Genomic DNA, 72,089 nt, shown 5'->3' with positions numbered 1-72,089 from the left:
ATCAGAAAAAATTATTCACAACCTCACACTAATATCAAATATTCTGAAAACGAAGGAACAAAGAAGTCTGAGATAATTGATTAAGATTTTACAAATAGAGTAATCACTTTATGGTTCTGAGATTTTACTAGGGGATTCTGTAATTTTGTATTCAACTACATTCAGTTGTCCCCATTTGTATGTTCTCATTCACTATGATACGTATTCGACAATAATGAAGTATTTAAGCTGTATTAAAGAATTTCTTTCAAGAATAAATCCTTCAGTAACTGTTTTTATTCTATGTTTACTCAAAAGGAAGATGCCAGGTTACGTATGGTAAGTTTGAATAACTGTCGGAACTTTTGATTAAAAGGTTGTGAAGATTGTTTAAATTTATTGAAATCATGGATTGATCAATGTTATATTATCGATGAAAATCTCAAAGTACTGGATAGTCATTTCGTTCTTGTATGGAACTCGTCAGCAATGCGTATCCATGATCCCACCTTACAGGATTCGAACCCAGTACCTATCAGTCTCGCGCTTAACCTCTAGACCACTGAGCTGGTGTTATTGTCTAACTTTAATCAATCTACGAAGTTGCTCCACCGTTCACCATGGATTTAGAGGTTAAGCGCTCACATGCGAGACCGATAGGTACTGAGTAGGAATCCCACGTACATGATCGTGGATGCGCACCGTTAAAGAGTTCGGCAATAGGACAAAAAAGGCGTTCAGTGCTGATGCCAATAACAATTTTGTGAAAAAGTATGGAAAATCATCCACTTAACCATCAGTTCAAAGAATTCAATAATGAATTGAGATGATATTATAGAGATACTTACATTGATGATTCCTTTATGAATAATGAAGAATGTTCTCAATGATTCCTATTATATAATCATTTACATAATGAGATTATTAATGAAATTTTTTTTATTTTATTCATTTGAAATGTAGCCGATTTGGTATTATGTTGTGAGTTATTCTATTCAATCATTGAATACTTCTAAATGTATTACATATCATATCAAGAAGAATGGATTGATCAAATAGCTTTGTGTTCACTCCGGTTGTCGGGTCCACAAAATGCCGCACGTAGATAACGACATGATGCACATGATCAAGTCTATGTAGGCAAACGCACACTCTTCTTACTTACTTACTTACGCCTGTTACTCCCAATCGAGCATAGGCCGCCGACCAGCGTTCTCCACTCTTCAATCATCCGTATACATTATAATACAGGTGATTAAATAATGATTATAAGAAAGAGAATGAATAGTTGTGTACTTCTATTATGCTTACTTACTTACTTACGCCTGTTACTCTTAATGGAGTCCGCCTGGAGTCCCTCCGAGGGCTACTGCCGGTCCCAAGCCCGAATAAAGGAGGAGGGCTTGGCATGTGGTTAGCGACCTCATCTCGTAGAAAACTAACTCGCTAAAAAAACACTAACCAGAAAATTATACTTCTATTATACACCACATATTTGTTTGGTGTAGTTCTTAGTTTCTAGCTGTACATATTCAAAGAAATTACAGGGAGACAACTAATTTATGAATGACCTTTGAATGAATTTTAAGTGACCTTGAGAAATATTAGCCAATCAGGAAACAGTAAGTATAGAGTAAACATTTATTTTACCAAACGACAGAATTAAGGGGGATACACTTGTTTTACGTGGTTCGGAAACTTGTCAAGTTAAAACGAGGCTCGGGGGTTTTGAAAGCGTAATGCATATGGAACGGGAAATCATCTATATGGCTCCATAATAGTCGACCTCTCGAGCCACGATAAGGTCGCGAAAACTCTTTCAGCCTTGACCACGTAGATTCAATACTGTTTGTGTGCATTCCGGTTGTTGGGTCCACAAAATGCCACTTGTAGATAACGACACGATGTATATAATCAATTCTATGTAGTCACCTTTATGCTTTTCAATCATCCGTATGTATTGTAGTACCTGTCTGCAACCAGTGTTACTGGTACTTTTATTATCCGGTTCGCAATTTAACTTAGTCTCAGTCTGGATCGAGTGAATAAACTCTATTCTATCAGACTTCTTCCCTCAAGACATATTACAACGAAAGACATCATCACTGTAGTCTGCACAAGATCCACAAGTCATTTGATTAACACAATCACAAATAAAGTATCTTCTTAGTAATGATGACGTCATTCAGAAGAACGATGAAAGCTCCATGACGAAACTATCCAGCTCAGAAAACAAAAGCTCATCAAAATAAATTTATTTTATTTAATAGTAATGACAATGTCTGGAAATCCGTCAATGAATATGTGATGTTGTATTGTATTGAGTCCAGTGTTATCGAGTTGTAATGACAGGACAGTAACGATCTCTCTTTTGCCATCTCTCTCACTCCAGTTCGATTATGGATCAGTTCATTTATACTCTTAGCAGAACCGGTAACCTTCTATTTACCGATTGACACATCAACCAATGAATAAATGTCACGATGCTAACACTTATTAGTCCGCAAGCTCCTTCGAACTTCGTAGGTAATCACTAGATGAAGATAGGGCACATATACGTTCTCAGTTGTATTCATTTCATCTGCAAGATCAGAGTAATAGGGAAATTAATTGATGATTTATATGAAATAAGACATGACAATGATCTTTGGATCAAATAAAAGCTTAGAAACAAGAGAATAGAATTACAGAGGGGTTTTGTGGACATTGTACTCATTTTAATTGATGAATTCATGAGTTATTTAAAGGTGGACCATCATAGAAAACCTGGAAGCACTGGACGGTCGTTAGATGTCGGCTTAGTGGTCGACAGGTTAAGCATTTGAGCGCGAGACCGACAGGTCCTGGATTCGAATCTCGCGATGGGCGGGATCGTGGATGCGCACTGCTGAAGAGTCCCATACTAGGACGAAACGGCCTTCCAGTGCTCCCAGCTTTTCCATGGTGGTCTAGCTTTCATTGACTCGTGAATCCAATTGCTAAATAAGTGAATATAAAAACAGAAGTCTGAACATCTACTAGTAATACAATCAAAATATGATTGATAATCCTTCGAATTTTGATTTTCAAAGCTATGCTTCCACACTGTTCATTTCATTATTATCACGATGGTGGTGAAGATGAATGAAACATGCTGGACGGCCTTCTCTTCCTAGTATGAAACTTCTCAGCAGTATGCATCTACAATTCCACGCACCAGACTCGAACCGAGGACCTTCGGTGTGGCGGGTGAATACTGAACCTTTAAACTACTGAGCCATCATCCAACGTTATTAATATCCAACATTATTTATGAAATGAAATGTTTAAATTTATTAATCATTTTTCTATTTTCTTTTCGGTGTATCAAACAGCGGATTCGGATCTTGATGATGATCTATCTGTGTACAACAAGGTCACAGTGAACATTTTTGTCTGAATAAAGAAACAAACTACTGAATTATTAAGTAATATATACTGTTAATGAACAAAAAAATAATAAATTGGCCTTCATTAATAAGATTTTTCCTTTGACAATCTAAGAGTAAACTATATTAATTGAAAGCGGGGGTGGGGGGTTGTTGTTGTTGCTATGTCAACATGCACAATATATAATGTTGGTTGCTAAACTATAAATGAAACATTTTGATGTCAATAGTAGATCAATCCATTCGGTTGTTACATAATGTATTCAAAAGAAATATGTACATAGTCTTCTAAACAAAAAGGAGATAATGGTCGTATTTGTCTATAAGTGTTTGTAGTCAAACATACTCTTAGAATATCATTCATCACTGCTTAACATGTACGGTATGTCAATGGTAAAGTAATCGCCTTTAGTTTCTCTTAAGGATAGAGATGGACAAGATGTCAATCATCGTGTTGATAGTTTTTTATAGTTTGCCAGTAATTAGATTTGAAATACGATGTAAGTTTTTGATGAGGGCGCTTGAGCACACGAGATTATCAGACATGAATGGTCGAATGCACTTGTCTTTTAGGTCATTTGTGGTTATCATCTATTTACTTTCTCATTAGGTTACTTCTGATTGGTTCTTCATATTATAGTCGTTTGAATGGGTCGCCGCTTCTTCAGTATTCGCTAATAAATCTGCTCTATGGTAGGCTGATGTGAGAACATTCTATTTACTTAAGGATTTTTCAGCTTGGATTAATATAGTGAATCCGTATAGAGTGTGGCGAAGCTGTAGGATGTAACTACAAACGAGGTAAATAAACAAGGGTGTATGAATGTTTGTAGGTTTTCCAGATCATAAATGTTTTACAGTGGAATATTGAGATCCGACAGAAGTGTTAATAAGAAGTTTAAATTGATATCTGAAATTCGTGATGGAAAACTAAGTACTATAGGACTCTTAACAACAATGATACATAACTTGTACCGGACATAGTGTCGTCAATTTAATCTAAAAACAAGTAATAATAAAAATAGGATCCCATTTTTTAGACATCCGTCAGTTTATACAACAAAGTATATCTATTTAAGCAAAGATGGATAGTGGCTAGCAGTGGAATTCAGGACATACGTTTCGTTCTATATGGGACTCGTCAGCTGTATGTGCCTGAATCCCAGAGTTGATATTCACTCTATTACTCGAACCCAGTACCGTTTGCTCCAAGCCAAATGAATTTAAGCTTCACCCTACTGCGCAAGCTAGTGGCTATCTGAACTCGGCAGCTAAATGGATAACGTGAAGGTGTTTGAAGTTTAGTCGAATTTCCACCAAAGACGAGCTGCTGGACTCTGATCATGCTTTGGTCTGCGCCAATCTTATCTTACTTTTCAGTGGACAACGAAGTGACCGTCATCAACGGATTGATATTAGCAAGCTGGCTGCAACTTCTGTTGTAAGTAAGTACCGAACCGAGCTAGCCTCTAGGCTAACTACCACTCCACCGAAGAGTATAGATGAGCATTGGTTGCAATTGCATGACGCCATGAAAATGGCGGGTACAGTCAGTTGTGGGTTCGCGAAACGTCCCGCTTATAAGCACTGGGTTTCTTCAGGATCCTTTCAACTCATTGAAGCCCGTCGGTCTACTCCGGGTGACCGTGAGTTTGACCACAAACGAAGGATGTTACGTCATGAAATCGAACAAAGCTTGCGTAAGGACCGAGAAGTCTGGTGGTCGAAGCGTGCTGATGAGCTGGAAGCAGCAGCTGCATCTGGTAACTACCGGAAGCTCTTCCAACTCATCCGAGCCACTGGCAGCAAGAAGTTTGGTGTGAGCGAAAGAATCTGCGAGGATGATGGGATGCCAATCACTAACATCCATCGACGTCTTGGTTGATGGGCAGAATTCTTCGAAGGGCAGTTCAACTGGCCTGCTGCTCCGGCAACATCGGTCGGACTGTCCTGCCCTCCATGGCCGGTGACGACTGATCCACCAAATGAGGCGGAGGTCCGCAAAGAACCCCAACTCTTGAAGCGTTACAAATCATCGGGCCCAGATAACTTACCTCCGGCTCTTTTTAAAGATGGTGGTGACTTTTTGACTAAGGAATTGACGACGTTGTTTACAAAGGTTTGGGAACTAGAGAGTGTACCAACGTCATGGAATGAGTCGATAGTTGTCCTTACATTTAAAAAGGGTTCACGTCGTTTCTGTAACAACTATCGGGGATAAGTCTACCTCCGATTGTGTCCAAGCTATTGGCTTCCATCATACTTCGTAGGTTGTTCAAAACCCGAGAAAGATTGACTCGCGAGGAGCAGGCTGGGTTTCGTTCTGGTCGAGGATGTATTGATCATATCTTCACCCTCCGCCAAATGTTGGAACACCGCCATACTTATCAAAGGCCAACAATCGTAGTGTTTCTTGACATCAGGGCTGCCTTCGATTCGTTGGACAGGACTGTTCTCTGGGATCGTCTATTGAAGAAGGGTGTGCCTGAGAAGTTTACTAACATCCTAAAAGCCCTATATACAAACACCTCAGGCAGAGTGAGGGCATACAACCACCTCTCTCCATTGTTCCATTCGAGCAGTGGGGTTAGGCAGGGTTGCCCAATCTCACCATTCCTCTCCAACTTTGCCATCGATGACATTCTGGAAACAGCTCTGATGAATGTAAGTAATGGTGGTGTGGATCTGTTGCCTGGAGAAAGACTTCTCGACCTTGAGTATGCGGATGATATTGTCTTACTGTGCGATAATGCCCAATGCATGCAATCCGGACTTAGTCAGTTGGCATTCAGTGTCCGTAGGTATGGTATGTGCTTTGCACCTTCGAAGTGCAAAGTACTTCTACAAGACTGGCAGGATTCTGATCCTGTACTCACCCTGGATGGTGAGCAGATAGAAGTATTCGAGAAGTTCGTGTATCTGGGCAGCTGCATAAGTGCTGGTTGTGGTGTGGGTGATGAGATCAATGCACGTATAGTGAAAGCCAGAGCGGCTTATGCCAATCTGGGCCACCTTTGGCGCCTTCGTGATGTTCGTCTGGCTGTAAAATGTCGGATCTACAACGCGTCGGTGAGAGCATTTTTGCTCTACGCTTGTGAAACCTGGCCTCTCCGAGTTGAAGATGTTAAACGACACTTTGTGTTTGATCGTCGTCGTCTCCAAGGGATTGCTGACATTCAGTGGCAACACTATGTCAGTAATGCAGAGGTTCGGCATCGTGTGTTTGGGCACAGAGACGATAATGCAATTGGTGTCACCATCTTGAAACACTGACTTCGGTGGCTTTGACATGTTCTACGAATGTCGTCCTAGAGAATTCCACGTCGTGCATTATTTGCCGACTCTGGGACTGGTTGGAAGAAGCGAGGAGGTGGTCAGTATATGACATGGTGTCGTGGTATGGAAGAAATATGCAAAGGGCTGGCTTGTGTTGGTCCTTCACGACTCCTGGTTGGGGTCCGAGAGATGGTGCTACACAGTGGCTAGAGATGTTATCAGATATGGCTGAGAATAGAAGCCAGTGGCGCTCCTGCTGTAACATTCTTTTACTTTCTTCATAAAAGGTGGTTGCTTCTTCCTTAACTGAAAGATTTCTTCTGGTTGTACCTTTCTGTTCCGCCATTTTTACCTTTATTATTATTACACTACCTTACATCAATCTCTTTTTCTCTCCTTCCCCTTAAATCCTCATTGTTTTGTGTGGCACATATATATTTGGCGCATTTTTGTACCAATATTTATGTGTTCAAATAAAATAAAATAAAATAAATGGTGTTTGAAGGGAAAAGTACTGGGCTCGAGTCCCAGAGTGAATATCAACTCTGAGATGCAAGTATATCCAGCTGAAGAGTCCTAAATAGGACGAGGCGAGCGTCTTCAATTCCACTGCTAGTCCCTATCCTTGTTTGCTTAAAAAGCTTGTGACTTAAAGCTATATAGAGGCCATCCGCACAGGATGCACACATGCTAGAAAGAGACTGATCAATTGCATTCCTAAATAACAATGGTAAGATACAAGTAAAACAACACCATATGAAATTAAATGTAAGTTGTGGAATTTGGAGTTTTACATGACAGACCAAATTCAGTTCCATGACTATTCAAAACCAGGAAGCATTAGACATCGGTTATGTTTTATTATGAGCTAATCAGATATACGCACACACGACCCCACCAGGGAACTAACACAGGACATTCAATATTATGACCAGTGTGCTCAACCATGTAGTGGATTTAATAGATATCTCTGACGGAATAGCTCATGATCAATGAACATCACAAAGCGAATGAAATAAAAATATAAATCGTTGGTTGTTAACTTACTCATTTCAGTGTTAAGAATTTGCATAAGACCTATATGTTTATAGTTCATTTCTTGATGGGATGATAGGTATACACTGGCAAACAAAATCACACTCAATGATTACGCAACGAATGAAACAATAAATTAGATACAGTAAGATTTGTTGTTTGCTACATGCTTTAGTCTGGTCCACCAGGGTGCTTGGTACCTGTGTGGCTGCGCCACAGGATTGAGCTGTACTATTCAGATTGTAGCCTTAAAGCCTATACGGTGTCTGGGTCTTCTGTGAAGCGGGATTGAGCTGTACTATTTGGTTGTCAGGTGAAAGTCTGGATGGTGTCTGGTTGTCCTGAAAACCAATGTAAAATTACCCTGTCCCACAAGGGTGTATTATATAACTACATAACATGATTTAATCGGTTACCTCTCATGGAGCATAGGAAAATGACCAAGAATCTATCCTTTATCCTTCATTGCAAGTTATTGCTAAATGTTATTCATGCTTATGATGTCTTCCTACCATTCATGTCTTCATGTGTTTTTTATCAGGCTCTGAGAACCAACTGTTTTGTTGAATGTGAAGTTGACAAAGGTCTAATGAAAAAATAGTAACTTGGTTGATGAAGCGTTGACGTTTAAACTGATTCGTACTGAGTTCATAAGTCATTGAGAACATCAACATTAAGATGTAAGTATATCCATCTGACCAGCTCGAAGCAGGACAGAATATATTGGGAACTGTATTGTTATTGTAGTGAACAAGAACACAAGTGGGGATAATCATATCAGACTGAATCACAAAGCAAGCACTATATTGATATCCTGAAGAGAAACGGAAAAAGGGAAGCCAAAGGAACACATTGAGTTAGTAATTGGAGCAGACACAAAGAGTGAATGAGAATCGGAAACAATCTCAAAGATTTGTCTACGACAGAATTGAATGGAGAATGCTGATGAGCGGCATATGCTTCTTCATGAAGGGTAACAGGTATAAGGAAGTCAGATGACACTGGAAAGTGTTCATAACTACATAAAAGTAAAATACCAAGGAATCAGGAAGTGTATTGTGTTGAATTATCTTTGCAATATGCAACAGTTTCGTTTTTATGGAAATACAATAATCATTAAAAGGGAGTTCAAGGAGAGTATTGAATGTCCTTATTATAATGAACTAATCTAAGTTCGATAGTCATTGAAAAGTATCAAACATTGGAAATCTGTATCATCCTAGTGTGAAACTCCTTAATAGTGCTCATTCACGGGTCTCACATGTTTAACATCAGTCAATCCGCGACATTGTACAACTATTTCCCATTGTCTTTAGTGTGTTACTGCCTCACACTTGACAAGTTTTCTCAATAGAATAACAGTATTACTTTCTGGAAGGTGATTACATAAGCAGTAGTTACCAGTGGAATCCACGACGCACGTTTCATCCTGTTTGGGACTCTTCAAGTGGATGTACCTGCATCTCAGAGTTGATGTTCACTCCAGGACTCGAACCCAGTATCATTCGCTTCAAACGCCATCAGGTTATCCACTTAGCTACTGAGTCCCTGATTACATAATGCATCAACTGAATTGAAACTAGACATATACACCGCTGGATTACCGCTCATAGGTCTAGAGATTGTCAGTTTTCTTTCTCTTACTCCACAGTTAAAATTCCAGGTTGTGATGTTTGAAGTGAACTTTAACTGAATTCCAAGTTTCTGTTCAGTATGTTACAAATGAGCTTTTGTTAAAACATTATTAAGTTATGTACTGAAAACACGTTTAGAAGAGAAGATGGATAAAAAATTAACAATTAATGATTGATTACTTTCGATTAGTGTTACATACTACTTATATCTGTAGATATAAGTAGCACTCACCACAATTGTACTGAACAAATTGCTTATTGTGACAATTGAACTGGACGAATTCCCATCTCATGTAATTTACAATTGTATTTATCAGTTTATAATTACGTACAATAGCACACATATTAATCATATCTCTGAGAATAACTCACAACAATATAGTTTAATACATTGATGTGTTTTTAACAGTGCTGTTGTGGTGTATGCTACTTAGGTTAGCAGATATAAGTAGTATTCAAGGTATTATAAGCAGAGATGGATAGTGGCTAGCAGCGTAATGGAGGACGCGCGTTTTGTCCTGTCTGGGACTCGTCAGCTGGATTTACCTGCATCTCGGAATCCATGTTCACCCTGGGACTCGAACTCAGTACCGTTCGCTTCAAACGCCATTGCGTTATCCACTTAGCTACTGAGTCCTGATAGCCACTTTCTTGTGCAATGGGGTGAAGTTTAATTCACTTGATATTGTTTTACTTGAATGTTCCCATTGATGTTTTAGGACTGAAATTGATCAGTCCTAAAACATCAATGGGAACATTCAAGTAAAACAATATCAAGTGAATATTCAATGTATTGTTCACATATTTTATCTAGACATTCTGTAAGTTTGTATTGACATATATTAGTTGTCCCCGGCTGTGTTCTTGATCACTTCATGATTAGCCGATATCTAGTTGATACTGGGGATCATTGTGATGTTTTTAAACCGTCCAAAACAATCAATTCCTAAATAACTTCATATTTGTTACATTTTGAGAAGGTTAACACGACTAGAAAAGTGAAAGCTTAACTTATGTATTCAAAGGACAGCAGTTGTACTTTCTTCTGTTTATCAACTACATAATTACTACTTATTTACCTTTGTCTGTTGTATTCCGTAAAGCAAAGGCCGCCAACTAAGATTCGTTAACTTAATCTGTTCTTGACTTTCCTTCCCGATTGTTGTCAAGTTCTATTGATTATTTTGATGTCTGCCTTCAGTTTCTGGGGGGTAATGTGTTCTTTGGTTTATCTATTTTCCTTGTTGCCTTGAGAAATCTAAGTTAGAGCTTGTTTTGTGATTTCATTCGATCATTTATGTAATGGATATTTTAGATAAAATCTTGTTTGATATTCTCATTCATAAATATATGTTCTTCATTCCTGTATAATGTCTTTTTGTCATTACTCATTATACCCTTTTAATCAATTCAATTTTGTAGTTATTATGGCATAGCCTTTGACAATGATTTTCACTTTTCCAGAAGTTTCTTTGCTTTAAAAATTTCCCATCGGTTTGAATCCCGCGGGACGGGATCGTGGATGAACAATGATGAGGAGTCCCATACTAGGATGAAACGGCCGTCCAATATTTCTAGGTTTTCTATGGTTGTCTAGCTTTAATTGACTAATGAATTCAATTATTAAAATCACTACAATCTCCACAAAACCCTATTCTCATATCCATTGACTTTACTACCGTAATATTCAGTAATAGTGTATAAATTATGTACACTGGATATATGTAATTAATACAATTATTTGTAGGTTGTAAGTGGCTGCAAACAAACCACAAAATTAATGAATTTATCATATTCTGCTTAGTTCTTCTTATCCTTACTTATTATATCGGCTTTTGTTTATTACATAACCACTTATTACTTGATTTTTTGTTACTATCGCCCCCAAATATCCTAGTACAGACGAGGGTGAGGAGAGTTCGCTCTCCCTCTCGAAATACTCTCACATGGTCACACGTATACAGTAACTGCCAGAAAAGTCCTACTTACTGCCTTCTAACGGCATTTCTGTTGTTTATGAAATTAAGAGAATGAAAATTGAATGTCCAGCATGTTACCCAGGTCGTTTGAATCTTCCCATTGATGTTTTGGACTTCGACTGGTCGGTTTGTTATTGACATATGTGAATAAAATGAGTATTGCACCGATATTACCTGAATTCACTAGCATTATAAACAGAGATGGATGGTGACTGAGCATTTGCAGTCCTGAATATTAATGGGAACGTCTAAACAACCAATAGAACAATGAATTATCTGATGAATAAATTCACTTGGTGTTGTTTTACTTGTATCTTCCCATTGTTATTTAGGACTGTAATTGATCAGTCTTTTATTGGCATATATATATCCTGTACAGATTGCGTCGATATAGCCTTACTTCGCAAGTATTTTATGCAAAGATGGATAGTGGCTAGCAGTATAATGGATGACGCACGTTTCGTCCTATTTGGGACTCGTCAGCTGGATGTACCTGAATCTCAGAGTTGATATTCACTTTGGGACTCGAACCCAGTAGTGTTCGCTTCAAACTTCATTGTGTTATCCGCTTAGCTACTAAGTCTTGATAGCCACCTACCTGTGCAGGTGTCGGAGTGAACATCATCTCTGACAAGTCGCGAACAGGACGGAACGCGCATCCTGGATTTCACCGCTAATCACTATCAATCTTCGCTTATATATATGAATAGTTATAAGACTTAATAGAAAATCTTGTTAACTATCGAACTCAAGATAGTTTTCCTATTGTTGACATACTATCAGTTTACAATTTTCAAATACAAGAATGTTTACTATTTTATGTAATGCAATTTAAGTGACTACAACACTTTTGTATCATCAATTAGTTGCTATGCTGTATCTTTGTGAAAGCAACAAAAAAAGAAACTTGAATTGAACCAATTATTTTTGTATGATTTTTATTACTATTCATGTGGTGAACTTCGAAATGGCAAATTTTGATCTGAATTATAATTAAAGTAACTTTGTTTGTTTGTCTTCGTTGGATTATACTTTGTTTCATTAATGTTGAAATTTGTTTAGAAAAATGATCTTATTTTATGACAAGATCTATAATTATAAGCAGAAATGAATAATGTGATTACATTTAAAGTGAACGATGCTGGGTTGGAATTCCGGAGTGAACATCAACTCTAGGATATAGGTACATTCGGCTGATGAGTTGCAAATTGGACGAAACCTACATCATGGATTCCAATGCTGGTTATCATCAATCTCTGCTTACAAATCTTATGACTGAAATCAATATCGAGGCAATCTGAACGGGATGTGCATATGCTAATAAGAGACGACAATAGAAAGATTCAAAACAACCTTTAGTAAGACCCTTTATTTTGACGTCAATTAGACCTCACGACATTGTCGATGGGCTCACCAATGTAGTGGCACGGGATCTGACTTTAATGAGATCGTTTCTGATAACTATTGAGATATACATATCGTCAATCATCGTATATTGTCATCGACTTAACTCGCATTAGTCAATAATGGAATTAAATATGTCAAATAACAGAATGGATTATTGAATGTGTATATTTCATGCACTCATTGATTTGAACAGGTAGTAGAGGAATAAAGCGAAGAGAAGAGGGCGAAGCGAAATGATGCACCGTGGAGAGTGCATGTGAGTCAACTCCATTTAACCGATCGTTACTCAATACCAACGGTCAAACAAAAATAAGTTACTGACATATGATGAATGCGTTGAGAAGAGCACACACATATGCGCTCGTATAAAAACAGTCAAGATTGATAAGCGAATAATTAATAAGGTCAAAATGTGACTCAAATAGAATGAATAGATTGACCTATCCAGAAGCTAGAATAAGGTAATATGGGCTTAACATATCAACTGACACTACAATCTAATACAAAGATGGATTAAAACTTAAACTCATTGCACAAGCTGGTAGCTATCTGGACTAAGTATCTAAGTGGATGACACAATGGCGTTTGAAGTGAACGATACTGCGTTCGAGTCCTGGAGTGAACATCAACCACAGAATACAGTTACATCCGGCTGACGAGTCCCAAATAAAACGAAACCATCATCATGTGTTCCACTTTTAGCTTCTATACAGCTTGGACTATAATGCTTGTAACTGAAATCAATATCGAGGCAATTCGCATAGGATGCACATATGAAAGCACTGGAAAGCTGTTTCGTCCTATCATCAGTGGGACTCCTCAACAGTGCATATCCACAATCTCACCCCCCCCATCATGAGATAGTTTTCTTTTGTTTTTTTGTTTCTATTCAAATTAACAATGAAATATTAACAATTAGGCTGGATGATTTTGTTATGTAGTAACTATATATTCACATGACAAACAGATTGTTTTCTTTTATGATTGAAAAACAATTTCAAAATTAATTTTTGTTGACAGAACGTTTCTTCTTCTTCTTCTTCTTCTTTTTCACTTGTTGCCATGGTTACTGTTTTGGAAAATAGTAAACCTTAATTTAGGATAGATTTTTCTTTCTCTTTTTCTTCTTCTATTTTTAAAAAAGAATTGGCCAATTGACTAATCATAGTACATATGATTGATTATGAAATTTTAGTATATAAAGTAAATGTCTATTACAAGCGGTTAGTTCCATCTTTGGTAAAACAAACAAAAAATGAAATTTGTATCCATATTCATACTATTGATCGTTGCTCTATTTGGTATTGTCAAAGAAACTGAAGGTGGTAATTGTAAGTTCAAGTTTTTTTCAATTTGCTATACAGTGGTGGTGGTGGGGGGAAAGGCAAGTTAATAGGAATGTTATGGTGATTAAAATAGATGAGACTGGAATTTATGAACAAACTAATCAGATTGAAGAGAACCAGTCTTGGAATTTGGTCCAAATAACATCTTAACATTTTAGTTGATGTCAGTTTGTGATGAAAATCCTAAATCTAATTCCTAATTCCTCAACCTAGTTGATAACCTTTATTCAACCCTAGTAAAAAAATATTAACCACTGGAGCGTAGGGTAATAACCACCAGTCCAGGGTATATACAGTCCAGCAAGAAGCCAGGTGCATGCATCATTATATATTTTTGGGTTATGATAATGATCCTTCCGCAGGTTCACCTACGGAAACCTTGTAACGACTTTAACTTCCTCTAAATAGTCAAATTAGGTCATCTTCTCAGCATCAGTCGAGAGGAAACGCCACTACAACGACACCAATCCAACGACCTCACTAAATCATTCAATCGGTAGTAGCGACGAGCGGTGTGTACAAAGGGCAGGGACGTAATCAGCGCAAGCTTATGACTTGCACTTACCAGGAATTCCTCGTTCACGGGGAATAATTGCAAGCCCCGATCCCAGTCACGACGGTGATGAAACAGTTTGCCCAACCCTTTCGGGCCAGGTTCCCAGACTCGCTGGCACCGTCATTGTAGCGCACGTGTGGCCCCGGACATCTAAGGGCATCACAGACCTGTTATTGCTCAATTTCGTGCGACTTAAGTGTGCCGCTTGTCCCTCTAAGAAGTAAAAACTGGCACCGCACCCGCCGGATCACGACCACACTACTCCGTAAAGAAGCAATAGAAGCCGCGCCCTAAACGGGCACAGAGGACCAGTCTACTATTTAGCAGGTTAAAGTCTCGTTCGTTATCGGAATTAACCAGACAAATCGCTCCACCAACTAAGGACGGCCAGCTGAACGGTCACTAAGGGGTCACTCGAAGGTCATCCATAAATGATCATCTCTTTAGTTTCTTGTACTTAACAATAAAAGTGAATAACATTGTCTGTCAGTTGATGACCGTATTTATTTTGTAATAACCGTCTGTTTGAACCATTTTAAAATAGACAGGATTGTGTTTATACGGCTGTTGGATGTTTTATCAAGATAATGAAACTAAATAAAAACCTAGAAGCATTTGATGATTATTTCATCTTATCGCAGGACTGATTAGCAGTGCTCATCCATGATTTTATAAGCAGGAGCTGAATTTAAAACTTTCTATTTCACCTGCAAATAAGTCTCTCGAGTAATGAGACAGGATCTAATAGTATACAAGTTTGATTTTAACCAGTCTACTATATCGTCTAACACAGTTGAATTCCACTGGTCTTAAAACTTCTCACTAGAACTAATAAAATTTTAAGTGGATGTGTCGCTCGATTTTGTGGATTAGTTGGAGTTAGACATTAATAACGTTAGATACCGGCCAGCTCAATGGTCTAGTGGTTAAGTACTCTTGCGTGAAACCAGTAGATCCTGGGTTCGAATCTCACAGCGGGTGGAGTCGCGGATACGCTCTGCTGAGGAGGCCCACAATAGGACGAAACGGCCGTCCAATGCTTCTAGGTCTTCCATGGTGGTCTAGCTTCAACTGACTCATGACTTTACCCATTGAAAATTTCAAGTGTTAATAACATCAAATAATCAGGATCTGATAAAATAAGATGAATACTAATCTCATTCATACTGTATATACGAGTACATCTGAGTATGATGTAATCGTCGTTACTGACGTAATCTTCTTGATCTTCTGTAGAAACTTGATTATTCCTTTGGTTTCATACCAATCACTTTCTATATTTGATTCTTTTCTCTCTTTTATCTTCTTAACTATCTACCCTAAGGTATTTCACTTTCGATTGACGATACATACTACTTATATCTATCGATATTAGTAGTATACATCACATTACCATTGAATAACAAGCGTATATCTTTCTCAAGCTTTATAAGATACATGATATTTGTTATTTAGTGAATAGAGCTAATGCATAGACATTTGATTCCTAATAAACTTATTCATTTTATTGTAATCATATTTTCCCTTGATTTTAGCGAAATCTAACTCAACAAATGGTAAGAGACTGATTTTCACTAATTAATATCCTTCTTTTCTTCCTGCTCATTATCATCAACATCAGAATCAGAATCACAATCATCATTAGTCATTAAATGAATTCTGAAACTATGTGTTGGACTTATATTCAAACCCCTCATGGAGGAGCATAGGCCGTCTGACAGCATTCTCCATCTAACCCTGTCCTAGAAAATACTTTCCAATTGCTATTCATCCTTTATATGTATGCTTCCAATTCCCTACACAGTGTGTTCTTTGATTATTCTCATTTTTGCTTCCCTTAACGATTTCAAGTTAGGTCTTGTCTCATGAAGCAGTATGGTGATTTCCAAAATGCACATCCCATCCACTTTCATCGTCTTTTATCTGATTTCTTTTTCATTTGGAAGTTGGTTTGTCCTCTCACATAGTAGGTTGTTGCTCATAGTGTCCGGTCAACGGATATTAAGTATCTTTTGTAGACAAGTGTTTAGAAATACTTATACCGTTTTAATGATGATTGTGATATTTCTTAAAGTTTTAGTTTCATACAGTAGAACTGTGTTGACGTTCGTATTGAAGATTGTGACTTTGATATTGGTTGACAGACAGTTGTTGGTGTCCCATATGTTCGTTAACCATAGGAATGTTAATATGCTTAATTGGTCAACATATATATATATATTCTCTTTGTATCACATACATATTATGATAAAAGACGTCAACATAACATCATCTATCGTTAATCCATTAAGGTTGATAATTTTATTCTCATTTCAAATAATACAGGTACATCAGGGAATTCTACTAGGTGAGTAGATATTATTTTTGGAATAAAAGAAAAATGAATATGTATCTCAAATTCGATTATCTTTACTTTAAATTTTGTCAGCGATTGGCATCCATAACCCATAAAAAGGAATCAAGACCGGTATCTAAGTGGACAACGTGATGGAGTTTGGAGTGAACGGTACTGAGTTGGAGTCCCACAGTGAACATTAACTTTGAGATGTAGGTACATCCAGTTGTCAAGTCCAAAATAGGACGGAACGCGCGTTCTGAATTCCATGGTTGGTCATCATCTATCTTTGCTTACTATAGATTTTTGTTTGGGTCATTCAACGTTCCTAGTTTTTATATCATAAACTGTGAGCAGTGAAGTTCAAGCATATCGAGTATGAGACAGTTATTCACTGCAGATAATGGTCGTAAAATGCCATGAACTGATTAAAGTTAGACTTGTACACCGTTGATTGCCGGTTCAGTGGTCTGGAAGTTAGCTTTCATGTACAATACTGATAGTCTTGAGGAGTCCCATACTAGAGCAAAGCAGTGATTCCCGGTTTTTTAATGGTTATCTCAGTTAATAATTTCATTTTGATTTGTAATTGAATTGCCAGTTCATTTCTTTTAAACATTTCATATTTCAGTGTAATGTCACGCGTCAGGTAAAATGCACAAAATTGATACTTTACATTGTATCGTTTACATGTTTAATATGCAAATTCTAATAAGTGGATAACAAGTTCATTAGATGGTGGTTAAGTTGTACAGTATTAGAAAGTTGATATCTGAACATAAATCTGCTTGATTCTGTTGGAATATACATTATCATTGATTTGAAAATGTACTGCGAATCATGAATATAATACAGATTAATTTCACTTGGTATTGTTTTCCTGAATTTTCCCATTGTTATTTAGAACTGCAATTGATCAGTCTCTTATTGGCATATGTACATCCTATACAGATTGCATCAATATTGACTTAAGTCATAAGTATTGCATACAGAGATGGATGGTGGCTAGCAGTGGAGACACATATGCTAGCAAGTGACTGATCAATCACAGTCCTAAACATCAATGGGAAGATACAAACAAACAATACCAAGTGAATTTAAACTTACCTCATCGCACAAGTACGTGGCTATGAAGACTTAGTAACTAAGCGGAGAACGCGATGAAGTTCGACTCCTGGAATGAACATCAACTCTGAGATGCAGGTAAATCTAGCTGACGAGTCCCATATAGAACGAAACGTGGGTCTTGGATTCCAATTAGTTAAATTTGTAAGTCATAGATATGATTGAAAAATCAATTAATTCGTATTATGAAGTAATAATAAACCTGAACTTTCATCACTGGCTACATGATGTCAACATACATGACAACATAATCATCACAAATTGCATAAAAAGTTCAAGTAAGAGGAAACCAAATGGCTGATTATTCTAAGGACAGAATAAAGTCAGTCGTCAATGTTATTCGATTTAGTATTACTTAGAAATAGTCAATAAAACTTGTAACAATAACTTGTTGAATGTAAGATATTATCAGTTGGTTAGAACAGCTATGACTACGAAGGTTAACAAGTTTGGAATCATCTACCTACAAAGGAAAACTCAAACTCTTACAGTTGTATGAACATCATAACCAGTAATCTAGTAGATAATACTTTGGAGTGTTAAGTTGAAGATAGTGTTTTTGGTGGAGTTTTGTTCTCTGAGCTGGATATGAAGATAGTGTTTTCGAATCCCAACACTTGGATGTAAATATATATCCATTTAGCGAGTCACGATGAGGACACAACATGTATACTGGTTTCTGATATTAGTTATAATCCAGCTTATAACCACAATATTTTTTGTCAATTACCCTATTAAACATGTTCTTTTTCATCATTAAAGTACCTATTGGTCATGGATTGAGTAAGTCCTATGAAACCTTTTACATTTTAAATAAGCCAGTGTATAATAATTTCAATAAACATTTATAATCGTTATCTTCATTGTAGAACCTACTTTAGATAAATCTATGTAAACTCTTTATTGTATTGTGTTGTGTGAACAGTTTCATTGTCGAACCTTATTTTGTAATCTTGTTATGCTATTCGACCAAAAGACAAAATCTATGAAGACTGATAAATAATCAAGCTTTAATGTCCAACCTATGTTCTATGTTCATTCAAAAGCCTTGATCAATGAAGCTAATCCATATCAGGTAGAGACAGGTATCTACCTCAGTACAATAGAAGATGATTGCACAATTTCATGGATTAGTTGAAGTTAGACATGAACACTATTGGATACTGGCCCAATATTTATTATTTATTTATTTTAACACATAGATATTGGTACAAGGAGGCACCAAATAGATATGCGTTACATGAATCATTCGATTTGTGTGTAGGCTGGGATACTACCCAGGTGCCCAAACCGAAGCAGGTGGTTTTCTTAGGGGGCTACACTCGAAGCCTTAGACCTAACGGTCTGATGCATAAGGCAGTGGAGCAACGTAAGGAGATGCAGTCCCATGGTAGCCTCTGATCAACGATTGGTTCATACACCATTTGTTCCCTCAGGATACTGGAGCTCATATGCACCATTGGTTTGGAATGAGGGTTTTCCAACTGCCTTAGGTGGACCCTTCGTGTCCACCAACTCGGTTAAATTGCCAGACATTCGTTTTTCGTCCTCTCAATTTCGTAAACAACACCCCCACCGCGAGAAGGCAGTGAGTAGGACTTTCCTGGTAGAGACTATATACGCGTGGCTATTTGAGAGCATTTGGAGAGGGAGAGCTGACCCTCCCCACTCTCGGTCGTACCAGGGCATTTGAGGGCCTAGAGGTTAAGGGTTTTACGCTCGATAATAAAGGTCCTGGATTCGAATCACGTGCAACGCTCAGAAGTCCCGTAATAGGAAAAAACCTCGGTCCAGTGTTTCCAGGTTTTGAATAATGGTCTAACATCAATCAAGATTAATTGATTTTTCTCATCACAATATTTATGTTTCATTTATTTCAAAAAAATAATAATAAATTAACCGTCACTTTTTCATTAAACAGTTCAACATTCAGTAAATTATGGTAAGTTATCAATGTTAATGTTTGAATTCTCTGTTATTATCATTTATAAAGATCTTAGTTCAAGTTAATAAAATCGATTTAAAGTTTAACCAACATTGAAAATTCAATGATATTCTATTGTGGACCATGGGGGTGGCTACTCTAACTTTCCACCGACTGACCAACTTCAGATATCCCACTAGGTTCCCAATATTGGTTTTCATTCTCCATTATCCCAGAACACGAACCGTAAATAAAATTTGTTTATGGGGTCAGGAGAAGAATAAGAATAGGAATAGGAACGATACTTTACAGACCATCATAAATATTGACCAATAGGAAAATGACACCATTTCACGTTCAAGGACAGTATTAAACTTAGCAGGATCATTTTTGGAATATTTTTCTGAATATCCCAATAAATTCATTGCAGTTAATCTAATGAGTTAATAGAATCATATCTTGTTGATGGCGAGACTCTAATTTGTGGACAACCTTTGAACGAATCTTAAGTGAGAAATATTAGACAATCAGCAAACAGTCAGTATAGAGTAAAAATATATTATACAAAATCAAGGAAATAAAGTGGATACACTTTTTATATGTGGTTCTAAAACTTGTCAACGTTAGAAAGAGGTTCAGAGGTAAGACATGCATTAGAGGAAATCATCCAAACGGCTACAGAATAGTCGGCCTCTGGAATCATCTAAAGTCTCAAAAAGTCTTTCAGCCCCGACCACATAGTTCCAATATTGTTTATGTGCACTCCGATTGTTGAGTGCACAAAATGCTACTTGTGGATAACGACACGATGCACATAACGAAGCTTATGTAGGAGTCTGTACGCTCTCCAAACATCCGTATATATTGTAGTACCTGGCTGCAACCAGTGTTACTGGTACTTCTATTATCCAGTTCGCGATAATTGTCATAATTCGCCTTAGTTAAGCATTATATATGGGGTTTTCATCACGAACTGAAATCAGCTATAACGCCAGAAATTTCTTTAGTCAAATGGATGATAGACTTTCGAGGCCAAAATACGAGATCTGTTATCTTATACCTGATTGGTTCGTTCACAAATTATAGTCGCGCCGTTTTATTTGTCATAGCTGCTTAATTATCATGTTTTATATAAAATCCCCTATGAACCGATCGTCATCCATTGGCCGGATAACATCAGCAACAGCCCTCTGTGGGAGAGAACAAACCAGCTTCCAGCTGAAGAAGAAATTAGGAAAAGACGATGGAAATGAATAGGACATACATTACGCAAATCACCAAACTGTACCATGAGGCAAGCCCTAACTTGGAATCCTGAAGGGAAACGGAAAAGTGGAAGGCCAAAGAACACATTACGTTGGGAAATGGTATCACATATGAAAGGGATGAATAACAACTGGAAGGACTGGAAAGGATTGACCAGAACAGGGTTGGATGGAGAATGCTGATGTGTGGCCTATGCTCCTTCACGAGAAGTAACAGACGTAAGTAAGTAAGTAAAGTAAGATGAACCGATCGTACGTTAGCATGAAGCACTGAAGTTAGTGCCGTAAACTTGAAATCTCTGAAACTCTGCTGATTGTCTCGTCCATAAAAGAGAGTCTCGCCTTGTTGATTAGTTTAAATAAGGAAGAAACTTACTTATTCAATTACTCCTGTTAATCCTCGTAGAAAAGTATAGACCGTCCCAACAGCATCCTCTATCTAAATCTGACTTGGGAAATACTTTCCAGTTGTTTTCAGTTACTATTCATCCTTCTCATGTTTACTTCCAATTCCTGACGAAACGTGTTCTTTGATCTTCTTCATTTCCGTTTCTATTCATGATTTCAAATTAGTGCTTGCTCTGTGATTAAGTCTGACGATTTTCACAATGTATGTCCTATCCACCTTCAATAACTTTTCTTAATTTCCTCTTCAACTGGAAATTGATTTGTTTACTCTTACAATAAGTTGTTGATGATGGTATCCGATCAACAGATATTGGAAATTTTGTGTTGACAATTGTTTACAAATACATGTACTGTTTTGATAATGATGATGATTACAGTAGTTTTCCAAGTTCCAGCTCCGTACAGTAGGATTGTGTTGAAGATTCTCACTTTGTTGTAGCTTGACAACTGTTTTGATTTGCATATGTTCTTCTATTGTATGAATGCGGTCCTTCCTTTGATAATCCTCACTATTACGTTTGGACCAGATCCTCCATGTTCATTAATGGTGTTACCTAGATAAGTGGAACTTTCTGCCAGATATTTTACTTTTGATTGATCATACATACTACTAATATCTGTCGAAATCAGTAGTATACAACAGAATACCTCTTTGAAAGTTATTCAAAAATAGGGGATAATTGAGAGGTACTGGTAATGTGACAATCAATTATATTTTTAAAGAATTATCTAATGAGTAGTTTAGAATTAAGTAATATATTATGCTTCATAATTTTATTTCATACATTTGAAATGTAGTACATGGAAGACATTTCTGTGAGTTATTCAATTTATGTACACTATAATTGTTAGACTGATTAGTTTTTCTCATTAAACGTTCCAGTAATATAACTTAGTTCAGCTAAGAAATCTGTACATATCAGATATATACATAAGATATTATAGTGGTTGGATGTAGTCGCCAAGATAACTCGGTACCTAAGTTCCATGTTATTTTATACTTATCCGCAATATGTCATCGTGTCTTGGATAGTTCAATAGTAACATCTTTGAAAAATGAAGTTAGTGATACTAGAACCAATACATTGAGGAATACCGATTCTCTCAAAGCTACAGGTACATGTTTCTAGTAAGTGCCAAATATTACAAGATATAAATCGAGCGGATTTTCTATTTGACCATCATTAATCATTACCTTCCATCCTGAGAAGTACACAGTACGTTATATAATATGTTCTTAATCAGTTTGAATTGAACAGAGCATATAATTGACTTTAGAAGCAGTTGATTTTAGACTATGTTTATGTTACAACTTGTGACCACCGATTAGAGAGCAGCGACTTATCGATCGGACCAGTGATGCATAAAACACGTGCGAGCAGCCTAGAGTCCTGATTGGTCCTGCTTCCCGCCTAACCCAGCCAGATAAGTCCAGAACACCAATCTAGGCCTCTGCGATGTGAATCCTTTATTTCAAACATACTCTGTTTATATACCAATCAAACAGACTACATCATACCAACAAAATATGAAACAACATTTGTACAAGAATAAGCCAAATGTGGCTGTGAATGAGGGAGGTAGTAATTGATAGACTGGGTATAACTCAAGAATGGTAAAGCGTATAATAATAGTTTATCGGTGAAAATAAAGCTTATGATAAGAGGAATATGAATATGCATAGTTTAGTTACTTGATAATTATACAATAGAAATATATGTTGAGTATTGGTCCATCAATAGATCACAAAAGTTACCATTCGGAGCCTTTAACATAAAGGTCTAACTCACAAGATAGTGTAGCAACGTCAGGAGATTAAGTTCCATGGTAACCAGTGACCAATAATTGGTTCATACGCCATGAGTTCCTTCAGGATACTGGAGCCCATGTGCACCATTGGTTTAGAATCAGGGTTTTCCAACTCCACTAGGTGGACTCTCCGTGTCCACCAACCCGGTTAAAGTGTTGGACATAACAGTTTATTCTTTTCACATTTATTCTGTTACATATTACCACTAATTTCATTGTTTACGTTTTCTCATGTATTAGAACACAATTCATGACTATGGGACAATGATCATTTGACTACGTAATAAGTTGAATAGTAACATTCATTTAGTTTATTATGAATGATTAAACAAATAAATTCAATAGTAATATATGATGTAATACAATTTACTGAATAAAATGTCAATGTGTCTTCTATTCGTTTCTTCTTATCTTCACTGATTCATTCAATTCAATGATTCTGTTAAGTTCATTACTTGATTCATACAGAATATGGTAATACAACTACAACACTTTAACTTATACAACCTCTTATAGTCGCAAATCAGAAGACAGAAGAAAGCAGAAGTGGTTGTTGAGTAAGAATCAAAATGTACAGAAAATCATAGGTATTTATAGATATCAACGTTTATTATATCAACATTATCATTCAGCCAATGAGTAAAGAGGCAAGTTATGGTACCGTCCAATCATAGCATGCCACGCTGATATTCTAGAGATGAAAACTTTTCGACTTCTTTAGAGCCGCTGAGGGCTCCGTCGTAGTTCTCGGCAGCTTGTCCAACAGGTTCGAATGGATTTAATACCGTTTAGTATATTGTATTATTTATAATTCGTTGAAGAAATATATGAAATGAAACAAGTATTAAGTTGGTAGGTGCTACTTACTTACCTACTTACTTATGCCTGTTACTCCTCGTAAGGGAGCATTGGCCACCCAGCAGGTATAAATTAATCGTAAAAATCGATGAGAGTATATGAGATTATGTAATAATTGTTAACATTTGAATTTTGGCAAATCAATTGAGAATATCGGGAATTGTTGAAATCTTCAAGTATCGATAAAAAAGCATCCAATCACGGTTGACTGATCACTGGGTGGTGATCAGTGTCACATGTGTTGGGTGCAAATTGAATGCTATCAACCAAGTTGCAATGTGGCCAGCAGTCAAGGTGATTCAACATTGCGTGCTGGAAGTGGATAGGACACACATTGAGAAAAGCACCCAACTGCATCACAAGACAAGCCCTCATCTGAAATCCTCAAGGCCAAAGGAGAAGAGGAAGACCAAAGAACACATTATACGAAGAAATGTAGACAGATATGAGAAGAATGAACAAGAATTGGATGGAACTAGAAAGGAAGGTCCAGGACAGAGTGGGTTGGAGAATGCTAGCTGGTGGTCTGTGCTCCATTGGGGTAACAGGAGTAAGCAAGTAATTGATTATTGTGGTTTAATTTAAAGGCACCTAATCCTTTTGTGATATTTACTTTGATCATAGAATGGTATCATATCCAACTATTATCTATACTATGTTTCGTACCAATCAAGTCAGAACTTCATCAGTAACCCAATCAGTAGACATTGTCATGTTTACAATGAAATATGATAATAAGTATTGAGAAATCTATTCAATTAATTACAATGAAGACAAGTTTATCAAGTTAAAATCAATTTGAATCAGAATAAAGTAGTGTTTGTTTAACAATCTCTACATTAGTATAAAGATACTACGTTAATAATAAGGAGTCTCGAAGTAAATAATTCCATGGTTTCATCTTCTTTACAGAAAGTTCAGTAAATATTTCAACATTGCCCTACAATTGAAAAAGATACATATTGTCTTATTTGAGAAAATGTACTGATCAGAAAGAATGTTGACATTCTGAATAAACTTACTTGACGATTAACTTGTAATTTATAGTCTTTTGAGGAGGGGGGGAAGCGTCTGCCTGGAATCAAACCCGAACCGTCGGCATGGCAGGCAAGCATTCTATCATTGAGTCGCCACCGCTGTGTCAATGAGTAGACTTCTAGACTTTTGATGGAGTTTTGTTCTCTGAGCTGGATGGTTTGGTCGTGGACCTTTCATCGTTCTTCTGAATCACAACATCATCAGCACAAACTTCAGATAGAAGTGAAGTGTTCGAAGTTTGTACTGATGATGTCGTTCGGAAGAACGATGAAAGGTCCACGACCAAACCATCCAGCTCAGAGAACAAAACTCCATCAAAATCATCCACATGAGCTGCAAATCTTCTCCACCATCTCAAACTTCTAGACTCTAGATTTTTGATGAAAAAACTCAACGAAGACAGGCCAATCTCTAATCCGATGTATTCAACAAATCCTGTGCAGCACGACTTGGACATACTCAAATCGTATTATCTTGTTGATACTTTGTCCTCATGTCAACTTTTCTCATTGATCCATCCGGCGGATCGTTTTATTGTGATTGTATTCAAAAATCCATTCTCCTATTCGACTTATTTCATTCCGTTATACACTAAAGCAGATTATACGCCAATAGTCAGAATGTATATTTCAATAACAATTATTCGTAGGGTCATGATCTGAATGAATGAACTACTCTCGCTTAATGAATGAATTGTAACTAGCAGTGGAATTTATCATTCACTCTGAGGCTCATCAAGTGAACACACCTGGATTTCATTGCCTATGTCTACGCTAGGAAATAGATCTAGCAATATGTGCATCAAACTATGACATGCTTATTCGTTGAGTTACTGAATTGAGATATTCGCAGTGATCAATTCGGTCACATGTAACCTACATTCTCCAACTATTAGCTAAGATTGTCACGCGGACATCAACCAAATAGTCTGCATCTATCAGTATTGTTCATACCACAAGCTAGTGACTTCAAGCACTGATGCCACGTTTTGTTTTGGTCGCCCCTAACTTTCTTCCAGCCCTCCCCAACACTAGTCAGCATTGCATGTCGTGGTAATCGATGTTCATGTATATGTGAAGTTGGGGTGATCCAGAAAACTTCTTGCAAAAGACAAGAAAGGCTCAAGAAACACTAAGAAGCATTTTATTCAATCAGCGTTCACTTGAAGTTTAGCCAGAAACATTATGAAAGTGAAAACTCACGTGTAGAGTTTTTGATTAGCTGATTACTATACTGCTACTATGCTTAGTAGCGTTCCAGAATTTTCGGGAAACCAAAGGACATCTAAAATACTATAAAAACCCTATATTTTCCGTAGAAAGTGAACCTTTGGAGTGAAGTGCTTCTCGCATATTTTGCGCCTTTTCTCTCGTGTTCAGTTCGCTGTGTAGTTCTAACTTGAGGGTTACGAGAATAGCTTAGAAACGGAATATAGCGTTCAATTAGCAAGACTTATCACGTAACACGTGGTTCAAACATCTTAGTCGATGAAGATTCACAACCTCATCAACTGATTTACCAATATCATTCCCTAATACCTTGTATCTGTCTAACCTTCCTACTACTTATCCGAGATATAACATACATCATTCTATGCAGGAAAACCCAACTGGGAATGATATTTCCAGTCAAATTCTGATGTTCCTTCCAACAACAAAAGGAACAAACATCTTGTATGTGTTAATTATAAGTAAGTAAATGGTATGACAATGGTCAACATGGAATGACTTCATTTTACTGAAAGAAAAAAACTTACCATAATTTGTGAAGTAAATTTCTTTTTAAAAAAAGAACAAACAAAATGTAAAATTGAATGAAACCATGATTGGAGTCAGTTGAAGCTAAACCATCATGGAAAATTTGAAAGCAATAGATAACTGTTTCGTCCTAGTATTGGACTCTTCAGCAATTAAACACCCACGACCCCGTCTCACAAGATTCTAACCCAGGGTCTATCGGTTTGGCGCGCGAACGCTTAATCTCTAGATCACTGAACCGGCCAGCAACTAACAGTGTTATTGTCTTGAACTTTACGGAATGTGATACTTTGTTGAAATTCACTTGATGTTAGTCAAACTTTTGACTGGATTCCTGAAACAAGTCCAAAGAAGGTGTTAATTCTATCGAAGCGTCCAAGTAACCCCGATTGAGATACGCGCAAAATCGAAGTTCCAAAACAACGATTTGTCTACAATAGCGGTTTTTTATTGAATAATACACAAAATTTTGCTACAAACCTCAACTTGTGAAGTGTCTAGGCGTTCAAACGCGTCCTTCAAGAATGAAAATAACAAAGGCTTCGATAGTACAAAGACAGCTAATAGCTGTGTCTAAATTTGATAACAGTTTATGAGCAACCGAAACTCGAACCAAGAGCAAACAATATGGAAACTGTTGCGTTTAAACAAATGCACAAAACTGTGGGTACCCGTTACAGTAATTTAAGCACAGTGATTATAATGATAAATACAATGATAAGTACAATGAACGTTAAAAATATATGTGAACATTTCAGAATGTCACAGTAGAACTCGAGTTACAACATAAGTGTGAAAGTTGTTCGGAATACTACTGCTTACTGAATGTAAATAAGTAGTATAAGACAATATACAAAAGAGTAGAAAGGGAACAATGTAAGACAAACTTAACAGAAGGTGTGTCTAGACCTAATGGAACTTATTCTTCAATGAAATAATAGAGCATATTAATAACATACAGTGGAAGATTCAACGATTCTGTCAATGAACTTTACTCAATGTTTCTATGAATTTCCGATCAAAATTTTATATATAAATCCTTGAAATTGTAAACCATTTCAAGATTTGCAGTTCTTTAGTTCATTCCTATGTGAGTGCTTATTTACTTACGCATGTTACCGCTTGTGGAGGAGCATAAACCGCTAATCAGTCTTCTCCATTCAGTCATGTCCTGGGCAATGCTTTTCAGTTGTTTCTAGTTGTTTTTCATCCTTTTTTATGTTTGCTTCCAATTCCCAAAGTAATGTGTTCTTCGGCCTTCTTCTTCTAGGTTGTCCTTCAGGATTCCAAGTTAGGAATTGTCTCGTGAGGCAGTTTGATGATTTCCTTGATGTGTGTCTGTTATGTGTCGACAGGGATAATGAATGATAACTTTTGGGACCCATTTGTGGACCAATACTATACTTACATTTTTATCATATAATTGTTAATTAACTACACTATTCATATTTATGTCTCTCTTATTATAAGCTTTATTTTGACCCATAAACTATTATTATACGTTTTACCATTCTTGAGTTATACCCAGTCTATCAATTACTACCTCCCTCATTCACAGCCACATTTGGCTTATTCTTGTACAAATGTTGTTTCATATTTTGTTGGTATGATGTAGTCTGTTTGATTGGTATATAAACAGAGTATGTTTGAAATAAAGGATTCACATCGCAGAGGCCTAGATTGGTGTTCTGGACTTATCTGGCTGGGTTAGGCGGGAAGCAGGACCAATCAGGACTCTAGGCTGCTCGCACGTGTTTTACGCGTCCTTGGTCCGATCGATAAGTCGCTGCTCTCTAATTGGCGGTTACGAGTTATTACAGTGTCCCATCCACTTCTATCTCCTTTTCCTAATTTCCTTTTCATTTGGAAGCTGATATGTCCTCTCCCATAGTAGGTTGTTGCTGATGGTATCCGGTCAACGGTTATTGAGTATATTATGTAGACCATTGTTTATAAATAACTTTTACCGTTTTAATGATTGTTGTGGTAGTTCTCAAAGTTTCAGCTCCATACAGTAGAAGATTGTGACTATGATAATGGCTGACAGTTGTTTTGAGTTCCATATGTCTTTCATTTGTAGTTATGTTGTCATTGCCTTGCCAATCGTTGTCTTTACGTTTGCATCAGATCTTCCACATTCATGGATGATGATACTGAGATAAGTGAAACTTTCCACATCTTCCAGAGTTCGTCCACCAAGTGTGATTGAGTTGGTGTTCTCTTTGTATTATTTGATACAGTGGCTTCTGCTACACTGTTTATTCTAACCTGCATTTGTTGATGTGTATGGTTACAGAAGAGCTAGGTCATCTACGAAGTTCAAATCGTCCAGTTAATTCCAAACTGTCGATTGAATGACTTTTGAATAGTTGATCATAAATGTATGTTTAAACAACAAAGACATAAATAATCGATAAAAGGAATGTTTAAGATCATGAAAATTACTCACAGTAGAATTTGATATATTGACCTGTGAAGAAAAGAAATACACATATAATGTATTCATACAGTCAAATGATAATAATCTCAATGGATTATCAATCTGATATCTAAGTAAATGTAAAAAATTAGGGTTTCAATATACACTCTGTGAACTTAGATTTGAAGGTGGATGTATTATTTAAACCAAATTGATTATTTGAAACTGTCTTCATTCTACCAATGCTAATTTACAGCAATGAAGTTGGTTAACGTTGAATATTTCTATGGTAATATGATCAGTTTAGATAAAATACGATTTAAACAGTCGAGATCATGAGTCAATTGAAGCTGGACCACCATGGAAAACCTGGGAGCACTAGACGGCAGTCTTGTCTTAGTACGAGACTCCCCAGCACTACGTACGCACGATCCCGCCCCGCAGGATCCGAACCCAGGACCTATTGACGTTGCGCCAGGAGCTTAATCAACTACACCACTAAGCCGTTACCCAACGATGTTAATGTCTAACTTCAACTAACCCACGAAAATTGAGTGACACATCCACCATTGTCATCAGTGATTTACTACCTGGTCACTGCTTCTCACTAGAACTCCAGGATATATATCTTGAAGCCAGTCACTAGTGAGTATACATTGATTAGTATCAAAAGGCATTTTGTGGAGATTATAGTAATTTAAACAGTTAAGACCATGAGCCAATTGAAGCTAGATCACCATGGAAAACCTGGAAATACGATTTGTTTATTGTCAAACTAGCATGACTAAACCAAAATGTCACATCAGTCCATGAAGTCACTAACTTGTAGTGTGAGCCAAGTTGATAAATGCAGACTAATTGGTTGAGGTCGGCGTGACTATTGTAACCAATAGTTGGAGACTTTGGGTGGCGTGGCTCAGAATCGATCACAATGGCATCGGTGTATACATTCTCTGTCCTCCTCTAAACTATGCGATTAAAATCGCTTTATATCTTTCTTTCTACCAACTAATTCTTTCTTCGTCTATCATATCCTTATACACAATCTTTCTTTTATATATTATCACTATTGAATTAACTACTTCTATGAATCCGACGTTCGTCTTGCTGTGCTAATTAGGTATGGCAACTTGGACTGATGCATATATGTGTGCCTACTCCTACATTGGTGATGATGATTATAATAACGAATAATGAAATACACCATGATGTAATCAATTGGTTTCATTGAAAATATTAGTAATCGTTCGCAATTGAGAGGTAAATAGAAAGTTCTATTAAACTTACGATGATTCTTCACTATCTTCACTAGAAAACAAAACAGTTACGTAATGAATATCTCAAGGGTTGTAAATTTACATCAACGGAATTCTAATACAAACTACACATATTCAACTATTAATAAACTGCCAAAAACTATAATCATAAACATGATCCATACTTGTTATTAATGTGGTATCAGTCTAGTTCTTGGATATACTCTAAGGTTGATTTGGCAGTTACCGTATTTTCTTCACCGTCACAATGCAAGCCCTCATCTGAAATCTTCAAGGCCAAAGGAGAAGAGGAAGATCAAAGAACACATAATGCCAAAAAATGTAGACAGATATGAGAAGAATAAACAACAATTGGATAGAACTAGAAAGGAAGGCCGAGGATAGAGTGGTTTAGGGGAATGCTGGTCGACGGCCTGTGTTTCATTAAGGGTAACAGGCGTAAGTAAGTAAGCAAGTATTTTCTCCCTGATAGGGCGATATAACGAACAATTTGTCTCAGTGTGAAACAATAACAGGAATACACAAGGGGAAACCATCTTAAGTTGGTACAAAATTACTGGATCTCTTGGTAACATATGAGAACTACATATTGAATACTTCATTTGCAAAATTCCATCATTTATTCGCCACATTCTTTATGATTCTTTTAGTCCAAAATTCTTTCTGTTTCCCTGATCTTCTTAGTTTACTGCAGCCAGATTTTCCACTTACGACTGATGTTACATACTACTAATATCTGTCGCTATCAATAGCATATACTACAAACGTATCAAATTAATAATTGATCATACAATTTGTGAATGTAAAATTTGACAAATTGTAGAGTATATCTCCTACATATCATTCAAACATTTCAATACACATTTGATACTCCTACTCATACTCCTCCTCCTCCTCCTCCTCCCCCCACTACTACTACTACTACTACTACTACTACTACTACTACTACTACTACTACTACTACTACTACTACTACTACTACTACTACTACTACTACTACTACTACTACTACTACTACTACTACCACTACTACTACTACTACTACTACTACTACTAATAATAATAATAATAATAATAATATTAGTGATGTTTTTGAAAGTTATAACAAATTAGAACATTTGTTAAGCGCTCACGTCGTAGGTTCTCTAGGAAGAAACATCACAAATTGTACAATTGGATAATTTCACAAACCATAAAGAGATGGATTGGTCTGATATTGGATAAGGTAGGCTAAATGAATGTTCATTCATATACAATAAACCTACGATAATAATAACCATTACAACAGTTATCTATGCATAGGAAAATTGGTCTTATCTAAACTTGGAAGCCCTAGATGATCGTTTCGTTCTAGTGTAAGATTCACTAGCTATACAATGATCAACCCTCAGTACAGTAATCGAACTCACAACCTTAGATCTCGTATGCAAACGCCTAACATCTGGACATCTAAATCTCTTTTGATAGGATGAATGAAACAGAAGCCATTTTAATGAAAAGGTCAATCAATGGCAATCAGAATTCGTTTAAGGATCAAGTTCAGTTCATTGGGTCATTGAATCAATTTCCTAAGGTTAAAATGGTATATATATGGATGTGTATTTATACATTTCATTCGGTAGTCCAATACACTTTCTCACCTACTCTTTTGTTTTCGCTCAAGTGGTCAGTTGAGGGGGTTAAGGCTAAGTATACCATGTCTCAGTATTAGACTTCGAACACTGCACGTCATAACATCCTTTATGTAGTAAAATTGGTTATTGAAAATGAATCCATCCAATAATTTATGATCATATCAAACATGATCTAAAAACCCAATATAAAAGAGAGGATCTTGACTTTTGAACATATTGTTAATTGGTGTAATACAGTACTGAAGTGTTTACGGTAATAACTAATGTATCCGATTCTAAATTCCCACCTGAACAATAGATTGAAGCAGTTAACCAATTTCTGAATTAAATATTCATCATTGAAAACAACAACGTATGAACCCCCTTCATGGTTCCTGTACAGTTGATAAATAAATGTTTATTACTGATCAATAAATTGATTGATCACTGAGTGTTGATCAATGTTATGTACGTCAGATCCTCTTTAGGTCAGATAGAATACTATCGATCAAAGTTGTAATGTGTCTGTAGTAAACGAGAACACAAGTAGGGACCATCGAATTATAGACTGTCTCATTAAAATCTGTGAACTATATAGTAAATACTTCATTTGCGAAATATCAATCCATTGTCTCAAACTTGATTGTTTCCTTTTGTAAATATCAGTCCATCGTCTCAGATTTCATTGTTCTTGCATTTTCATATCAGTTGTTTTCTGTTTCCATTCTTTCATCCTCGATCTTCTTTAGATTCTACTGCCAGTGTTATATACTACTTATGTTGACATAAGTAGCACACACCACATGGCCAGTAGTCTAGATCACTCGACATTACGTTCACCGTCGACTACCTCCAACCACCATCTTATATCTTATTTTAAATTAATGTAGTTCCTTTTGAAAAAAAAACTTATGAGATAAACTCACGTTGTGGTTATTGTAATTCTGTATAATGAAGATTTTAGATAACCTCAGAAATGTTGAATTATGGAATTGTGAAACATTAGAATATACTTAATAACATTCATGATAAGACCAATCAGTCCAGTCAACTACAATATAGAGCCAAGCATACATATGCATCAGTTCAAGTTGTCATACCTCATTAGTACAGCACCCACAGTCTCCAAATATTGGTTACGATAGTCATGTGGACCACAACCAAGTATTCTGCATTCATCACCATGGCTCAAACTAGAAGTTAGTGACTTCAAGGATTGATGTCACATTTTTGGTTAGGCCGCCCCTAACTTTCTTCCAACAGTCTCCAACATTAGTCAGCATTGCATATCGTGGTAATCGGTGTCAGTCAGTTAGCTCCAATGTAGGACCAGAAACATATATGCATTGGTCCAAGTGACCATACCACATAAGCACAACAAGATGAGCCACAAATTCATAGAAGTAGTTAATTCAATGGTAGTAAATATATATACCTACGCCATTGGGATCGACTCTTATCCATATCACCCAATGTTATTAGGTGTTGACGTGGAAGTATATCAACGACTAATAACATTGTATCTAAAAGATAAAGTCATCACAATACATATAAATAGTAGTTTTTATATTTAGAATCCATTTATAAGTATCGTATATACATAAGAATGTGATAGAAAAAGATATAAATAAAGTCATAGGTAACAATTTTTCTTAACAATGCATAACATACTCCCAAGTTGGTTCCACCCTGAAGTTATAATGTGAAAATGCAAAATAAATAAAAAAACATAATCCTTGAAAGGAAAAAACTCGAAATGCTTTTATTATCCAAAGGAGGATTTTGTGAAGATTGTTATAAGTTAATAGTTGAATTCAAATTGTATAAGCGAGATCGTGGATGAGCATTGATGAGGAGTACTATACTGGGACGAAACAACCGTCTAGTATTTTCAGATTTTTCATGGTGATCTGCAAGAATAAAAATGCTTTATATCTTGCTTTCTACCAACTAATTCTTCCTTCCTGTACTATATCTTTGAATGAAATCTTTCTTTTATATATTACTATCATTGAATCCGGTGTTCAGCTTGCTAAACTAATGAGGTATGGGAACTTGGATCGATGCATATATATGCCTGGTCCTACGTTGTAGCTGGCTGACTGACTATCATCCTCTAATTGTGAACTGTTTAAGATATATTTGTTAAGATATATGCATAATCTAATCTTCCAGACAAGCATTGCATAATATTTTCATACAGTTGAAGATAGACTTCTATAACGGTGTTTACTATTCTAACCAACTGAGGTATCAAAGTCAATGTCTTCAGTGATCAAATGTATTGGTCATAAATCTTTGAATAACCTTTACATTGCCCGTAATCGTAAATAACTAGTTTCCTTCATCATATATCACTTTTCCACTGTTAGTTTGAATCCAGGTAGTGCTTTACGGTACTGGGTTCGGGTCCCGGAGTGAACATCAACTGTGAGATGCTATTTGTTTATTTATTTTATTTTTAACACATAGATATTGGTACAATGAGGCGCCAAATATATATGCGCCACACAAATCTCATTCGATATGTGTGATGGCTGTGATACTGCCCAGGTGCCCAAACCGAAGCAGGTGGTTTTCTTAGAGGGCCACTCCTCGAGCCTTCGACCTAAAGGTCTGACCCACAAGGCAGTGAAGCATCGTAAGGAGACGCAGTCCTATGATAGCCGGTGACCAACGATTGGTTCATACGCCATTTGTTCCCGCAGGATAATGGAGCCCATGTGCACCATTGGTTTGGAATCTGGTTAATGCGCCGGACATTCGCTTTTCGTCCTCTCATTTTCGTAAACAACAGTAATGCCACGAGAAGGCAGTGAGTAGGACTTCCCTGGCAGAGGCTATATACGCGTGACCATGTGAAAGCATTTCGAGAGAGAGAGCGGACTCTCCACACTCTCGGCCGTACCAGGGCATTTGGGGATTGAAATGCGAGTCAAACTGGATCCCATAGCTAGCTACTATTCATCTTTGTTTAAAAAACTTATTACTTAACACTAGATCGAGGCAATTCTCACAGGATGTACATATGTCAATAACAAACTGATTAATTGCAGTCCTAAATAACAATCAGAAGATACAAGTAAAACAACATCGAGTTCACCCCATTGCACAAGTAGGCGAATATTAGGACTCAGTAGCTAAGTGGAGAACGCGATGTTGCGAGAAGCGAAACAGCCGTCCATTACTTCCAGGTTTTCCATGGTAATCCAGCTTTAATTGACTCATGAATTCAACTATTTTAAAAGAAGCCCTGTTCATCTTACACCAGTTATAAAAATAGACTATACTATAATGTAAGAAGTAGTTACAATTAATCGATCATTGAATGGTGATCAATATCATGTTTGTCAGGTTCTTCTTAGTGCAGACTGTATCCTGTCGGCCAATTTGTAATGTGGCTACTAGTCTACGTGACTCACCATTACGTGCACAATGTTGAGGTAGTCGATAGGAAAGTCAAGACCTAGGTTTGCAAATTGGTCGTTAAGATTCAATCTGCATTCAAAAAGACCTGACACACATGATATTGATCACCATCTAGTGATCAATCAATTGTAAATACATCTCAGTCTTAGAGGAGTTCAGTCGCAACCCAAATAGAACAGTGATAACGTCTCTGAATGTGAAGCTGTGTGACACGAGATCAAATACGTCAATGAACATTAGCTCCCTCAAGATTACAGGTACCCTTTGCTGACAAGTGCCAAATAACACGAAACTTTGGTTTCGGATTTCCTTTAGCCGCTATCTCATCTTAATAAGTAGTATCTATATTCTTTAATAAGTAAAATATTTCAACACATTGATAATCTGTGTTCTATCATGTTAACTGCCTGGAGCCCTCCTGGAAGCTACTACCGGTCCCAAACCCGGATAAAGAAGAAGAGTTGAGCATGAGCTTAGCAACCCCATCCCGCAGAAAATTAACTCGCTAAAAACATGCTAACCATAAGTAGAAAAGATAATGAAAATGATTCATTGAAACTTACTCTGTTACAGTTTCTTTTGGTAAAAACTCTAATATGGATCATTTGATGAACAATTAGAAAATTATTCATTTCCCTAATATTTAAAATAATGACTAATTATGAAATAAAATATACAGATATTTCATTCCTGACATAATTATGAACATATTCTGTTGTGTACTACTGATGTCAACAGATATAAGTAGTAGTAGTAGGATGTATCATCAATCGGAAGTGAAATACCTGGGGGGAGGGAGGCAGAAGGTGATTGCTGTGGAGATGAAGGAACAATCAAGTCTGAGATGATTGACTGATATTTACTGTATGGTTCTCAGATTTTACTAAGAGAATCTGTAACTTTATGTTTAAGTACGTTTGGTTATCCCCACATGTGAACTCGTTCACTACAGTAATTGTAACAGTACTAATAATACTAATAGTGTGCTGTGTACTACTGAAGTCGACAGATATAAGTAGTATGTTACATCATTCGAAAGTGAAGTGTCTTGTTGCGGAAGATTAAGAAAATCGAGGAAAAGAGAACGAGAACAGTGAAGGATTGATGAGGAAATTAAGGAACAATGAAGTTTGAAACAATTGATTGACATTTTGTGAGTTCAAATACATTCGATTGTCTCTACTTGTGTGTTGTCGTTCATTACAATATTAGTCGATTGTATTCAGTATGGGATTTCAGTCATTCGCTTCTTTGTAATAGTTGATGACTTAAACTAATACAGATTCAGGATTTTAATTACTTACTTACGCCTGTTACACCTCATGAAGGAGCATAGGCTGCTCACCAGCATTCTCCATCCAACCCTGTCCTGGGCAATCCTTTCCAGCTCCTTCCAGTTGCTATTCATCCTTTTCATATCTGCTATTATCCGACGTAATATGTTCTTTGGCCTTCCTTTTTTCCGTCTTCCTTCAGGATCCCAAGTTAGGGCTTGTCTCGTGATGCAGTTTGATGATTTCTTTCATGTATGTCTTATCCATTTCCATCGTCTTTTCCTAATTTCTTCTTCAGCTGGAAGCTGGTTTGTTGTCTCCCACAGAAGGCTATTGCTGATGGTATCCGGCCAATGGATGTTGAGTATCTTGCATAGGCAGCTATTTATAAATACTTGTACCTTCTTGATGGTGGTTGTTGTAGTTCTCCAAGTTTCAGCTCCTTACAGTAGAACTGTCTTCTTCTTCTTCATTTAGAAGATTCAGGATTACTCTCTTTTTAACCATCGAAGTAATGATAAAAAATTCATATCAAATACTATTCCTTTCGCACTAATTAGTGGAATATACAAAAAGTTTGTTTTCATTCCATTGCATTGAATTCATCTATGATAGATTTTCGATGGGAATTTAAAATTCTATTATCTGATAGAAGTGTGAAACGCGTTTCGTCTTATATGGGACTCGTCAGCTGGATGGACTTACATTCCAAATTTGATGTTCCCATTGGGACTCGAACTCAATACTGATCAATTATAGTTCTAAACATCAATAGTAGAAGAGTGTTGACGTTCATATTGAATTCCATATATTCTTCAGTTGTATGAATGCGACTTATCCTTTGCCAATCGTTACCTTTATGTCTGTATTAGATCCTCTTTCTGCATTGATAATGCTTCCTAGTTACATAAATGATTCCACATACATTTCAACAATTTATTGTATTTGTTTTCATATAGTAAGAGTTTAAAACATAATTCTTGTAAGCGCTATTGTAACATATAAAGATACACATATATGAATGTTAATGTAGGGTGTAAAGTGAATGATTTTGTTCTAAACAAAATGATGATTATGTACTTACCTCTAGGTATACTAATGAGCACTACAATATAACAATTATGATTGGACATATTGATTAATGTTTTAAGACTTAGTTTTGGAATATAGACATACAAAGTATATAGACTAATATCAGAAAATGTTTGGAAGTTCTGTTGGTGCCCATACTACTATTAGACAATACCTACAGCAGACATCATAGATATCTATATATTATTAAAGACGAATTTATTCCAACATATAACAAACAAAGAAAATGGAGAATCTTGGCTACAAGCTTTGTTACCATAGCAACGAGATCATACATCATTTCCTCGATAAGATCTTACGAAACCAGGAAAAGGCTGTAAAACGTTTTACTCCATCTATATACTGTACAAGGATAACTACAGAATTGATCGATTATGTATCAAACTCTGATTGAACTATTAATTAATCAATTGATTACGTAATATTCCATATTTCTAGAAGAGTTTAACGGTGGGACTCTAATTTATGGACGACCTTTGAACGAATCTTGTGTGACTTTGAGAAAGATTAGCCAATCAGTAAACAGTCAGTATAGAGTAAAAAGATGTTATACAAAACCAAGGAAATAAAGTGGATACACTTCTTATATGTGGTTCAAAAACTTGTCAAGGTAAGAAAGACGTTCCGAAGTTGTAAAACCGTAAAGCATGCAGCAAAGAAAATCATCCATACGGCTACAGAATAGTCGGCCTCTGGAGCCACGATAAAGTCTCAAAAACTCAGCCTCGACCACATAGCTTCAATATTGTTTAGGTGCACTCCGGTTGTTGAGTGCATAAAATGCTACTTATGGATAACAACACGATGCACATAACGAAGCCTATGTAGGAGTCTGTACGCTCTCCAAACATCCGTATACATTGTAGTACCTGACTGCAACCAGTGTTACTGGTGCTTTTATTATCCAGTTCGCAATAATTGTCATAATTTGCCTTAGTTAGGAATTATATATATGGGGTTTTCATCACGAACTGACATAAGCTATAATGCCAAAAATCTATTTAACCAAATGGATGAAAGGCTTTCGAGCCAAAATCCGAGATCTATCATCTTATACCTGATTGGTTCGTTCACAAATTATAGTCCCACCGTTTTATTTGTTATAGCCGCTCAATTATTACGTTTTGTACGAAATCCCCTATGAACTGATCGTACATTAGCATTAAGTATTGAAGTTGGCGCTGGGACCTTGAAATTTCTCAAACGAATCTGATAGGCTCGTCCATGTATTATTGTCTCATCGAAATCTGTACTGTCATTATCTTCACTTATTACATAATTATGATTCACTATATATTGATCACAGATGAATTGTTGTGCGGACAATCGCACTGTGAGTTTGTTAAGGATGAAAATCATAGATCATCATCATCATCGTCATCTATCCATCTTCTCTCAATTGTCTTTTACATAGTTCATGATACTTTCAATCCTGTTGTTTATCCGATTGATTTGTGTTTTCTTTCTATTTCTCATTAATTTAATTTTCCTTTGGTGAACATTCAATTTTTGTTTTCTACTGCATACTACTCATATTTATGTATATAAGTAGTACACATCACTTAATGATTAATTATGCAATTTGTATTATTGTTAAAACTGTAATGATAATTGTCTTTATTGGCAAGTGTATTACTCTTAAACATGTCTATGTGTTTGTATCTTTATTCAGGATTTCTTTTCAATGTGCTTGTATAATGATTCCTTAATAATAACTGAATAATTACTTCCTTAGTTACTTAGGCCTGTTACTCCCAATGGAACATAGGCCGCCGACCAGCGTTCTTCAACCCAACAATATGACACTACTCATTCCGTTGTGAGAATTTATTCTACGTATCTCCTCGATAACCATTTCACTTGGATGAGTGATAGTTTAACCCCCAGCAATGTATAAACACCAGTTGATGATAGGTTCTACTAACAGATTATTATCATATTCGTAAAGCACTTTCATCTCAACTACAACATTTACCTCGTCTACGACCGAATTTAAGATAAGTTCTTGATGTTTTATTTAGAAATCACCTAGATGAATTTGAAGTTTACGTAGACATTCGGCATAAATGTCCAGGTAAGTAGCGAATTGATTGTATTTTGGAAATGTTTTCCGTTACTGTCTAATCCAATGGTTTCAGTGGTCATTTGTTCGTCATGATATCTTAATGTTGTAGTGTCAGTTGATATGTTAAGCCAATATTACCTTATCCTAGCTTCTGGATAGGCCAATCTATTCATTCTATTTGAGTCACATTTTGACGTTGTTAATTAATCGCTTATCAATCTTGACTGTTTTTATACGAGCGCATATGTGTGTGCTCTTCTGATCGCATTCATCACATGTCAGTAATTTATTTTTGTTTGACCGTAGATATTGAGTAACGCTCGGTTAAATGGAGTTGGCTCACATGCACTCTCCACCGCGCGTCATTTCGCTTCGCCCTCTTCTCTTCGCTTCATTCCTCGACAGCTTGTCTAAATCAATGAGTGCATGAAATATGCACATTCAATAATCCATTCTCTTATTTGACTTATTTAATTCCGTTATTGACTAATGCGAGTTAATTCGATGATAATATACGAGGATTGACGATATGTATATCTCAATAGTAATCAGAAACGATGTTACTGGAGTCAGATCCCGTGCCACTGAAATGGTGAGCCCATCGACAACACCATGCGGTCTAATTGATATCAAAGGGAAGGGCCCCATTAAAAAGTTGTGAATTTGTATTGCTTAGGAGGTACATATTAAGATTTAAGCACTATCCAAAATTGGATGGTGATGATATACAGACACATGGAAGTTGACTTACTTGGCGCTTCTGTAAATACAAATAAATTAAAAGTAAATATCAATGTCCGTATCATGTAAAGTATAAAATAAGAGTCAAGACCGCTTCACTTCAAGTTACTGTACGTAAAATACATTCCACTTGATGAATGATCTTACAGTCGATGAAAAGGAATTTCAGTAGCATCCATTTGTGCTCTGAATAAATCTTATCTTTACATTTCATTGATAAAAGTTAGAATTTCAACATTAAATCAGCCTTCACAGGTCTACGTTACAAATCTCAACCAATTAGTGATATTTCATCATTCTCAGGACCTATCAGTCTTTCGCGGGATCGTGGATGTGCATTGCTGAAAAGTCCTACGATAGGACGCAACGGCCGTCTAGTGCTTCCAGGCTTTCAATGATGGTCTACGTTCAATCGACTCATGGTTTCAACTATTGATAATAAATTATACTAAACTATTTTAAATTATTTGCTACTTATTACATGACAACACAATTTTGACATGTCAGCATTTTCCAATCCGCCGGTAATCGTTTAAATGGTGTGTACAAAGACAAACGGTGGTAACTTTGAAAGAAAACTCAATGATCCAATCTTTGAAGACTGTTAGTATTAAAATTCCGAAACAAAATAATATACGGAAGTGTAACAGATGGTAAGACTATAATTTATGGACGACCTTTGAGCGACGCCTAAATGACTTTGAGAGTGTATACCTATTTACTAGGGCAAAATGATGGTTATAAATCAGTTTGAAGAATAAGGATTATGATTCGTAGTTGACGGTTAGTTTTAGTCATTAGATCTATAGTTTTCATCGCGAATTGACATCAGGTAAAATCCTAAGACAGTATTTGGCCAAATGGGTGAGTGAATTTCGCGCCAATATCCTAGACCTGTTTTCCTAAAGTTGATTGGTTCGTCCATAGATTATATTCTTTCCACTAATATTTCACAAAATATCATAATGGTTACTTTTCATACAAGCAATATCAACGTGATGCAATTTCACACAGTCATTTGACATGTTCTTCTCGAAAGTTAGGGATAGATAGTCAACTAAACATTTTAGTTTATAGCTCGCTGGTGTCACATTAAACAATAATGGCTCAGTGGTCTAGAGATTCAGAATTTACGTACGAGACCAAAGGTCTTGGGTTCGGATCCTGTGTGCTGAACCGTGGACGTGTACTGTTAGAGGAGTCCTATATTACTAGAATGAAACGGCGGTACAATGCATCCAGGTTTTCAATGTTGATCAAACATTGATATTTTCATAATATCAATCTAAAGTCAATAATCTCTACAACTACCCTTTATATTTATTTTATTTTTTTAAACACATAAATATTGGTACAAGGAGGCATCAGATGCATATGTGCCAAACAAATCTCATTTGATTTTTGTGAGGGCTGGGATACTAACCGGGTGTCCAAAATGAAAGGGGTGGTTTTATTAGGAGGCCACCCACAGAGCCTTTGACCTAAAGGTCTGACCCACAAGGCAGTGGAGCAATGTCAGGAGATGCACTCCCATTGTAGCCGGTCACCAATAAATAGTTCATACTCCAAACAATTCCTGAGGATCCTGGAGCCCATATGCACCATTGGTTTGTATTCAGGGCTTTACAAATCCCCTTTCTATTCGTATCAGAAAACAATAGTGTGTGTGTTGCTCAACTTCTTGGATTAGTTGAAGTTAGACAGTAAAAACATTGGATACCGTCCAGCTCAATGATCAAGAGGTTGTAGTGTCAGTTATTATGCCAAGCCCATATACCTTATTTTAGCTTTCGGACATTCCATTCTATTCATTTTACTTGAGCCATATTTTGACCTTGTCATTTATTCGCTTGTCAGTCTTGACTGTTTTTATATGAGCGTATATGTGTGTGCCCTTCTTATCCTATTGATCACATGTCTGTAGCTTAATTTTGTCTGACTATAAATATTGAGTAACGCTCGACTAGAATGGAGTTGGCTTCCCAGCCATCCTCCCTGTGCGTCGTTTTGCTTGGCTCTGTTTCATTCACTTCATATACAGATATATGTATTCACAAATCAATTCTCGTTATTCGACTTATTTAATTCCGTTATTGGATAACGCGATTAAGTCGACGATTATATACGAGAATAGGTGACAGCAAACATTTATACAATCTTGGAGTCAGATCAAACGGGCCACTTCAAGGTTAAGCGTTCACACGCGAGACCGATAGGTCTTGTGTTTGAATCACATGAGACCGGATCTTGGATGCGCACTGCTGAGGAGTCTCATACTAGGATAAAACAGCCGTCCAGTGCTTTCAGGTTTTCCATGGTAGTCTAGTTTCAATCGAATCATGATCTCAACTACAACTACTCTTCCGGTGTATCAATTGCTTACACATACATTACATTCAATTTACATTGTTAAAATATATTTCAATTATGATTTCATATGTAATAATAATCATGAATAGTTACATGATACAGAATAACTTACTTCCACCTCCATTGATCCCTTCGAAATGAACAAACAAAATGACAACAAGGAGAAACATCAGATTAATCCTATTGAATTTGTTTGCTAAAGAAAGGAAAAAAAGAAAGTATAATCCAATTTAAACAAAACTATCTCAAATAATGAATTCACTAGCGCAATCACAATTATAATCATACAAATGAATCTAATAATGATAATAATGACGGTAATGGTGATGTTGTGTTTTTCTGTGCATAATGTAAATCGATGAAATTGTGTAGTGTGCAATGTATAATTACAAATCATATGATAAGTGATTTGTCTTATTAAGATTCGATACATTTGGAAAAACAGTTACAGTACAACGGAACTAAATACCTACATAAATCATGCTAAAAATGATAAGATAGTTGTTATAGAGAATCGAAACGCAAAAAAACAAAAAAAAATTCACTACATTTTCTAATGACTGGTTGATTGCTAATTGAGAGTGACACTGATTGTATGTTTGTATGAGTAATTGGAATGAAAAAATAAAAAAAATTCTACATTGTAGTTTATAACAATAAAGTATGATAAACTAGACAGTTTTCTTCTTCTGTTAGTTTCTTCTTTTTCAAAGGGAAACACTCACTCACATAAACCATATTGGAATATTTTCTAGAATAGGTATTTTCAAAAATGATTTAAGATCAAGTTGAGATTAGAAATTTATGAATAAGCCAATCAGAAGGGTTTTTGAAGGATTTCAAGGTCATGGCGCCAACTTCAAGACTTAATATTCATGTACAATCGGTTCATAGTGGATTTTAGAAGAAATAAAATATGATTATTCAGCGACAACAACCAATCGGATTACTAAGAATTTCCTTTATTTGTGATTGTGGTAATTAAATGACTTGTGGACCTTGTACAAACTAACGTGATGATGTTGTCTTTCGATGTGATATGTTTTGAAGGAAGAAGTCTGATAGAATAGAGTTTATTCGCTCGATCCAGATTGAGACTAAGTCAAATTGCGAACCGGATAATAAAAGTACCAGTAACACTGATTGTAGACAGGTACTACAATATATTAGGATGATTGGAGAGTGTGGTTGCATGAACTTGTTAATATGAATCTTGTTGTTATCCATAAGTGGCATTTTGTGGATCAAACAAACCGGAGTACCCACTAACAATATTGAAGCTATATGGTCGAGTCTGAAATAGTTTTTGCGACCTTATCATGGTTCCAGAGGCCAACTATGATGGAGTCACATGGATGATATCCTCTATTGTATATACTATGATTTTAGAACCTATGAACCGCTTTCTAACCTTGACAAGTTTTTGAACCACGTACAAGAAATGTATCCACTTTAATTCTTTGATTTTGTATCATATATTTTTACTTTATACTGACTGTTTTCTGATAGGTTAATCTTCTTCAAAGTCCTCCGAGATTCGTTCAAGATCGTCCATGAATTATAGTTTCGCCTAAACAATAATTACATGATCCAGATCGTGTTTCTTATTCTTTATGAAATTTATCGGTTTGGATTTACTTAGATACCTGTTGATTTTCATTCAAGGACTCGAATCTATTGTGTTTCGTCTTAAATGTTTAACTTGTTATCTACTTAAGTAATGAGTTCATATAGCTTTTGACTTGTCTTTAGCATTAAAAAATAAGAAGATTTGACTTACCTTCTTACTCGCTTACGCGTGTTACCTCAAAATGAAGCATAGGCCGCCGACCAACATTCTCCAACTCACTCTGTCCTAAGCCTTCCTTTCTAGTTCTATCCAGTTGTTATTCATTCTTCTAATGTCTGTCTCGATTTCTTGTCGTCATGTGTTCTATGATCGTCCTCTTCTTTCTTTTTGAGCCTTAAGGGAAAACATTTAAACACAGATGAAAGAAGACTCATTCCCTTTGTAAAAGTAAATAGAAAATGATTCATTGATCTGACTTTAATTCGATCAAATAATGATGTTGTAGGGTGGTGTCGAGTCGCGGTTGACTATGAACACCACGACAAGTAGACTACGTGCCAGTTAACCGACAACATCCCCCGTAAGCCAAATATCAGAAGGCAGTTGATGGCTGTAGTCGAAATGCATTTGTTGGTGATCTCGTGGTATCGAAAGAATACCGAGATCGTGCCAAAGGAGTACAAGTATGGTTACTGAGTGTAACTGAATTCGTACAAGGTCAAAATCAATCGAAGGATAATGGAGTAGTAATATGGCTGTCTTTAGCACAATTAAACAAACGAGCACAGTAAAACAATCAGTGGTACAATTAGTTATAATAATGATTGTTTTCATTAAATCAATCGCGTTCTCTTAGTAAAAGTAGGTCACTACAATGTCAACAAAATATACGTACTACTAACACTCGTATATTCTGATCAACTTAGTTCACATGAAAGAACAAAATAAGCTAAATACAAGAATGAATTTTGCATAGGTATCTATTATATAGTCGTTGATCCTAAACAGAAAGTTAGATAAACAAAATCAAGAGTCTGACCGTAAAAGGTAAGCGTATTAACTCAATTTGATAATGGGCAACTTACTATTTATAGATACACAATTATAAGCTAAAGATATGTGATGAATAGGGTATTGATAATTAACAAAGTCAAAATGTAACTGTCTGGAACTTAGAACAACTCTTAATAATACTTTGTACATACAAGAAGAATAACACTGAGCACGAGTCACTATATGAACTTCAATGCATATTCAGCTGATCAGTTACATATAAGACAAGACGTGCAATTTGAATTCTACTGTGAGATATTACCCAAAGTTTCATCAAAATGCTTATGACTTAATTATAATCTACTTAGAATGAATATCTACAATGAGAGACGAGTTATTTGTTGCATGTTGAGATTACAAATTAATATGTTTTGTTTCCCAAACTCTTCTCAAACTTAATTCACTTGGTATTGTTTCTTTGTGACTTCTCATTGTTATTTAGGACTGGAATTAATCAGTCTCTTATCGGGATATGTGCATCTTGTGCAGACTACCTCAATATAGCCTCAATTTACAAACATTATAAGCAAAGATAGATTGTGGTGAGCAGTGGAATCTAAGGGTCGAGTTTCGTCCTGTTTAGGACTCATCAACTGGATGTATCTGCATCTCAGAGTTGTGTTCACTCCAGGACTCGATCCCAGTACCGTTCGCTTCAAACACTATCGCGTTATTCACTCATCTACTGTAACACAATGGCGTTCGAAATGAACGGTTACTGATTACTAAAATCTACTGATTTTAAACACGAAATTCATTCCTAATTACTCATTAACTATACAATTAATAACTGATCAAACGATTTGTACTTCGATAATTTCTATGATTATGTATTTCATTTTTTGTAAGCAATAATGGTTAGTGGTCAGCAGTGGAATCCAGGACGCGCGTTTCGTCCTATTTGGGACTCGTCAGTTGGATGTACCTGCATCTCAGCTGACGTGTCCCAAATAGGACGAAACGCGCGTCCTGGATTCCACTGCTAGCCACTATACATCATTGCTTACAAATAGCTTGTGAATTAAGGTAATATCGAGGCATACGCACAGTATGCACATATGTCGATAACAGATTGATCAATTACAGTCTTAAACCTAAATGGGAAGATACAAGCCAAATAATACCAAGTGAATTATGTACTTCAGTTAACTTAAAAATCAGATGGACAACTTTGATATAAATATTCTAAATTATAGAATGGTCATTAGTTTAAATTTATCAGGTTGATAACTGATTCAAACTATGTGACTATCAACTTCATCTATATTTGTAAGCGAAATTTCTTCACGTCAATTATGATATTAAATTTGTCTTATTGAAATTTTTCAATAGTTGAGATCATGAGTCGATTGAAGCTAGACCAACATAGAAAACCTGGAAGTACTGGACGGTTGTTTCGTCCCATTATGGAACTCCTCAGCAGTACGTATGCACGATTTCGTCTCGCGAGATTCGAACACAGGATTTATCAGTCTCGCGTGCGAGCCCTTAACCTCTAGACTATTGAGTCGTCCAGCATCCAACGGTGTTAATGCCTAACTTCAAATGATCCACCAAAGTTGAGTGACATATCCACCATTGTCTTCTGATACTAATCAAAATATCTTGTAGAAACATATTCGCCCCCAAATACCTTGGTACGGTTGAGAGTGGAGAGAGTCAGCTCTCCCTTTCCAAATACTCTCACATGGACACGCGTTTACAGCCTCTACCAGAAAAGTCCTACTCACTACTTTCCCGCGGTGGGGGTGTTATTTACGAAATTGAGAGGATGAAAAGCGAATATCCTGCGCTTTGACCGGGTTCGTGGACACGTAGGGTTCACTTAAGGGAGTTGGAAAACTCTGATTCCAAACTAATGGTGCACATGGGTTCCAGTATCCTGATGGAACAAATGACGTGTAACTCTATCATTGATCACCGGCTATCGTGGAACTGCATTTCCTTACGTCACTACACTGCTTTGTGGATCAGACCTTTAGGTCAAAGGCACCAGGTTCGGCCCCCTTAGAAAACCACCTGTCTTGGTTTGGGCACCTGGGTAGTATCCCAGCCTACACAAAAATCGAATGATTCATGTAACGCATATCTATTTGCTGCCTCCTAGTACCAAGATTTATGTGTTTAAATAAGTAAATAAATAATAACAGTCGAATAATAATTTGGTCACCAAACAAACAAAGCCATCAGTCATCGTATCAATTCATGGTATAAGGGCGTTTGTTTTAATTTCACATATCACAATGAAGAATTCACTTGTAAATCCTAAACATTTCTTACGAATCATAGCCTGATAATGAGATGAACCCATAGTGTAAACACATTGAAATCTTGATGGACTTTTGTTCTCTAAGCTGGATGGTTTGGTCTTGGAGCTTACATCGTTTTTTCGAGTAACATCATCATCAGCAGCACAACCTTCAGATAGAAGTCATGTGTTCGAATTTCTCCACATGTGTTTCACAGCTTGTCCTATACACCTTGATGTTGATTGGTTCTTGTTGACTTCAAACTTGTCATTGTTTACTTCTTTGTTTTGGTTGTATCTCCCATTGGTGTTTGATTTTTTGTTCCACGTTGTAATTTACACATACACTTATACAAATCAATGTCACATTGAAAAAACCACACTAAACTGTAACCTTGACTACATGACATATTATAGATTGTTGCCATGGTTACAACATGTAAAATCTTATAAAAATGATATTTTGAATATTCATACATCGTTCATGTAATCAATGTTTATTCAACAAATTATCCTTATTGATTAATTACGTAAGTAGTTTTTGTTGTTTTTAAGCCATTATGTCTTAAGATGTACTACAATTTGGTTAAGTAGTATATTCTCTATTTATTAGATGCATGGTAAACTGTACAAAGAGGTTTCTTTCTAGATTTCATCGTTATACCTAACCCCCCCTTAAGTTCCTGGTGATTAGCGTCAAACTAGATTTCCTAGAGTTCTAGTGAGAAGCCATGTCCAATGGAGTTCAATCTGTGTCAGGTAGAGATAAGTATCTATTTCAGACAATGAATGAATGATTTTGCAACATCATGGATCGATTAAAGTTAGACATTAACATTTTCGGATGCCGACTCAGTGGTCTAGAGGTTAAGTGTTCGAGCGCAAAATCTAAAGTTCTGGGTTAAGCTACTGTGTGCGGGATCATGGATCACTGTTCAGGAGTCTCATACTGGAACCAAACGTCAGTACAGTACTTCCAGGTTTTCAAGGGGTATTTAGCTTAGATGGACTCATGATTTTAACCATTAAAGTTATTATAATATCCGAAAACCCCTCATCATATACTCACTAGTGATTGGATTCATGAGATATTTCCTGGAGTTGTAGTAAGAAAACGTTACCAGTGAAGTTCAACCGTGTCTGTTGTGAGGCGTTTACTCACTGAAGACAATGGTGGACGATGGCGCAATATCATAGATTGGTTGAGGTTAGACATTAACACTACTGAATGCCGGTTAAGCATTCTCTCGTGAGACCGGAGGTCTTGGGTCCGAGTCCCACCTGTGGGATCATGGATGAGCATTGTTAGGGAGTCCTGCACTAGGACGAATTTGTTGTGCAATTTCAATCAGTTATCAGATAATGTGAATCTTTTACATTCTAATTATTCTGGTCGTTGAAATCAATTGATTCAACATTATTTTCATATTAAGTTAGTTAGGATAAAAAGTAAAAGGGATCTTACAATTGATCGATCTTAGAATAGTGATAAACGTCATGTCTGTCTGGTACTTCTTAGGGAGGATCGAATCTTATCGATTAATTTGAAAGTTGGTCACTAGTCTTTTGACTACGTCCAACGACCATCTAACATCTCAGCACAATGTATGTGAGTGCAATGTAATTTGATTGACAGAATTTGATCATCATTAAGAAGTACTTGACAGATACGTCATTTATCATCATTCAGTAATCGATCAGCTTTAATAAATCTTGGTCGAACAATTGATCAACAGCTGTTCGGATAGCCCAGTGGCAGCTTCTCGAGCTATGGTGTTTGACAGCGCGGGATCATATTCACTCAGAGATATTGGTTACGCTAAGGTTGTTGGTACACTTTCCTGATGAGTGCCAAGTAGCAATCAGTCGACTGTCTCCACCTATTGAGTTACAAAATATAGTGCTTTTTACGAGAGTTTCAATTGATTTTGGAGGAGTTGTGCTCTGCGATTTGGATGTCGGCAGTAAGGCTAATGAATTGAAGCAATAGGGTGAGAAAACTTAAAGAAAATTCAAGAATTTTCTAGAATCCTGAGATTCAAGTAACTCAGCAATCAATAGACATATAGAAATCGATCAAATCGTTTAGTAGATTAGATAAAGAACTATAATGTTAATCAACAGAATAGGACAATTAAAATAAATGTACAAACAATGTAATTATAAACTGAACAAGTTGTCAGTCAGTTATAAAGCAATTCTAATAGTTCATGTGTTACTGAAAATGATATAGTCCTGTTTGGTGAAGACGCTGATAAAATGCAGTCTTTTGATAGCACTGAGCAACAATGCCAGAATGTTTGGAATGCGCTTCTCTCCATCTAAATGCAAGTTGTTGCTTCAGGACTGGCCTGCGTCAACACCTGAACTAAGGATAGGGAGTGAAGTAGTCAAGCACGTCGACAACTTCACTTATCTTGGAAGTCTGATCAGCCCTAATGGGTTGGTTTCTGAAGAAATCTCAGCACGGATTCGAAAAGCTCGTTTGGTTTTGGCCAAATTGCATCGCCTGTGGTGAAGGCGAGATATCCATCTATCAATAAAAGGACGAGTATACTGCGCGGCAGTTCGTTCTGTTCTACTTTACGGCTTCGAAACATAGCCATTAAGAGTAAAAGATACTCGTAAGCTGCTAGTATTCAACCACAGATGCCTTAAAAATATTGCTCTCATCTGCTGGGATCACCGAGTATGTAATAGTGAGGTAAGGCGTAGAGTATTAGGGAATGATGGTAAATCAGTTGATGAGGTTGTGAATATTCATCTGTTAAGATGGTTGGGCCACGTGTTACGTATAACTGAACTCCGATTACCACGACTTGCAATGCTAACCGGTGTTGGAGATGGTTGGAAGAAAGTTATGTGTGTCAAGTCCTTCTTAGTGCAAATCGAATGCTATTGACCAAGTTGCAATGTGGCCACTAGTCTAGGTGACTCGACATTGCGTGCACTATATTGAGATGAGACGGTAGTTGGAGCTAATCAACGGGAAACCTTGGACCAGGGTTTCGTGCTACTTGGCATCCGTCAACAAATTGTACCTGTAATCTTGAGAGAACTAGTACTCCCTGATGGATTCAAACCCATGTCACCCGGCTTCACAGTCAGAGACGTTACCACCAGGTTATCTGGTCCGTGGTCGACCTCCTATAGGACTGAGATGTAATCGCAATTAATTGATCACTGGGTGTTGTTCAATGTTATGTGTATCAAGCCCTTCTTATTACAGATCGAATGCTGTCGGCTAAGTTGCCTCAAGATTACAGATACACCTGGCTGACGAGTGCCAAATAGCACGAAACCCAGGTCTAGGGTTTCCTGTTGACTAACTACAATCACCATCTAATGACTAAACTTTAATCGTTAATTGAAACTAGTGATCTAAACAATAAACATTCTATAATCTTTACAAATCCCCCTCACCTCTTTAACTAATGACATAAAAATATTGATTTATTATCATCATTATTTCTTTCTATAGAATAAGATAGTTACAAAATGAATCTGTCACCATCGAAACTAAATTCAAATTCAAATGAATTAGAAACAGTCAATGAAGAATCCACTATAAAAGATACAAATACAAATGATGTAATGAATCAAGAAAGAAATTCTAGATTAGATATATTATCAAAAGCTAAAGGTGTTAAAAGATTATCGTTGATAAAACATTCAAGTAAGTTATTATATCATATTGTTATATTATTGAAATAGTTGAAATCGTCAATCAATTGAAGTTAGACTATTATGGAAAGTATCAGTATGGGGGTTGTGGAGATTGTTAAGTTTTTGGTTGAGATCATGAGTCAATTGATGTTAGACCACCGTTGGATACCTGGAAGCACTGGACGGCCGTTTCGTCCTAGTATGGGACTCCTCAGCAGTGCGCATCCACGATCCCGCACCCCGCGGCATTCAAACCCATGACCTACTGGCTTCGCGCCTGAGCACTTAACCATTAGACCACTGAGCCGGCATCCAATGGTGTTAGTGTCTAACATCAACCAATCCACGAAATTGCGCGATCAACTTCCATTGTACTAAGGTAGATACCTGTCTCTACCCGACACGGATTAGCCCTGAAAGTCACAATTGATTGATTACTAGGTAGTGATCAATGTCATATGTGTAAAGTCCTTCTTAGTGTAAATTGAATGCTATCGACTAAGTTGCAATGTGGTTACTAGTCTAGATGACTCGACACTGCGTGCACTATGTTGAGATAAGATGATGGTTGATAGCCTTCGATTTTGCAATAAGAAGGACTTGATACACATAACATTGATCACCATCCAGTGATAAATTAATTGTGATTACATCTTAGTCATACAGGAGGTCGATCACAGGCCAGATAGCCTAATGGTAACATCTCTGACTGTGAAGCTGGGTGACACGGGATTGAATCCATCAGGGAGTATTAGTTCTCTCAAGATTACAAGTAACACAAAAACTATGTTCAGGGTTTCCTGTTGACTATCTCCAACCGCCATCTTAACCGTGAAAGTATTGGATGACCGTTTCGTCTCAGTATGGGACTTGTTAACAGTCTGCATTCACGATCCCACCTCGTGAGATCCGAACCTAGGCTCTAGCGCAATCGCTTAACCTCTAGAGTAATCTAGCTTCAATTGACTCATGAATTTAACTATTAAATTACCATAATATTCACAAAATGGCACTCGGATTGTAATATAAGGTTATTTTGATGACGTAATATCAATCAATAAAGACAATGTGTATTTGTAAAGACTGAAAATTCATGTTTCAGTTGATCAAATGTAGAACAGAATTATTTGAAGGAGACACTAGATTATATCTATCAATATGAGCTGAAATAATATACATGTTTATGCATGTCTAAAGGGAATCATAATGTATAACATATTGGTGATCTTAAGAAATGATCCGAACAAATATAACTCAGTTTTTGATTAAAATCATGAACCGACTGATGTCAGACCATCACTGAAAACATTGAGGCGCTGGAAGGACATTTCATCCTATTGTAGGACTCATCAGCAGTGAGTATCGACGAATTCGATCTTCATAACCCCATGTTGATAATAATTCAATTCACATGATATAGAACAAGGTTTACCGTAATCACACAACATATACAGATAATCAATAAACAGAGGAGTTTATAATGACGAATCATGAATAAATACCAATGTCATAGTATTCTGAAAAGTTATCCGACTACTTCCCATATCATCACAAATGAGAAGATGTGGTATCATTTTCACCGCGTTGATATTCCCCTGTCACAATATTCATTTCCATCATTCTCATGAAGAAACATCACTGGTAAACGATACGTTCAAAAATGTGTACATGTCACTGTGTGTAAATTGATGCATCATTACAACTACATGTCGATATGAGAGAGAGAGAATAAAGTGATTTGTCAAAAACTGTGTATGATACAATACATACGTCATATTAAGTGATAATCAAGTAGGTTGGATCTATCTGAACAGAACAACATACATCCCTTTCATCTTGTCGGCTTTGATTGATCTTCTTACAATCTATCATGTATCAACGATCACAATTACAGATGAAATTCTGTATTAATCAACTTGATAGAAGTGACTTCATACAACAACCATATACAACATAATGAATCATTTGATTCAAGGGTAGTTTCAACAAAATTGGTTATAGTAATCGTAATACACTGTGGAACATGAAATTCAACGATGATGTAATTGTGTGCAGATTCTTACATTCATTGATGGTTCTGAATTAAACTGTGTTGAATCTAGTAACTTCATATGTGGTTAGTTAAAGTGAAGGAAGATGTAGGTTTGCGCTTTGTGTGTGTGTGAGAGAGAGAGAGAGAACAACCGAGATTGGATGTATTTGAATGACCATATGAAGCTTCCATGTGTTGATCAGCTACAGAAGAAGAATCTTGAATGTTTGTCTGTAATTCACTTCTAAACATTTCACCATATTGAACTGAGATTTTAGGTTGATCGAATATTGATAAATGACAGAATTAAATATCGTAATGGAAGTAAGTCTCATGCGGGTGTAAACTTGTCAGCGATCTGTGGGACTGATGTTAATCGTATATTCACGTGAGAGTGATTCATACAAGTCGAATATAAACAAATGAAAGGAATGAATATCGTTGTGATCAGACATCCATTCGGTCAAACGATTCGTTTCATTAAACGAAATATATTACTCACCAAATCAAACTGAACCAATTCCGTTCACATATAGACGATTCATTCAAACTATTCATATCGAAAAGAGTAGTAGTAGTAGTAGTAGTAGTAGTAGTAGTAGTAGTAGTAGTAGTAGTAGTAGTAGTAGTAGTAGTAGTAGTAGTAGTAGTAGTAGTAGTAGTAGTAGTAGTAGTAGTAGTAGTATAGTAGTAGTAGTAGTAGTAGTAGTAGTAGTAGTAGTAGTAGTAGGAGGAGTATTAGTAGTACTAGTAGTAGTGTTAGTAGTAGTAGTAGTAGTAGTAGTAGTAGTAGTAGTAGTATTAGTAGTAGTAGTAGTAGTAGTAGTAGTAGTAGTAGTAGTAGTAGTAGTAGTAGTAGTAGTAGTAGTAGTAGTAGTAGTAGTAGTAGTAGTAGTAGTAGTAGTAGTAGTAGTAGTAGTAGTAGTAGTAGTAGTAGTAGTAGTAGTAGTAGTAGTAGTAGTAGTAGTAGTAGTAGTAGTAGTAGTAGTAGTAGTAGTAGTAGTAGTAGTAGTAGTAGTAGTAGTAGTAGTAGTAGTAGTAGTAGTAGTAGTAGTAGTAGTAGTAGTAGTAGTAGTAGTAGTAGTAGTAGTAGTAGTAGTAGTAGTAGTAGTAGTAGTAGTAGTAGTAGTAGTAGTAGTAGTAGTAGTAGTAGTAGTAGTAGTAGTAGTAGTAGTAGTAGTAGTAGTAGTAGTAGTAGTAGTAGTAGTAGTAGTAGTAGTAGTAGTAGTAGTAGTAGTAGTAGTAGTAGTAGTAGTAGTAGTAGTAGTAGTAGTAGTAGTAGTAGCAGTATTAGTAGTAGTATTAGTAGTAGTAGTAGTAGTAGTAGTAGTAGTAGTAGTAGTAGTAGTAGTAGTAGTAGTAGTAGTAGTAGTAGTAGTTGTAGAGTAGTAGTAGTAGTAGTAGTAGTAGTAGTAGTAGTAGTAGTAGTAGTAGTAGTAGTAGTAGTAGTAGTAGTAGTAGTAGTAGTAGTAGTAGTAGTAGTAGTAGTAGTAGTAGTAGTAGAGTAGAGAGTAGTAGGGTAGTAGTAGTAGTAGTAGTAGTAGTAGTAGTAGTAGTAGTAGTAGTAGTAGTAGTAGTAGTAGTAGTAGTAGTAGTAGTAGTAGTAGTAGTAGTAGTAGTAGTAGTAGTAGTAGTAGTAGTAGTAGTAGTAGTAGTAGTAGTAGTAGTAGTAGTAGTAGTAGTAGTAGTAGTAGTAGTAGTAGTAGTAGCACATTGAAACTGTTCAATATTGTCAAATGTCGAATGAATTTACTTTCTTCTTATTCACACAGTCACTGCACAATCTCAACCACAAACTCCATCCAGTTGTCCCAATCGTTCACCATTATCCTGTTTCAACACCTCTGTCAATGGTCCAACATCAGCAGTCGAAACAAATAAAATATTGACTTTTCGAGAAGTTGATCATCCAACAAGTGTTATCGCTAGTAGGAAGATCAGTCAAAACATTCAATCATCATCAGCAGCAGCATCCTCTCTGACATCTTTGACAAACACTAGTCGACCACCATTGTCACTATTAGGTATTCTGGCTGCTAAACGAATCACACGGAAATTTTTATCAACATTGGCTGATGAGAAACATCAAAGACGTCTGAGTACATTCAGTAGACTATGTAAGTTATTTCAATCTGCATTTATAATAGAATTTACCAACATTGTCAACTCTAAAATAAATAACCTAATGTATAATTATGTTAAATGGCGACTATATCTTCTTATCCTAAATAGTCAGTATACACTATACGACAATTGTTTACGGTCAGTGTCGAAGTCATTTCCCTAAATATATCTCGATGTCAGTATTCCTTCCTTTCACATATGCTGTTAGATCTGTCTAGCGATCAACAATGATGTTTGGTTCATTCTAATGGTGGATTATAAATGTAAAGTCAACTAGATTGATACCCGCTGTCGATAAATATCTCTATCATATTCTTAGTTATAAATGTTAACAATGATCGATTAGTTACTGAGTATGTTGCTATGAAATATTTGATTGATCACTAAAGAGTAATACACATTCATGGGTTAGTGATGTTTGTGTTGGGGACGTTAGATCCCCATAACTCACTTGGGAAAGGATCTAATTTTGTAATTTTATTTAGAAAATTTGAATTTCTTTATTTTCGTGCCAAAAGCGCTCTTGTTATCTTCATGTTGTATTACGCACTGGGACATATCTTAAATGCTATTGGTCCGTTGCGTCTTTTAGTATGCTATTTGGTAACTCTCCCAAGGACGGTTTTGCACGGTATATAAACGTTTTGAATTGTGTTTGTAGGGATCGCTCGTTTCTGGCTGTTTTGCAGAATGTACCCACCATTCCAAGCTTGGACTTCTCCCTCTATCTAGCGGGGCTGGGACGCATTAATAACTAGCTTACTGGTCTTTGGTCACCGGGTCTTGTTCTCATTCTCAGATTAAGTAAAGTCGTGATAGCTTCAAACCTAGCAGTTTGACACTGTTAATGAAAACTGATTATCGATCACAGAATGACCAATCTAAGAGGAACATGAATAAAATTCATACGTATTAAACGAGCTAGTAACTATCTGAACTCATTAGATGAAACGTTTTTATTTCAAATGAAAGGTTTTAGATCCAAGTCTAAATGTGGTATCAGTCACTGAAGTCACCACCTTTTAGTCTGAGCCATGGTGAAAAATGCAGAATATTTGGTTGGAGTCCGCCTGGTTATCGTAACTAATGGTTAGAGACTCTGGGTGACATGACTCATAATCGATCACAATGGCGTCGGTGTATACACTCTCTGTCTTCCCTTAAACTACGAGATTAAAATCGCTTCATATCTTTCTTTCTACCAACTTATTCGTTCTTCTTGTACTATATCCTTATATGCATTCCTTCTTTTATATATTACCACCATTGAATGAACTACTTCTATGAATCCGGTGTTCATGTTGTTGTGCTAATGAGGTATGGCAACTTGTACCGATGTATATATATATATATATATGCCTGATTCTATGTTGTAGTTGACTGACTGACTGATTATTATTTGATATCGATTTCTTTAGCCTCTTACAGTCCAGCATCATACAATTTAATCAATTATCTACCAACATTTCAATTAGGCCCAAAAGAAATATTCAATGTTAGTAATGTAAAACCTAGAATAGAACAACTAGTTCAATCACGTATTGAATCACTTCCATCAACTTATGAACGTTTTAAAGCTAATCGATTATGTATTTCATTAGCAAATGAAATTAAAGCAATGCTCAAAGCACATGGAGAAGAACGGTCAGTTTGATGATAATCTTTACTTTATTAATGATGATATGATAGTCTTCATTTATCTTACTTACTTTTCAATAATATATGAATGATATCATATATCAGAAAATTGGATATCATCAATAAACGCCTTCACCTGCTGAAATCGTTCTTGGTAGATGGACTGGAAAGAAGGACACCTCGTCAAGATTCCAAAGAAAGGAGATTTGAGCAAATGTGAAAACCACAGAGGCATTACACTACTGTCAATACCAGGGAAGGTCTTCAGTCGAGTGTTGCTGAACCGGTTGAAAGATGCAGTAGACGCCCAACTTCGAGATCAACAAGTTGGATTCCGGTCGTGCAAAGACCAAATTGCAACACTACGGATCATCGTCGAACAATCAGTTGAGTAGAACTCGTCACTATACATCAACTTCATTGATTATGAAAAGGCATTTGACAGTGTAGATAGGAGGAAATTATGGAAACTTCTTCGACACTACGGAGCTCCTGACAAGATTGTCAATACTATCCGGAACTCATACGACGGAGGACAGCTGACAGATGCATTTCAAGTAAGGACCGGAGTCAGACAAGGATGTCTACTCTCTCCTCTTCTTCTTTCTTCTCGTGGTCGACTGGATTACGAAGACCTCGACATCTGAAGGAAAACACGGCATACAATGGACGGCTCAGAACCAACTGGAAGATTTGGACTTCGCAGATGACCTAGACCTCCTATCGCATACACACGAACAAGTGCAGATGAAGACAGCCAGTGTAGCAGCAGTCTCTGCATCAGTAGGCCTCAGCATACACAAAGGGAAAACCAAGGTTATTCTCTACAACTGTGTAGTTGTAGTTTTACATCCATCTGACGAGTCCCAAATAGGACGAAACGAGCGTCTTGGATTCCACTGCTAACCACTATCCATCATTGCTTACAAATAGCTTGTGAATTAAGGTAATATCTAGGCATACGCACATTATGCACATATGACAATAACAGACTGATTAATTGCAGTACTAAACCTCAATGGGAAGATACAAACCAAACAATACCATGTGTAGTTAGTGGTATATGTTATGCGGGGACAGTGATTTGATCTTAGAATCTTGAGATAGTGGAGAGGATTTGTAGCTCAGATGGATGCTTTAAGATGGAGTTTTGTTCTCTGATCTGGATGGTATGGTGAAACCAATGGAAGATACAACCGAAACAAAGAAGTAAACAATAAGAAGTTTAAGGTTGACAAGAACAAATCTACAACGAGATCTACAGGATAAGTTGTGAATCATATATGGAGAAATTCGAACACTTCAGTTTTACCTGAAGTTTGTGCTGATGATGAACGATGAAAGCTCCACGATTCAACCATCCAGCTCAGAGAACGGAACTCCATCGAGGTCATAGAATGAATAACTTCTTAAGGTAGTCTTCTCGGTTTTTGAAAGTTGTCTCCTCTTTAGCTAGAACATATAGCATACATTTTCAATTGTAAAAATTGGAAAACTAGCTATTAAAAATTACTACAATATCCTCAAAAAGCCCATTCTGATAATAATCATCATTTGCTCACTAGTGATTGGCTTCATGAGGTATTTCCTGGAGTTGTAGTGAGAAGCCGTGATTAGTGGAGTTCAACTCGGTCTGTGTGAGGCAGTGATTCACTGATGACAATGGTGGATGGTGGTGCAATATTGTGGATTGATTGAAATTAGACATTACATTGATTGTAGGCTCACTGACCTAGTGGTTTAGTGTTCGCCCACATAGACCGAAGGTCCGAGTCTCGCATGTGGGATCGTGGATGCATACTACTGAGAAGACACATACTAAGACGAAACGACCATTCAGTGCTTCCAGATTTTCCATGTTGGTCCAGCTTTAATCGACTCATTAATTCAATGTGTTCACGGGTGAGCTAAACATAAAAATAGTCTCAAAGAACAGAACGAATTGATCGAACTGACTACTGGTTACAAAACTGATAGCTATGGAATGATATTTCATATAGAATGGTCACTTGCTTAACCATTGTGATTTCCCCCTCATAGGTTCGAATCCCATCTTCGTTGTCAGTTGTTATATCAAGAGCTTAGATTCTTGATATACTGCATACAACTTGAGTACTCGTTTGCTAGAAACCTCCAAGTTGCAAATGAAAAGACAGTATATGAATGAAAAGAAATACTATAGTTTATAGCAAAAGCGAAATCATCATTATAGTAATCGAATTCACATACAATTGTTCTTAGCATTTATCTAATAGGAAAGCTACACGTAGAGATTCTGAAACATTCTTCCAAAAAATGGCTGGATGGAATATCTTCAGCTCTTTCTAATCTTCTTAGAGTTTCCTCAAGTTCATCCATGGGTCGTATTCACATGAACAATTGTAAAATGATTAATTTTCTTTCAATAGTTGAGATCATGAGTCGATTGAAGCCATACCATCATGGGAAGACCTGGAATCAGTGGACGATTGTGTCGTCTTATTGTGGAACTCCCCAACAATACGCATCCACGATCCTACATCATGAGATTCGAACCCAGGACCTATCAGTCTCTAGCGCGAACGCTTAATCTCTAGAACATTAAATCGGTTATCATCCAAAGATATTAATCGCTAACTTCAAATAATCCACGGAATTGAGCGAAACACTCACCACTGTCTTCGATGAGTTATTATCTCACAACAGACTCGGTTGAACTCCAATGATCACTGCTTCTCACTAGAATTCCGTGAAATACCTTTCGAATCCAGTCACTAGTGAGCATAGGTTGATTAATATCAGAAGCAATTTTTGTAGATATTTTAATAGTTGACATCATATTTCAATTAAAGTTATATCACCATGGAAAACCTGAAAGTACTGAACGACTATTTCGTCCTATTGTATGACTCCTCAACAGTGCGCATCGACGATCCCACCTCACGAGATTCGAACCCAAAACTTATCAATCTATAATACACTATAATATCCACAAGGACCCCATCTGCTACCTTACAGATCCCCTCTCTTTTCTTTAAAATTTCTTTCCAGATATCGTTATTTAGTATTTTGTTTAGTCATGCAAAATTGTAAACAAATGGCTGGATTCACTAATCGTGTATTATGGGATATGAATTATGATCGATCATTCTATGTGAATCAAACAAATACATCGTATCATATATCAGTCAATTGTTTTATTGTATACAAAGAATAGACTGATTTGATTAATCATGATTTGCTTTTTGGTTATATGGATAAAATGGAATGATGTTTATCTTGTTCAAATCAACTTGCTTTTATAGTACTACTTATTATTAATTAGTAGGCATTTCTATGCTTAACAATCTTATGGTAGATAAAAACAGATCAAAAAAATGAGATGAACGACTAATGATCATAGTAACTATTGTATGGTGTTTTGTTCACATGTTATTCACTTCAAATCAATTAACTTTTTGTACTTGCTTTTATACTACTTATTACCAGTTAGTAGGCATTTCTATTCATAACCATCTATACATGTGTGTATTGTGAAATAATTACATATACTTGTAGTGGCCTACTTTTACCAAGAGAACGCCTTTGGTTTGATGGAAACAATTATCATTATAACCAATTGTACCAGGGATTGTTTTGCTATACTTGTTTGTTTAACTGTACCAAAATATATACATTATTCCTTCAGTTGATTGTGACCTTGCACGAATTCGATTACGCTCAGTAACCACACTTGTATTCCTTTGGCACGATCTCGGTATTCTTTCGATAACACGAAATCGCCAACAAATACATCTCGACTACAGCCATCAACTACCTTCTGATATTTGACTTACGGGGGATGTTATCGGTTAACTGGCACGTAGTCTTCATGTAGTGGTTATCATAGTCAACCGCGACTCGACTCCACACTACATACTTATAACATTTGTTGTATTTATTATTATAATTGCATTCTGTCAACCCATATAATAAGTTTTGGGAGTTTCGTATACTTGCCGAATTGTTTTTCAAAAACATCAGTTTCTGTACTTGTATTCTCTTAGTTCATGTATTGGTAACTAATAAACTGTTGTCAACATTAAACATAGCTAGTATATCACAATTGATTGCATGTCTAGTCCTTATTAGTGCAGATCGAACGCTATCGACCATGATGCAATATGGCGACCAGCCCACGGTTTCCTGTCGACTACCTTCAACCACTATCTAATCTCACAATAGTGCATGAAGTGTTGAGTCCCCTGCGCTGGTTGCCACATTGCAACATGGTCGATAGCATTCGATCTGCACTAATAAGGAATAGACACTCAATCAATTGTGATTACATCTTAGTCTTACAGGAGGTCGGTCGCGGCCCAGATAGCCCAGTTGTAATGTCTCTGACTGTGAAGCTGGTTGACACGGGATTGAATCCTCCAGGGATCACCAGTTCCCTCAAGATTACAGGTTCACCTTGCTAACGAGTGCCAAGTAGCACTAAACCACGGTCCAGGGTTTCCTGTAGACTACCTCCAACCACCATCTAATAGCTAGTATATGTCATGACGACTATTGCAGTGAACGAGATACATAAGCAGGGTTCAATCGAATATAAATTTCGTAACATCTTAGTAAAATCTGAGAATCATATAGTGAATACTTCGTCTGCAAAATGTCAATCAATTGTTTCAGACTTCATTGTTTCTTTGTTTCCTCATCAATCATTCTTTGTTCTCGTCCATTTCTTTTCGATCTTTTTAACCTTCTGACGCCAGATATTTCACTTTCGATCGATGTTACATACTCCCTATGTATAAATATCGATATCAGTAGCACACACAATCCAGAACCTGGAGTTTTTCTGAGAAGCAGTGACCAGTGAAGTTCAATCGCGTCTGTCGTGAGATAATAACCCACTGAAGACAATGGTCGATGATAGCGCAAATTCGTGGATTAGTTGAAGTTGGAGGTTAGGCGTTCACGCGCGAGACCTATGTTCGGATCTCACGAGTCGGGATCGTGAATGTATTTCTTTCGTTTACCAAAGCTTTTTGGTAGTGTTATTATTATTGTTATTAATGGCTTTATTCAATATTATATTTTGGTACAATATAGAATTCTCAGCAGAAAAAGCGGTATGTGTCGATTGGGAATGTATAATAAATGTATAAGCATAATAATGAATTACATTGATCAGCTTGATTGTTCAGTGTGTTAACGGTGGTGGCCATAGCAACTCACGTGCAACTGAGTTTGTTCTCATTTAACTCAGTTAAGCCCTTTTATTAACTTATTTAGCGGACAGAGTCATCCGTACTATAACAACTTATTGTACCTTTACTATTGTTGTGCTTGTATGAAATATATATGCTTGAACATTTACTTACCACCTACTCATATATATTCATTCTGCTAGCTTTATTATTAACTGCTTAATTAATTCGATGATCCATTCATTTCCCTATACAGATACATGTACATTTAACACTCTACACTCTCGATTCGCTGACTCATTCATTCGCCTCATCGCTTTGTGGTCTGAGTTATCTACTGATAAAACTGTAGTCGCTGCTTCTGTTTGCCTTCTGATTTCAAACACTGTTGAGGATAACGGTCACGAGAGCGATTGGTTAACGAAATACAGCCACTACATGGTCATATTCAGAGACATTCTGACTACTTGTACATATGCATTGATTATTAAGCAATACTATTTAATTAATAGTAAGCTCTGGTCAGTTCATGAAATTATTAACTATTAAACATAGTCGTGTTAGTACTACTTGCTAGGAGTTCGCGAGATTAGTAATCGAAGATATCGATCTGTGTAAGTTCAAATTTATCTAAGTGGTGCAGATTTAGTTCACTCTTTACCTGATGCTTATTGAATTCCACTATTCCTTCATATACATCATTCTTCCTAATTATATTCTTGGATGTTTATTCTTTCATACAATCACTGGTTCTATCATTATTTTAATTTATGTTACTTATTTTCTCAAGTGAATCACACTGATAAGGGTGAGACTATAAGAGGGATCATCAAAATGTGGGCATATTAGTAAAGGTAAACATTGAGAGAAGGAAAAACAGTTTTAATAATGTGAAATATATCCGATTTAACTTCTGTCTCAGGATAGACAGATACAGAGTATTAGGGCATGATGGTAAATTAATTGATGAGGTTGTGAATATTCATTTACTAAGATGGTTGGGCCACGTGTTACGTATGCCTGAACTCCTATTACCACGACTCGGAATGCTGACTAGTGTTTGGGATGGTTTGAAGAAATTTAGGGGCCGCCAAATTAAAATGTGGCATCAGTCATTGAAGTCACTAACTTCTAATGTGAGCAATGTTGATAGATGAAGACTACTTGGTTGAGGATTATGGATGACATGGCTCAGAATCGATTACAATGGCGTCGATGTATACATTCTTTGTCTTCCTTTAAACTATGAGATTAAAATCGCTTCAAATCATTCTTCCTACGAACTAATTCCTTCTTTCTTTACTTTATCCTCATACATAATCTTTCCTATACATATTACCATCATTGAATTAAATACTTCTATGAATCCGGTGTTCATGTTGATGTGCTTATGAGGTATAGCAACTTGAACCGATGCAAAATGTTCCTAGTCCTATGTTATAGCTGATTGACTGACGATTCTTATTACCGTCGTCATGTTATCTGAGTTATGTATGAGAAAGCGTAGCGTCTAGTTGTCATTATATCATGTTTCAAATATCTAATTTTTCACATACATACATGGTTTTATTGTTGTTGCTTAACCTAATTTCGATCCTTGAAAGTATGTACTACTCTTGATATTTTCTGACAGATTAAGTAGAGTATTAGACGTAATTGTTAAAACAGTCGGAGTTTCGCCGTCTACATGAATAGGAGGTTAATCTGTCTTAAACGAATATCTACACTAGATTCCCTCCAAGTGTCTACTCTACAGGATTTCAACACAACTCAGATCAGGAACACGTGATTATCCTTACTAGAACGTAAATATATTTCCACACCATAAAATCAACAACAATCCGACATAATCCATCAGTAAACAATAATGTTGATAAGGATAGGAGAATATATAACTCATCTAGTACGGGAGCGGGATCGTGGATGCGCACTGCTGAGGAGTCCCATACTAGGACGAAACGGCCGTCCAGTGCTTCTAGGTTTCCAACGGTGGTCTAACATCAATTGATTCATGATCTCAATCATTTAGTACCTGTCAGACTATTTATAAATCTGATTAAGCAACCAACCAATCATTATCACCTTGACCCATACATCAGTCAGTAAGCAAATAACATAAACATTTCATATTCGGGATTCGACTACCCAACACAGTGATAATAACTCATTAGCCTAAAAGGATAATTACTTAAGACAATAAAATCATTTTAGCAGTGTATTCACTGAATGAATATCATCAATCATAATAGATCATTCAAAGGGGTTACTTTCAATTTAATATTACATTTTTGTAACACATTACATTCAGATGTTCATATTCAAAGTATGTACTATTCCATGTTGATAGTTTAGTGTTCATTTATTGCTATCATGTTAGGTCATAATAATGTCACCCCTCTTAACAAGTGTGGAAAGGGGTGTCCCTTTCCACTTACCTTTTAGCTATTATTTTTTCGAAATCAATACTGAAAATTATTACTGACCGAGTTAGTTTTTACCTTAATTTAATCGATTCATTGTTGTGAGATTGAAATAAAGATACAAATCATATTGAATTCATGATAGTAATTCTATTATAAACACCGTAGTTGTTAGTCAGTCAGTAACAACATAGAACTTCGTACGTACGTACATCAGTTCGAGTTGCTACACCACATTAGCACAGAGATGCAGTTGTCGATTCAAATCCCGTAGTGGTAGAGGCGGTAAGAGTATAAACAGTAATCACAAACATTAGGGTTTTCAGATGTTATTTAAAGAGTATAATTCAGTGAAATAAATTTGGAAAGAGAAAAAAGGAAACAGGGAGGATTCAGGAGATTAGAATTCGGGAGAACACAAATAGTGGATGCACCTGCGCTATTGCAAGCGATTTTGAGCCATGTCATTCAGGGTCTCTAACCATTGGTTGCTATCATCTCGCGGTCCCCAACCAGGTAGTCTACACCTACCAACATGGCTCAGTCCACTTGTCAATGACTTCATAAATTTGTGCCATGTTTTGGTCTGGCCGCCCCTAACTTTCTTCCAACCTACTCCTTTACCATTGAGCATCGCACGTCATGGCAGTCGTTTTTGGGCATACGTAACACGTGTCCCAGTCATCTCAACTGATCAAGTTTCACTACGTCATCAATTGATTTGCCATCCTTACCTAGTACCCGTTTCCTAACAACTGCATTACTTACTCGATGGTCCCAGGATATACGAGCAATATTTCGAAGACACCTATGATCAAATACTAGTAACCTACGAATATCCTCTACTCTTACCGGCCATGTTTCACTGCCATAAAGAAGGACGAAACGAACTGCTGCGCAGTAAACACGTCCTTAGTTGATAGACGAATATCTCGCCTACGCCATAAGTGACGCAAGTTTGCAAAAGCTAGTCGAGCCTTCTGTATCCGTGCTGAGATTTCGTTACACATCTGACCACAATGGCTGATGAGACTTTCAAGATAAGTGAAGCGGTTGTCATGTTAAAATCAATTTCTAGAAAGAAAAAAAAGAAAAGAACATTATCCATTCAATCATGTGCGATAGAAACATGTGACCGAGATACCTTTCAAGATTATTCACATCTATGATGATACATAAATTAGAATATTCTAATACCATTGCTTATAGATTCCATCACTAGCCACTATTCAACTGTTTTTTTTAGATGGAGACTTTCACGTGACAATCCAAATAGTACAGCTCAATCTCGTTTAACAGGAGAACCAGACACCATCCAGGCTTAAACCTTATAACTCGAGCAGTATAACTCAATCCTGATTCACAGGAGAACCAAACATCATATAAGCTTTAACGCTACAGTCTGAATAGTACAGTTCAATACTGTGGTGCAAACACACAAGTACCAAGCACCCTGGTGCACCATTCTCATTATTCATATACACATTTACATCACATAATTGATCGCGTAAATCAATTATGCACAACATTAATAAGCCAAAGTTGAACTATTCCTCTTACACGACAGTCAAACTCAATAATCTTAACAATGGTGACATGCTTTACAATGTCCCAATGACAATGGCCCTTGAGAACACTGAACAGCAACCACCAGTATGAATGAAATCGGTTAACCGGCAAACCAATTTTGTACATGAACAGTTGGCAAAACTTGCCAAAGTAATGTCGAACTATCCACAATATCAATGGCGAACCTCCAGTCTCATATGAGACCAGCTCTACAAAGCAATATAGCTTCATATATATACTTCATATAACACATATGTAGCGTAGTAAACGAAATAGCCCAACCTGAAGCTTTAGGGCTTAAAGAACACTTGAAACCCATTGTCTGCTGTCGGAATACTATGAAAAGATACCACCAAGATCATTTTCATCGCATTTGCGAGATTCTCATTTTTCCGACTTTTTAGATCCTACTGAATGGGATTATCGAGATAATCTACACAGAATGCACATATATCAAGAGACTGATCAATTGCAGTCCATAACACCAGTAGGAAAATTCAAACATCCGAAAACAAAATACCGTTACGTTATTAAAATCTACATTTACGTATAACTCCACCTGGAGCCCCTCTTGGGCTACTGCTCGTCCCAAGCCCGGATAAAGAAGGAGGGTTGGACTTGGGGTTAGTGACCTCATCCCGTAGTAAACTAACTAAAAAAATGCTAACCAGAAGAAAATAATTCAAACCATTTAGTTAGTTCTTCATTTGGAAAAGTTATGACGCTTCATGGTGAAAGCTGAATTCCTTCAGAGATCACGAGGCTTATACCCTTTTCTAACAACCAGCGCAACCATTAATTTAGGTACATGCAATGCTTGAATCTTCCCATTGATGTTTAAGACTGCAATTGATGAATCTCTTTTTGGCCATATATACATTCCATTACACAAGAAAGTGAGTTTTTCGACTCCGTAACTAAGTACATGATAATAATGACGTTTAATACAAACGATATTGAGTTCGAGTCCCGTAATAAACATCAACTCTAAAATACATATATATCTATTTGATATGTATCTTGAATTCCACCATTACTAATCATCACCGATCCTAATTTAACTTAATAAGTTTATTGACTGTCTGTTTACCTTAGAATCTCGCTTTCTGCAAACATATTGAAGAAGGAAAACATTCCAGCTGTAGGTATCATTACTGACAATGTTTATATTTGAAAACAAAAACAACCAAACAAACAAATCGATATTATTGAACAATGAAACATGGTTTTTTGTTTGTTTCCATCTTCTTAAATAGATACTTTATTATTGGATGTAGATAATTCTTCCATGACTTCAGGTACAGTAGTTAATTCCACTGAAACAACAATCTTTTGATTCCCATTCGATGAATACTTATTTGAACTTGGTAATTCATCATGTTGGCTAAATGATGAATTCATTTCTATATTTTCTACATTGGAATTCATTGATATTTCTGTTTCATGTTTGTTCGATCTCGTCGACAATTCTTGATCTTTATGAATCATCGTAGTATATAATACCACAGAGGATCCACGTGGTCTAGGTTGTATTGAAAATCGATATCTAGGTAATCGATTCAATGGATTGGTTTCTGTCAATGTGAGTTGTTGTTGTTGATCATGTTGATAATGACGATAATGATTTAAATGATGTTTGATAGCTAATATAATCCATATAGTAAGGAGTAAAATTAAAAGTACAGCTAATCCCCATAAACTAATCACTTGCCATGTGAATGGATTGAATTCAGCATAACTGAAAGCACTAACCGCACAAAAATAAACACCAATATAAGTAGTTGGTATCAGTAATATCATACATATAATATCAACAATTAAATGTTTTCTTATTCTATGCCATTGTAACCAATGACAAAACTGTCTTAATTCATCATTATATTGTCTAAATTGATTCCAATGGATAGAATGAAAAGATGAATACTTTTTCGATGGTTTCATTAGATACACATAACCACATAATTCACATTGTAGTTTACCAGAGGTTAATAACCATTTTTGTAGACATTTTTTATGAACTAAACCAATGGTACCTTTACAACGACATGGTGATAATAATCCTTCTTCTTCATGATTATTATTATTTTGACTTTCATCTAAACAAATTCGGCAACGAAATGTCATAAAATTTGGATCATTTATATGATCTGATATGACATTAGATGTATGACAAACTTTATTATTGATTAAATATTGATTATTGATTAGATTGGATAATTGATTTTGATCGTTTTCATGATTATCATCAGGATCATGATCAGCATTAGGATCATGATCATCATCATTATCACTATGGTTACTATTTCTTTGATCATAGGAGAAACTTGTATTTGATATATTTGGTAAATCTAAATCTTCTATATTATTATTATTATTATTATTATTAGTAGTAGTATTATTATTTTGTAATGAAACATTAAGAGCTAATCTAGGTGCACCAATTAATGCTGAATTGATGATGGATCCTTTATGAGAATATGATCCTTTAGATGATTTAATAAATGGTGTTGATGTTGTGATATGAATTTCTTTTGGTATAATTTGTTCATGATTCATTTGATATGGATCATTATCATGAACTGATGATGATGAGCATGATGAGGATGACGATGATGATGAGGAGGATGGTGATTGATTATGAATTGATTCTTCATGTAAATGACGTTGTATTTTGGATAAATTCTGTCTCTTTACAAAAAGTATATTATCTTCATTCAATTTTAATGATGGTCTTGGAGCATTCGGCACATATTGATCATATGAATCATAATGATCATGATCTTGATCTTGATCTTGATGATGATGATGATGATGAAATGATCGTAGAATAGAATTGGATTTAGTTAATTTTGGACTTAAATATTGTTTATTTTTATGACGAATAATTGATGTATTCTTGATAGATGGATATTTACGTTTTGTAGATAATTGAACATTATTTAAACATACTGAATGAGATGTACTTTGATATGGACTAATTGTTATACATGAATTAGTTATATCCATTACATAATAAAATATATAATCACTAATATTCAATAGATTCTATTCAATATCAAAGATCATAGAATGGATGAAGTTTATTTATTCAACGAATGATTGATTAGTTCCTTTCTTCTTCTTCCTCTTCTTCTCCTTCTTCTTCTACTTCTTCTTTTTCTTCTACTTCTTCTTCTTCTACTTCTACTTCTTCTTCTTCTTCTTCTCCTTCTTCTTCTACTTCTTCTTTTTCTCCTTCTTCTTCTACTTCTTCTTTTTCTTCTACTACTACTACTACTACTTCTTCTTCTTCTTCTAATTCTAATTCTAATTCTTCTACTTCTTCTTCCTCTTCTTTATATCCTGAATGATTTGGATTCATGATTTTCCCTATATATATCAATATTGATTAGAATTAATCAATATTATAGGATCTATGTCAATGTGTGTATGTGTGTATAGGGGAAGGGGTGAGAAAAAAGGGGTGGGCTAGGATGTTTTGTTATATTATATGTTGAGTACATCTCAGCATAGTTCATTTATCAAAGTTTGTTTATTTTTTTTCATTCAAATTACTGAACAATTTTGTTATTTAATCAATAAATTATCATTACAGTTTACAATAGTGTTAAGTGCTCTATTCAAGTCTCTATCGATTATTCTAGTTATTGGACAATACAATGTATTCATTCATTCATTCTCCTTCTTCTTCAGTAGTCCCATTTAGATGTTGTTAATGATTTACTTTATCAGAATGAGTTGTCAGATAGGAACTCACTGAAGACAATGGTGTACGGTGGAGCAACTTCGTGGATTGGTTGAAGTTAGACATTATTACCATTGAGTGCCGACTCAGTGGTCTAGTTGGTTAAGCGCCTGGTGCGAAACTAGCAGGTCTTGGGTTCGAGTCCCGTAGGGAGCGGGATTATAGATGCGCACTCCTGAGGAGTCCCATACTAGGACGAAACAGCCGTCCAGTGCTTCCAAGTTTCCCATGGTGGTCTAGCTGTAATTGATTCATGATTTCAATGAGTGGGATTATTTACTTATTCAAATTGACTTTTATTATGTTAATGTATGTATGTATGTGCATTTCTTAATCACGAGTTAACTGAAGCTGGACGAACATGAAAAACCTGAAAGCACTGGACAGACGTTTCGTCTTATTGTGGGACTCCTGAATAATTCATATCCACAATCTCATCTCGTGAAATTCAAACCCAAGATATATTGATCTCTCTGAGTAACGTTGAATTGGTTGGCATCCAACAGTGTTAATGACTAACTTCAACTCATCCAGGAAATTGAGTGATATATCCATCATTGTCTTCAATGAGTTACTATCTGACAACAAACCTGGTTAAACTCCACTGGTCATTGCTTCTCACTATAACTCTACGAAATACTTTTTGAGTTCAGTCAGTAGTGAGCATATGATGATTTTAATCGGATATGGGTTTTGTGGATATTGCAGTAATAATTTTAATGATTGAGATCATGAGTCGATTTAAACTAGACTACCATGGAAAACCTGAAAGCACTGGATGGCCATTCCATCCTATTATGGAACTTCTCAGCAGTGCGCACCCTAATTCAGGACATATCATCAAATGTTCGAATATAAATACTAGGTAACGCTTAGTGACATTGAGTTGGCCTGCATATCTTCTCCACTGCGCGTTATTTCGTTTCATTCTCTTCTCTTTTCTTCCATTATTTCATTTCTCTGATTGTCTGTTCGGGTCCACGATTGTATGAAATATACCTATTCAAAAATCCATTCTCCTATTTGACTTATTGAATTCTGTTATTCTCTAACGCGATTGAAGTTAATAGTTCTTTTCGAGGATTGGTAGAGTGTATGTTCCGATAGCAATCATTCATACAATCGAATTAGAGTCAGATACATCGGCCATCATCGTCCGACCTAATTAACGTCTAAATGAAGGACCTGTTGAGGATGATGTCCTCAATATCTGACTCCAAATAATAATATCCCGTAACTGAGTATTTTAGGTAGGCTTAATCTCCTAGTTGAATTGCGAATTTACTCGAGATTATTAAAAAGCCTGAACACCAGTTATAGAGATAGTTTATTGATAATGAATAATAATAATCCACAAGCGTTCGGTGAGCAAGCACACGATGAAACAGGGAGAGTGTGTGAGTCTATTAAAAATCCATATATATTTGAGAGT

The 72,089-nt window shown here is 36.3% G+C and overlaps 3 protein-coding genes across 6 annotated transcripts in view; 1 reads left to right on the top strand and 2 right to left on the bottom strand.

Annotated features, from left to right (window-relative positions):
• The first annotated feature begins 48,694 nt into the window (after positions 1-48,694).
• Positions 48,695-65,183, top strand: MARCH3_3 (E3 ubiquitin-protein ligase MARCHF3). Of its 4 annotated transcripts, none has more exons than XM_035733829.2 (5): positions 48,695-48,819; positions 51,771-51,965; positions 55,760-56,104; positions 57,530-57,755; positions 60,780-65,183. In XM_035733829.2, the coding sequence occupies exons 2-5, from the start codon at positions 51,788-51,790 to the stop codon at positions 60,943-60,945; spliced, it is 915 nt and encodes a 304-aa protein (XP_035586182.1). In that variant the 5' UTR covers positions 48,695-48,819; positions 51,771-51,787; the 3' UTR covers positions 60,946-65,183. The 4 variants fall into 4 exon arrangements, with proteins under 4 accessions (XP_035586182.1, XP_051065113.1, XP_051065114.1 ...); XM_051217681.1 differs by having other exon boundaries at positions 62,486-62,820; XM_051217682.1 differs by lacking the exon at positions 57,530-57,755 and having other exon boundaries at positions 62,486-62,820.
• A 2,878-nt stretch (positions 65,184-68,061) lies between these two features.
• On the bottom strand, positions 68,062-69,918 carry MARCH3_2 (E3 ubiquitin-protein ligase MARCHF3; the record flags this gene model as incomplete). The annotated part of the gene is made up of 1 exon (XM_012939104.2): positions 68,062-69,918. The coding sequence occupies one exon, from the start codon at positions 69,916-69,918 to the stop codon at positions 68,161-68,163; it is 1,758 nt and encodes a 585-aa protein (XP_012794558.2). The 3' UTR covers positions 68,062-68,160.
• Positions 69,919-70,015: 97 nt separating this feature from the next.
• The window catches only part of MS3_00011153 (uncharacterized protein), a gene marked incomplete at both ends in the record, with an annotated part of 7,723 nt that continues 5,649 nt past the window's right edge, over positions 70,016-72,089 (bottom strand). Inside the window, one exon of the mRNA XM_051219567.1 lies at positions 70,016-70,281. Coding sequence (XP_051065111.1) covers positions 70,016-70,281 — 266 coding nt within the window. The remainder of the gene's footprint in view (positions 70,282-72,089) is intronic.

The sequence above is a fragment of the Schistosoma haematobium genome, chromosome 5, assembly GCF_000699445.3.
Source record: "Schistosoma haematobium chromosome 5, whole genome shotgun sequence".
Lineage (NCBI taxonomy): Eukaryota > Metazoa > Platyhelminthes > Trematoda > Strigeidida > Schistosomatidae > Schistosoma > Schistosoma haematobium.
The sequence above is the reverse complement of the archived record's forward strand: the minus strand, read 5'-3'. Positions and strand labels throughout refer to the sequence as shown.

Bases quoted from the DNA above. Each gene is read 5' to 3' on its own strand.
- MARCH3_3 (XM_035733829.2), top strand. From the start codon at position 51,788: ATGAATCTGTCACCATCGAAACTAAATTCAAATTCAAATGAATTAGAA. The intron at 56,105-57,529 runs GTAAGTTATTTC...CGATTTCTTTAG, and splicing joins GAGTACATTCAGTAGACTAT to CCTCTTACAGTCCAGCATCA. The intron at 57,756-60,779 runs GTCAGTTTGATG...ATTTCTTTCCAG, and splicing joins AAAGCACATGGAGAAGAACG to ATATCGTTATTTAGTATTTT.